Source organism: Telopea speciosissima, chromosome 4 (assembly GCF_018873765.1).
Source record: "Telopea speciosissima isolate NSW1024214 ecotype Mountain lineage chromosome 4, Tspe_v1, whole genome shotgun sequence".
In the NCBI taxonomy this organism is placed as follows: Eukaryota; Viridiplantae; Streptophyta; class Magnoliopsida; order Proteales; family Proteaceae; genus Telopea; species Telopea speciosissima.
In genome coordinates, this window is record NC_057919.1 from 56,052,999 (window position 1) to 56,113,946 (window position 60,948).

Consider the following 60,948-nt stretch of genomic DNA (forward strand, 5'->3'; position numbering starts at 1 on the left):
AACATATTAGTTAGGACATGCATCATGAATTTATTGTGTATGTATGTTTCCCCCACCCCTTACTGGGCTCAGTGGAGAGCTCACCCCAATGGACGTCCTTCTTTTACAGACGAAACTGCTACCATTGCTGTTGCTGCTTCTGTGGGGACTTCTCCTAGCGAGGATGTTCTTCCTGCTTCTGGAGTTCTTACTCCTTTCTTTGTTGAGCACGCTACTTCGTGCTCCTGCGATGACTGCGCGTTCTCTTGAACGTCTGGGCTGACCAGGCTACTCTCCTTCCCTTTTTGGTTTATAACATTTTTGTATAGCTATAGTTACTAACCTGTTGGTTTTTGAGCTTATCTTATCTCTTTTTAGGTTCCAATGTAAATGATATACAAACAAGTTTCTTTAGAATATAAAACTATCATTAGTCTTTCCTTATTTATTGTTTATTGCTCTATTATTGCTTCTGCTGCATTTTAAATTCTGATAAATATGGATGAAACTGCGAATAGCATACTGCATTTGCGATCCTGGTGGGATTCTTTGGGTGTCTGAGACATCCAGTCACACTTGGCCCTTTTTGACCGGGCCGGGGTGTGACAAATATGTGGTGAAGAATTTCTGGAACTCAAGCATTAAGACAAAACTAATTGCACAAGGATTGGATCTAGAAACTCACAATCTCCTCCCTTCTCATTAGTTTACCAACAATTAAAATATCCCTAAAAATAACAATGGATGCAATAATCTTCATATCTACCAAGAACCCACTTCAATTTTCTCCATAAATTCACATATGAGAGATGGGCCAATGAGTACAATTTCACTTTTTATCAAATTTTGAAATTCACCGATTTTAGGGTTAATAGCAAATGAGAAAGGAAAAAAAATCCGAGATGGAGTTGCAGTTGCAGGTCAGAGATGGAGATGCAGTTGCAGGGAGAATAGATGAGGGAGAGAAATAGATGTATACTTGTACGATGGAGTTGTAGTTCACCAATGGAGTTGCAGATCAGTGATGGAGTTGCAGTTGCAGATCGGATTGCAGGCCAGCGATGGAGGCAACTTCATGTTTGGGAAGAAAACGGTACAAAGGGTTTTGGGTTATAATCTTACATCAGGGCAAATATGGAATTTCCACTAAGTTTAAACAGCATATTAGACAAGGGCAAAGTTGGTATATAAAATGTATAAATTAATACCATCCACTTACCGTCAACTGAGGGGGTGTAGCTGTATGATTTGAAAACATAGGGGGTGGCGCTGTAATTGATACAAACCTCAGGGGGTGGCACTATAATTTACCCAAAAATAAAAGATGTGTGGCTTTTCCTTCATCCTCGGTCCTTTATCCAAACAGACCCTACGTAACTCTTACCACTTCTCCATTCCGCCGCCGTCAGTGACCCAGTGTCGGTGGTTCAGAATTGAAAGCGCCTCCAGTCTCCAGAGGTGATGTGTTAGTGCTACCTACTTAGTTACAAACAAAATTTCACAAACATAATATATTATTGGGAGAGAGAGAGAGAGACTGAGCTCACCATGGGCCTCCCCAACAGTAATGCCCACTTTCCCTTAAAAACGAAAAAAAAAATTAGTTACTTGACAATCTTGGGTTATATATATATGGCCCGACATTCTCTCTGGGGAGAGTGGCCCTGGGAGCAGGGGGTCAAATGAGAGGGGCATTTATCTTAATGAAAGCGCGTGAGTTGTCACATTGGGGTTGAAATTTTCTCTTTTCATTGGATGAGGTGGTCATTTTGCCCTTGTTGTGTATGAACACGGGCTGTGCATTTCCCCATATATATATGAAAGGAATCTGTTGCCATTCAGGAGGAGGGGTAGAATGATCATTTCATTACCCTATTTGAGAGGGCACAAGGGGATGCTACCGGGCACTGGCTGTAGCAAGGCATCAACACGCTACACCAATGATTGTTTTGAAAAAAATGTATCATTCATGTAGGATCCATGCATTTACAATATGAGAGAAAATAATAAAGAAATCATTAGAGAGCGAAAATGCAACCTTGGAGCATGCAAATCCTTTTCCCATATATAAAGAAGAAACAAATGATTGTTTTGAAAAAAGTACCACTTTACGATATCAACATATTAAAAGTAGGAGAGAGAATAATAAATAAATAAAAAAGGAAAACGTTTTCATACATAGCTATGTAAACATGCACGGTTGTGTCCCCAAGAGTTGAAAAAGTCATAATCCCCCACCCATTAATTAATGCCTTGAAACTCCCATTCTCTCACATACACGGCTTACACAATCGTGTATGAAAACTTTTGCCCAAAAAAAAAGACTATTCTTTGTCTGAGAGTTTGCCCTTGCCCCAATAGGGGGACCAATGGGAGCAAGCATGGTAGAATCAATAGGGGCAGGATTTTTTATCCATACTATGTCTAGGTGCAGGGGTCACACTCCCAAATAGAATCATTTTTCCTTATAAAAACTAATGTGAAAGAAAATTGGATTGAGCTCCTCTCCCGCGTGGGACGATGTTTGGCGCACATCATCCGGCTGGGGAGGCCTCGAACCACACGGTTGTGCATTGAGATGTGCGCCATGGTGTGGATCGCAGCCCCTAGCCGCACGATGTGCGATGGAGAGGAACTGGATCCAAGAAAATTGCACTTTGACACATGTTGGGCACCTTGGCAGTGTATCGAGCCGTTTCCCTGTATATATTAAAGTTTTTCATTCTAGCTAGACATGTAGGTTTATAGTAGTAGAGCAGCAATCTGGAGTTGAGAGTTTGCCCTTGCCCCAATAGGGGGACCAATGGGAGCAAGCATGGTAGAATCAATAGGGGCAGGATTTTTTATCCATACTATGTCTAGGTGCAGGGGTCACACTCCCAAATAGAATCATTTTTCCTTATAAAAACTAATGTGAAAGAAAATTGGATTGAGCTCCTCTCCCGCGTGGGACGATGTTTGGCGCACATCATCCGGCTGGGGAGGCCTCGAACCACACGGTTGTGCATTGAGATGTGCGCCATGGTGTGGATCGCAGCCCCCTAGCCGCACGATGTGCGATGGAGAGGAACTGGATCCAAGAAAATTGCACTTTGACACATGTTGGGCACCTTGGCAGTGTATCGAGCCGTTTCCCTGTATATATTAAAGTTTTTCATTCTAGCTAGACATGTAGGTTTATAGTAGTAGAGCAGCAATCTGGAGTTGAGAGTTTGCCCTTGCCCCAATAGGGGGACCAATGGGAGCAAGCATGGTAGAATCAATAGGGGCAGGATTTTTTATCCATACTATGTCTAGGTGCAGGGGTCACACTCCCAAATAGAATCATTTTTCCTTATAAAAACTAATGTGAAAGAAAATTGGATTGAGCTCCTCTCCCGCGTGGGACGATGTTTGGCGCACATCATCCGGCTGGGGAGGCCTCGAACCACATGCTTGTGCATTGAGATGTGCGCCATGGTGTGGATCGCAGCCCCCTAGCCGCACGATGTGCGCTGGAGAGGAGCTGGATCCAAGAAAATTGCACTTTGACACATGTTGGGCACCTTGGCAGTGTATCGAGCCGTTTCCCTGTATATATTAAAGTTTTTCATTCTAGCTAGACATGTAGGTTTATAGTAGTAGAGCAGCAATCTGGAGTTATTATAAATTGCCACTTGATGATGTATTACTGTCCATTAGAATCCATATCCATAGATTAAAAGAGTGATCGATCTTCCTTCTGAAATTAAAGGTCAAATTAAATTACCATAATTTATATGGAAATTTTGTTTTCCACATTTATTAGTTAATACAATTCATGTGGTCTTCATCTTTCCTTTGTACTTTTCGCTGAAATATTTTGTTTAAAATGACTATTTTATTTTCTACGGAAAATATGGTAGAAAACAATTATATTCACCCTTTATCATCACTATGTTGTAATTCCCACTTCCCAGACGCTTTTCTTCTAATGTAATTTTACCTAAAAAAAAAAAATTGGAGAAATGTTTTTTATGTGGGGGTCCCATATTTTTCCTTAAAATAACCTCTTCGCCCCTATAAAAAACAATAATGACTGCCTTGTTGATGCTATTGTACGTGCTTCCATTGACCCCGTAAACACACAAAGGCTATGCTCTTCCATAGAAAATTCTTTCCAAAATTTTTACTTCATTTCTAATCAAACATAACTTCAGGAAAATATGGAAAATTATCCTCTCCAATTCCTTAAAGTGTGGTAGTGCTAGGTGGAGATGTCGACACCTGACAATTGCCGCATCCAACCGTCCATATCAATGAACTCGAACTGTTGGATGCAACGGCTATCAGGTGTCAACATCTCTACCTAGCACTACCACACTTTAGGAGTTAGAGAAGATAATATGGAAAATATCATCCCCCTCCCCTCTAAGTTTGCCTAATATCAATCCTGTACCCAAGTTTTGAAAGATATCTACCCCCTCCCCTACTTTATAAAGATTATATCAACCGTATCCTAACCGTTAAAAACCACCATTAACTGATGATGTGGACAGGTCTAATTTATCTAAAACCCCAAATTACCCTTAAGTTATTTTAATTCCAATTTTACCCCTCCAATCCCAAATTCCCCAGTTTCATCATTTTTCCCCCCAAAAGCAAAAGGCCTTTTTTATTTTTTTATTTTCTCTCAAAATCAAATCCCATTTCATCGTTTTTCCCCCAAAAGCCAAAGCCATTTTCATACCTCCAACCCAAAAAATGAAGAAATAAACAAAGAAGACGAACAAACGAACTGGCCCCACCTTCTTCTTGTCTCTAACTGCCTGTCCCGGTTCTTCTTCTTCCTCTGCTTCTCGCGTTTCTTCTTCTCTGGCAGATCCTCTTCTTCTTCGTATTCTTCCGGCAGCAGCGCCAGTACCACCACCATAGCAGTAGCAGTAGCGCTTTCGAATACGCCAGCACCACCATCATAGCAGCAGCAGCGGCAGCAGCAGCACCACAACACATGCCACCCATCTTCATCTTCTCTCTGCTACTTTCATCATCTAATTGTAAGCAAAACAGATGAAAAGAAGGGTGTTGCAGGTGCTGATTGCTCTTTCAAGCCTTGCTGTACTTTGTATTTTACTGCAACTGTTTACAGTTATACATTGGTCTAACTCAATGTTTACAGTTATACTGTTTCAACGTATACTTAGGGATGTATGCGACACAGCCCAACGGCTGACAGCACACAAGGGCTCCCTACTGACGAGCTAAATTCCCTAGATTCCCCCGCCCTCTCCCCTCGCTCTATTTCGTTGTCTATATAATAGGACCGATCGAACGCGTTTTCCAGCGGGCCCCATCACGTCACCATTTTCCATGTCATCATTGCCCTCTCTTACTTGTTTAGATTCGGATGTGTGGCTTTTCCTTCATCGTCGATCCTTTATCCAAGCAGACACTACGTAACTCTTACCACTTCTCCACTCCGCCGCCGTCAGCGACCCAGTGTCGGTGGTTCAGAATTGAAAGCGCCTCCAGTCTCCAGAGGTGATGTGTTAGTGCTACCTACTTGGTTACAAACAAAATTTCACAAACATAATATATTATTGAGAGAGAGAGAGAGAGACTGAGCTCACCATGGGCCTCCCCAACACTAATGCCCACTTTTCCTTAAAAACAAAAAAAAAAAAAAATATTAGCAACTACACAATCTTGGGTTATGACCCGACGTTGTCTGTGGGGGAGAGTGGCCCTGCGAGCAGGGGGTCAATGAGAGGGACATTTATCCTAATGAGAGCACATGAGTTGGCACATTGGGGATAGAATTTTCTCTTTTCTTGGGGTGAGGTGGTCATTTTGCACTTTACGTGTCTGAACGTGGACGGTGTAATTCCCCATATAAAACATGGAAACAATTTGTTGCCATTCAAGGGGAGGGGTAGAGTGGTCATTTCATTGCCCTATGTGAGAGGACACAAGGGGGTGCTGCCGGGCAATGGCAATGTGGCAAGGAATCTACACGCTACACCAATGATTGTTTTGAAAAAACAAATATCATTCATATAGGATCCATGCATTTACAATATGAGAGAGAATAATAAAAAATTCATTAGCGACCGAAATTGCAACCTCGCCACATGCCAATCCTTTTCCCACATATAAGGAGTGTTTCTCACTTGCCAATGTAAGAAGGAACAATGGTTGTTTTGAAAAAAATATCACCTATATGAGATCAACATATTTAAAGTAGGAGAGAGAATAATTTTAAAAAAAAAAAAAAAAAAACAAGGACTGTGTTCTATGTCCGAGAATTTGCCCTTGCCCCAACAAGGGGACCAATGGGAGCAAGCATGGTAGAATCAACAAGGGTAGGATTTTTGATCCATACTGTGTCTAGGTGCAGGGGTCACACTCCCAAATAGAATCCTTTTTCCCTATAAAAACTAACATGAAAGAGAAAATTGTACTCTGACACATGCTGGGCATCTTGGCAGTGTGCCAAGCCTTTACCCTATATACATTGAAGTTTTTCATTCTAACTAGACATGTAGGTTTGTAGTAGTAGAGCAGCAATCTGGAGTTATTATAAATTGCCATGTGTCCCACTCTTTTTTTTTTTTTTTGATAAATTGCCATGTGTCCCACACTCAAATGCTACATGAAGATGTATTACTGTCCATTAGGATCCATATCCATAGATAAAAAGAGTGATCGAGATCTTCCTTTTGAAATTAAAAGTGAAATTAAATTACCATAATTTATATGGAAAATTTATTTTCCACATTTAATAGTTAATACAATTCATGTGGTCTTCATCTTTCCTTTGCACTTTTTGCTGAAATATTTTACTTAAAATGACCAATTTATTTTCTACGGAAAATATGGTAGAAAACAATTATATTCACCCTTTAACATCACTATGTTGTAGTTCCCACTTCCCACACGCTTTCCTTTTAATGTAATTTAAAAAAAAAAAATTGGAGAAATGTTTTCCGGGGGGTGGGGGTGGGGGGGGGGGGGAGTGTACCCCCTGCGTCGAAACACATGAGGGTGAAATAACCTTTTCGCCCCAATAAAAAGCGATAATGACCACCTTATTGATGCTATTGTACATGTTTCTATTGACCGCGGAAACACACAAAGGCTATGCTCCTCCATAGAAAATTGTTTCCAAAATTTTTACTTCATTTCTAAGCAAACTTAACCTCAGGAAAATATGGAAAATTATCCTCTCCAATTCCTTAAAATGTGGCAGCATGACAGTATGGCATTGCTAGGTGGAGATGTCGACAGTTGACAGTTGCCGCATCCAACCATCCATATCAATGAGCCTAGACCGTTGGATGCGGCAATTGTCAAGTATCAACATCTCCACCTAGCACTACCACACTTTAGGAATTGGAGAGGATAATATCCAAAAAAATATAGCATAAAGGACAAGGACGAAAATGTATGATGTTTACACCCTAAGGAGTGGATAGTATTTAATTTAGTTAATTTCTAGCGTATATAATTGGGTTGGGGGGGGGGGGGGGGGCTCATTCCAATTGAGGGTGACAAGATTCGTTAAGTGTTTCTCCTCCACCCAAATACGCAACCTTTCTTCTTTGCAATAATAACCTTATGATCAAAAGATAATGACAAATTAGTACTTTGCTTTCCTAGTCTTTAATAAAGAGAGGCCTTTGTATTTTGCAATCCACGAGTTGATTTCCCATTGGAGGATGATGATCTCTTATGGACCCCACACCCATGGTTCAACATCGATCTGTCACTGTTCTAACTTGGTTAATATTGAACCAATGAAGTGAAGCCATCTATCGATACTCCTCATAATAAAGTTCGAATTAGGGTTTATTTGTGAATAAGATAATAGTATTAGTACATGGCACAATACTTTGAGTGGTTGATGGAAACTCAACATTCCATGGGTCCCCTCTTAAGAATCCCTTAAAAATTTTGGTTTTGGAATAAGTGGGATAATGCATGGGATTGGAAAACACTATCTCCCCCTCTTCATTTCCCCCAATCAGGCGGCCTTTATTCATGGACGATAGATCACTGACAATATCACCATTGCACGTGAAAATTTTCATTTCCTAAAATGGAAACAATCGGGACGCTCTAGCTTTGTAGCCCTTAAACTTGACTTGTCCAAAGCCTATGATAGAGTTGAATGGGCTATGATAACCAAACTTTTAGGGTTTCTAGGCTTTCCTAAAAAATGGATCTCTCTGGTTAACTCTCTCATCAGTACTATCTCGTTCTTTTTCAAAATCAATGGCAGTCCCTTTGGCTACTTTAAACCTTCTAGAGGCCTGAGACAGGGCTTCCCACTCAGCCCATATCTCTTCCTCCTCACTATGGAAATCCTCTCCCGTTTACTTGATGCCATTAGGGACACTGGAATCTTTAAAGGAATCAAAATTGCTAGAAATGCCCCTGAAATCACTCACCTTTTATTTGCTGATGACACCTTCATCTTCTGTAGGAATTCTGAAGAAGACATTCTTTCAATCAAAGCTACCCTGGAACTTTTTTCGGACCTCACGTGCCAGGAAATTAATTTTTCTAAAAGCGAGGTTTTTTTAGTAAAAACACTAGCATTGAGAATAAAAAGAAAACCTGTTCCCTGCTTGGTATAAAGGAAATGAAGCTGGACTCCATGTACCTTGGACTAGACTTTTCCATCACAAATCCAAGGTGAAAGATTTAGAGCCTCTAGTCCAATGAGTCAAATCTAAATTAAGTCTTTGGAAAGCAAATTGCCTCTCCTATGCTGGAAGGCGTGTGTTAATTTAATCTATTCTGTCTTCAACACCTTCTTACCTGATGACATGCTTCCTCTTTCCACAAAAAATCTGTTCTGCTTTAGACTCAATTTACCTTAATTTCAGGAACAATGACCCACCAAATAAACATAAAATCCACCTTATTGGGTGGGATAAAATTTGCACCCCAACGTCCTTGGGAGGATTGGGCCTCCGTAAATCCCATACACACAATAAAGCCCTCATCACCAAACTTGGTTGGAGACTTATAAATGAAGAGTCCTCCCTATGGGCTAAAGTACTCAAGGTAAAATATTTTCCTTACACCTCCATTTTTAACCCTAGTGTTAGAAGGAAGCGAGGAACCTGGATATGGAACAACATTGCAACTGTGTTGCCAGACCTCAAGAAAATGGTGTGGAGAAAAATCGGAAGATGGTCAAGATACCCATTGCTGGTACGACCCATGGGTACCAACAATCCTGGGGCACTGTTTACGTTTAAGTTTTCATAATAGATCTTTCACCATGGTAAGTGATCTCACCACTAATCAAGGTTGGAATTCTGGTTCACTCTCAAATTTGTTGCCTAACTGTTTCAACCATGATATCTTTAAATTAAGAATTTCAGATTCAAAGGACTGCTGGAGATGCTCCCTTACCAAAGATGGAAGCTTCTCCACCCGACTTGCAGCTAACCATTGAACTCCACTTTTTCATACCAGGCCCCCTGTCTCCAAGTGGTGGCATTTTTTTTGGAATTTAAATATCCATTCGAAGTTTAAAATGTTTTTTTAGCGTGTCTTGAATGCAGGTTTACCTGTCAAGGCCACTCTCTCAAAGTGGACATCGATCGAGCCTACATGTGTTTTCTGTGGTGCTCGTGATGAATCTCACTGGCATTTCTTTCTATCTTGTGAATGGACTAAGCGTATCTGGGCCTGCGGAGCCCTCAGACTCAGAACTGAGCACCTAAGCAACTGTAGTTTGGCACGGCTTTGCGCTTTCCTCTTTCAATCAAAAGCCATGGACAAACCAACAGCTTCTTGGTTTTTCTCTATTTTTATTATAACATGTTATTTCATTTGGGTTGTAAGAAATAAAGTAATTCATGGCCTGGCAACAACAGACCCTACCCCTGTCCTCTCAAATGTTTTCAGATGGATTATAGACCTTAATTTAAAACCACCACTATTACACAACCAATTGATAGATCCTCTTACTAGCATGCACAACAATTTTGATGCTTCTTTAAACACATACCATGACATAAACTTACCTGTTTTATGTTGCATAGGTCTTTCTAAACCATCCATAGGCCTAATAGGACGGGCTTACTGCTTTTTGGTTGATGACCAGAGTGTTTTAACATCTGCAAGATTTGCTGTTTCAACCGATGAACTGAAGACTGAGCTACTTGGAATCTTGCAGGGGTGGAAACACGCTGTGACTGATAAAATCCAACTGAAAGAAATATGGATCAATAACAGCACTCTACATAGGCTTTTGGTAGCCAAACAGGATAAAAGTATTCCTTGGCAGATTATCCCTTCCTTTTTTGAATTGGCTAAACTAACCTCAAACTTCTCAACTGTACAGTTTAAGTACAAAAACAATATGTGGTCCCATACTTTGCGCTCTCTAGCTACTTTCTCTATTACTAATACAACTATTATTCCCCCCTTTCTCTATGATGTAAACACGTTTTGCTCTCTCTAATGCTATAAATTACTTTTTCTCATCAAAAAAAAAAAAAAAAAAAAACATGTTTGGATTAAATCATGAGGTCTAAATTTCTAAACCTAGTTCTAACCCAATTGCCAAACAGCCCTTCCCCCCGCCCTACTTTTTGGCTTATTTTGCCTTTTCTTCTTGGATGGATTTTTCTTTGTTAATTTGTCTTCCCTAGTTGATGAACGCGGTGATGTTAAAAAATAAAATAAAATAGGGGAGCAGTTCTCTGTGGGGGAGTGCAGGGGCCACCATGCGAGGCAGCCAGTGAGAGTGTACGTTGGCATTTCGGGGGTGGAATTTTTGCCTTTCATGAGAGGCAGGATAGTCATTTCGTTCCCACTGTCTAGGCATGGCCTACGCCCCCTCATCCCACATATCATTTTTCCAATAATATAATGGGAAAAAGAACTGTGTCCAGGAGTGTGGCCTACGCCAGCACTCCCATGAGTCTATCTTTCTCCTGTCCATGTGGAAAGACGCTTCTGTCCCCTTGTTTTGAGGAGGAGAGAGATAGACACATGGGAGTGCTACTGTAGGCCGCACTCCCGGACAAAAAACTACTTCCCTAAAATAATATAAAGTAAAGAAATTGAGTTTCCTAGTTGTGTAGTGTATGATAACATTTTGTTGTGTTTAATTCTTTCTCCTACAATAGGGGACAAATATGTCATTTCATAAGAGGGGGGGGGGGGAGAGAGATGGACATAGGGAGGCCCTAGCTTATGCTACACAGCCTGACAACATTTTTTCCCTTAAAATAATGGGAGAAAGTTCTCCGTGGAAGTGCGCGCTTTGTCCCCTGCATCCAAATACAAGAGGGTGTTAAATGACTGCCCCACCCTCCATGAAAGGCGATAATGACCACCCTATTGATGCCACCACACGTGCTTCCATTGGCCCCACGTATACATAGGGGCCATGCTCCCCCACAAAGAACTCTTGCCCTAAAATAAAATAGGTGGAGAAAGAGGGGTCATGCAGGCACCAAGCAGGGAGGTTTATCAATTAATGACATAGTAGATGTAGTATTGTTAGTAATGCATGGACTGTAGGCCCATGTGAGAAACGCGTAATTCAACTATTCTTCTTGTAGAATTATGAACAACCCATCCCATGATGATCGAGCTGAAATGAACTCCTAAGTACAGCTAATTAACATCATTTACTGTTTAGTGAGTGATTTAAAATCAATAGTAACTAATCACTTTCTTCTTTCTTTTATCCCACTCAATCAATTAACCTCATAAATGGATTAAAAAGAATGTTTTTATTAATTATTCATAAAGATTAGTGTCTTGTGTCGGTTCTTACTTACTTGCAGTATTAGAGGATCTCTTAAGACAAACTTGATATCTTCTTTGTAAATTGATAGAGACAAAAAGGAAAACACTGATTATAAGAGTGTCTTGTGCCCAAAGAAGTCTCTTTTGACCGAATAATCTTATCGGAAACATAAATAAGCAATAAAAAGGGTTAGAGAGAAGATGTCAATCCATGTTAATTTTGGGTTTCCTTTTAAAAACTTTACTTTTGTTAATGTTACCACTTGCTTTATTACTTTCCGCGCAAGTATTTCCTATTTCATTTCTAATATATCCGTATTCGTATCCATATCCGTTTAAGGATATCTAGAAAAATATTCTGAATAATCCGGGAAAATATTCATCCGATCCGAATAGATATCCAATTAATAATAAAAAAATTAAATAACTAATGACCGTGAGGGTTTTTGAAGATTCAAGAAGTTCTAAGGAATGAGGAAATGAGAATCATGGGACTGCAACAACTCAAAGACATGGATTGAGAGTGAATCATATCTATCAGGGGGAGGAATCTGGATTACACAAGTCAGGGATGCAAACGGGTAGTTGAAAAACCGAATTCGATTCGCATCCGTATCCATTTAGGGATATCCGTATTCGGTGATGGAATATTTGGATCTGATCACATTCGATTAAAAAATAAAAATAAAAGTCTATAAGCTAAAGAGCCCATTATACCAAGATTTGTTTAAGTATAGCTTAACAAATGCATTATTTTATTTGATATGGTTATGAATTTGATAGTTTTATCTTGGCCCAATGAGCCCATTCATCAGGCCCAACATCTATTCCTTGCATCAAGGGCTGAATCTGGCGATCTGAACTTTGATTCAAATTCTAAGAGCTTATATATATAGGTCCAGGTCTGTATTTGTAGTTTGAGGCCTTTGTTTCGAAGCATATGTTCATGGGCTGTAAGGTCAAATCACAAAGAAGCCCATTAGTTGGCCCAGCTGAGAAATGCCACAATCTACTTCATAAACTGAGCTTAGGCCCCAAGTGTGGGAACCAGATCCTCTCCAGCGTGCCAGCATGTCCAGTGCGAATCGGACGATTAGGAGGGCCTGCATGCACCCTAATTATAGCTCCCAGCCGTCCGATACGTGCTGGAAGCAGCAGCACGCTGGAGAAGATCTGAATCCCCAAGTGTGAGGGGCTACGATGTCCCTTCACCATTCTCAATCTTGGTTTCAAGGCCATAATCTTGCTTAGGGTTTGTAACTGGTAAGCTTACCAATCAGTAGATTGCAACTTGGAATGGGCCCCAAGGGAAAATATTTGGTTGCCCAGGCTCATCTTAAAAGCCCAAATTTGCCTTAGAAGTGTGGGTTTCGGGTGGGCCTGTCAAAGAAAGAACCAAGTAGATGGTTAAAGATAAGAGGGAAGTGGCCATTTTGCGAGGATTCAAGAATCCATCACATTCCTTTTTATTTAATTATTTATTTAGGGTAAGAGATCGCTGCCTGGTCGTGTGTCCCTACACCAGTGTGGGGGCCAATGAGAGCGCATGCAAGAGCATCAACATGGATAAAATTTTTTATTTTATGGGGGATGGGATGGTAATTTCGCTTGCTTTTGTGTCTAGGTGCAAATGCCACACGATCAAACATTGTTCTCCTCCCCATTTATTTATTTTTAGATCCCTCACCCCAGAAAGATATAATAATAAGGGAAAATGTTTCCAACATGGCCTCAACCCCTCACCATGTGGACTGATGATTGGTGATATGATTGTTGGATAGATGATGTGATGTCCTAAATATTTTTGTCAAACTTAGTGACTTAACTCAACCATATATCTCATCGTATATGTACAAACAACTCTAAAAGCTTCCAACTTTTCTCAACTAGGATATTCCCATTCCAGAAGAACGAACATTAGGAGAACATTAGGAGAATCGGAACTCTTTTACATGGATGGAACAAATAAAGTTCCATCTTCTGAAATTGTAGAGTAGGCGAAACCTGACAGCTCGTCCAGATTTTGACCTTCTCCTATCTTTGAAAGCAATTATATACTCACTACCCTTCTTTTTTTTTTTCTTTTTTCAATGATTCCTATTGAGCTCACTTGCTATGACTTGCAAACGTTTTTCAGACTCTAGGTAATATGGATATGTTAGATTGGCTTGAAACGTTACTTATGGTTAGATAATGAGAAGAATAATGTGTCCATCATAGTTGGGCTATAACTGAACATCCACTTGGCTACTATTGAGGATGTTACGAAATGGATTTTGGGTACATCCACTTCGCATAATGATAAGGTTGCTCCAAAGCGACAAGTGGTTGTGGGTTAGAGTTGTGAAATAATCTCTATTATGACCCTCCCTAAATCCCGCAGTGGGGGGAGCCTCATGCACCCGGTATGTCCTTTTTTGCATGTATATGTTTAAAGCAACCTTGACTTTAATCTGTGTATATTCAAGTTTGTTTAGTTTTCATGGTGCTTGTATTGTTGTCTTAGGATATCTATTATTGATTTATGTTCCATCATGTTGCTCTTCTGTGTTAGTGGGAGAGGCCCTCGCCTTGGGTCTTGGTTTTCATGGCAAAGTTGAAAGGCCATCCCAAGGTCGCATTGTTTTTAGATTGCGAATTGTTGATTGAAGCCTTAAAGCATCAAGATCGTCCATCCTCATTGTCAATCACTTTAGTTTTTCAAGACATTTGGCATCTTCAACAAGGCTTCCACAGTTGTGTGCCCTTGTATATTTCTAGGAATGTTAATGTTTGTGCCCATATCATTGCTAAATGGTCCATTCTTTTCTTGAGTCTGATTAGTGGCTGTAACTCTTATCTGAAGTCTCTTGCATCTATCGTAATAAATTTTCCCACTTGAGGATGAATAAAATTTCGTCCCCTTCATGAGGTTTTGTGTGAAAAAGAAAGCAGCTATTTTGAGATGCAGTGATTTAGTACGAACATGGCCAACTGCTTTTAGATATGGAGATGCTACTTGGACCAGACTAGGCTAGGAAATTTATGAGCCACAAGCCCAGCCCAGCCAGATTTGGTTCAAAGGTGAACCCCAATTCAGCTCACGTTGTAACCATAGAGGTGCCATCAATCCTAGCTGATTGAATGTGTTATGATAGGAGTAACGGTGTACTCTAACGATTCGATCGGATCGGATGATTTCACCATCGAATTTCCTTGTGTAACGACTTCCTCCATCAATCCTTAAGAACTTTTTAATCTTAAACCTAAAATCATTATTTACTTAATTTTTTATTGTATGGATTTTTTGTTTTAATCGATATTGGATATCTAACGAATACGATGCCCTACGTATGGATCAAATTGTTGTATTTACATCCTTAGTTATGGACAGCATTCTAAGTAGTATTCTTGAATATAATTTTTATTAGGAAAAATTTCATGACACCCCCTATAAGTATATCAAATATCACGGACACCCCAAACAATGTCAAAAAATCAACTTTCCCTCTGACGTTAAGTTCAGTTAGCATCTAAAATTGAAATGTCCATTTTAACCCCCTTAGTGATTTAAACAAAACTCTATCATTTCATATTCTTCCCTCTATAGCACACCAACCTTCTGATTTCTAAATCAGTACGAGAGAGACAGAAGAAGAAGAAGCATCCCATGTCTGTCCTTTCCAACCCCTAACTCCCAAATCCCAGCTGGTTGTCTGCTTGTGTTTTTGTGTGAGTAAACTGAACAATCACCAAATAAAGGTGATGTATCTTAGCAAATTGACGAGTTTAAAATATTTGGAAACAAACAAATACAATCTCAAACTTATCCAATTTTTCTCTTTCAGTAATCTCTGTATCGTTTCTATCCTGCAATCAATACTGCAATCAATAAGACAAATTTGCTTCTGACCTACGATTTCCTCATTGAGCTGGTGGTTGTTTCCTTGGAAACCCTAAGCCGATCCCCCATTGCGATGTAACGCCGAAGCTCCCTAAGCCGAGAAGAAATCCACTGCTGCCACGGTTTCTTCTCCTCTTCTTCTGCTCCTTCTGCCATTTTTTCTTTTTTCGTTTTGATTTTGATTTTGATTTTCCCCCTTTCCAACTGAAACCACCACCGAGACATCAGCACCAATACCTCTACTGAACCATCTTCCTCTCTTTCTTTTCCTTTTGTTTTTTTAACTCCACCCATAACCGTCATCTTCCCCATTTCTCTCTCTTTCCCATCTCCTAATCCCAAATCCTAACTTCATTTTTAACTCAACGCATCTACCTCCACCGAAACCTAAACCCATTTCTTTTCACTTTCCATTTTTCAACCAACCGAGGACATCATCACCGGTCTTGGTGATCTTCCTTCTTCCGTCTTCAGAGCATGGAAATGGGTCAAAAAATGGCGTCGATTGCAGATGTCCCCTTCCCTATTCTTGCTTCTTCCGCCCAACAAAGACGATGAAGATAGCATGGTGATTGTATTTGGGATTCTATCCCTATGGGTATTATGGGGAGTTCTCACTGTGGTAAGAGTAATTTCGTCACTTAGAAAGAGTTAACAATCACTTAACTGCACAAACCTAACGAAATGGATTAAGTTGAAATAATGTCATAAAGTAAGGGTGCCTGTGATATTTGGACATTTTTGGGGGTATCTGTGTTATTTGATATACTTACAGGGGTTGTCTGTGAAATTTTTCCTTTTTATTAAAATAAAATAGAGAGGCAGCCAAGTGGTGTCTATGGGATAAAAAAGATGTGGCCAAGGACAAAGAAAAGATGTAACAAGGTTGGTTACAAACAGTTTTACCCATAAACAATAATCATTTGGTTACTATTAGACATAATAGATTATATAATGAATAATAAGTTTGGTATAGTTAAGTGAAGAATATATTATAATATGATATATGTTAGGGGTGTTAATTGGTCAGTTTGGACCAGTTTTGGGTCGGTTTCAGTGTGAGAATGAGTAAGTCCAAAACATGATCCAACACGAATGCACTGATTTTGGTTTGATTTTGGATTCGTATCGGTTTGGTCTCGAGCTGCCTTGTAAATATATTCAAAAGCATGAAGAAAAAAGTGTATTTTAATGATTTTCAAGCTGGAATTGGTTTCTTATCTAGTTATATTAAAGCTACTGCTGTTTAGCTTCTTCTCTCTTTTGGTCCAAGAACACCTGCCATAAAGAAAAGCATTAGAAATTTGAATTTATTATTACAATAGAGCAGATATTACGATGGATAGAAGCAACTTTCAATGAACAAATTCTAAAACATTTAACATTCACATCCATGGTCTTAATAGCATCATCATTATCAATGTATCACAAAGGAGAGCCTACTTGCATTCATATTTGCATGGGTCTAGTTAAATTGCAATACCATGACAAGTTTGTTTAGCTGTGATGTTTCTACTGCCACTTAACTCCTTGAAGATCAAATATGCTCAGACCCATCACCCACATTTGGAGTACATGTCTATGATTGCCTATCCAACCTTAACAACACACTTAGCTATACAACTCAATGCACCTTAGCCAACATTTACCATCTAAAAACAAGTTTTCTTATTCAGGAAATGGAATTTCCTCCAGTAATCTCAATGAAGAATATTGTCGATCAGAATGATTCCTTAAAATCCTAAACATTACTCGTACATTAACCTCTATCCTTTTCACTTTCAGTTTTGGGATTTGATCTATTGTCACTCATTTGAAGCATCAATGGTTTCAATATGATTTGCTGGATGACACAAGTGGAGCATGTGGAGTCAGCCATGCCAGGGAAGGAAGATCCCGGCTCAAAAAAAAGTGGATATGCTAGTTCTATGTCTGAAATAGCCGATTTTACTTAACTGTGCTCTGGTCTTATATACTCTATAATTTGCAATCAAGGAAAAGCAAAAAATACTGGTTAGATTGGACATATTCTGGAAATCTCCCAATACACCAGGATATTCAGATTACACTTAGCTTTACAACTCAATGCACCTTAACCAACATTTACCACCTAAAAACATTTTCCTATTCAGGAAATGGAATTTCCTCCAATAAGCTTAATGAAAAACATTGCTGGTCAGAATGATTACTTAAAAATCTTTAACATTACTCGTACAAGAACCTCTTTCCTTTTCAATTTCAGTTTTGGAATCTGATCTGTTGTTACTCATTTGAAGCATCAATGGTTCTAATCATCGTTACCAAGGCATTATTCAATTAAGAAGATGTTTCTGATAAATAAAATACTGCCACTTCCAAAATATCCATATAAGAAATGAAATATCACTAGTAAAATTTCATCGAATCCAGTGACGTATATGTTTCAATAAAAAATAGAGATTACGTTGTTCACCAAACAAAAAAAAAAATTTTAATTGTTGTTTAATAATACACTGCTAAGAATCATCACATATGGCCATATAGAAAGGACAATACAACCATTTTAGAATGGTTGATGGAGATTGAATTCACATAGGTCATAAATAATTGGTAAATAACCTATCTATACCCAAAGAACCAGAGGTTGGAAAGCCCCAACAAACCTCGCCCAACAGATAGCCTCCAACAGTGTGTACATCGATATTTTTTTAGTTTAAACTTGATGTTAGCCTAACCATGTAAGCCATTGTAATCCTAACTTCCTATGAACACACAAAGAGCGGAAAAGAAAAAGAGAAATGTGCAATGTGGAGAACTCCATCAAAATGGAACAAAACTTCATTACATATAGCATTTGTTCAACCTCATGTAACCATAACTTTACAAAATAAAAAGATCAAAGAACATTCACAACCAATCGGTCAAGTTTGAACAGAACACTCCAAGTTGTTTTTGGATCATATTTTCAAGAGTTGGAAGGGGAGAGATCATAGTTCAGAATTGTAAATTTGAGATAAAAAGATAGATGGGTTTTGGTATTTTTGGCAGTCCGATCCTCACCATTTATTTTTGGCTGTCTACCTATCTTCTTCTTCTTCTTGTCCATCTAATGAAATCATTTGCTCAAAAGATAACATAAATTATCAGACGAGTACTACAAACCATCCATTAAGCTGGTTTATCGCTATACAAATTTGTTGGATCTTTCTTAATCACGATCTCATTCATTTATATCTTGAACTATTTATCATTCCTTACTTGTCTTATGTGATAAGAAGAGGAGTTGGAACATTTAAAATTTGTGAGATAAAAAGATAGGACAAGTAATAAATTAGAGTCCCTACCATTACTGAAAACAAAAAAGCAGGGAAGAAATGTGCTAATTATCCCAATTAATTAAAAATCAATAAACACAAATGGAATTCTGTATTTAGTATTTAAAGGTCCCTACAAAGTGGAGAACATGGGCTAACATGATAAGAGAGGTTTCCTTAAGACATGGCTCCCACATTATAGAACACACTTCACAAACCATTAAAAACAACTCAAGCTGAATAAGCTTCTTTTCAGATAGGCAAGAGTGGGTCCTCATGCTCAAGACCTGGTCAGCATCATGAGAATCCAATTCCCATATCAGTGCAAGCCCTACCCAATGACATACCCATAATTTCATTTTAACTTATTTGATCTCTCCATCAGTTGATATGTGATGTAAAAAATCATAATCAAGACATCGACATTTGGAAAATCTACAATGTCCAAACAGTTCTAAGTCCATGGTAGGAGAAACTAAACAATCCAAACAACTCAACTGAGGGCCTATCAGGCTTGTTTTCCTATAACATTGGTGACGGTTGGGCAGTTTTTGTTGGTTTTCTACATGGTTTGAAAGTAATCCTACAGCCTGGATCAAAATAGTAGGTGAAAGAATTGGCCACAATAACAGGTTCATGATCCTGTACAACCAAGGATTTAAACATCGGAATTAGATAGGGCGAATTGGCCAAGCCTATACTGGTTACTGCTGTTCTAGAATGGGTAATGTAAGACTAGAACCAGAGTAGGTCTAATCCCAAGCAGGATCAAATAGAAAACCTCCAGAGTCTTAGGAGAAAGAGGCATGAACCATATATCTCAGAGAGGTCGTATTTCTTTGGGTTGATAGTAATGGAATCATTATCTAAAATGAAGAGCATTTCCCACCAAAATATCAACTCTTTCATACTAGAACAATGGGATCTCAAATTGGTAACCACAAGAGAAGTAATAAATATAAACCCACAAATTTGTAACCTGTTGAAGCAACAATGATCTTGATGTAGTAATCTTCAAGAAATCGCAGTAACAATCTATTGAAAAATCCCAAAAGCTAGTAGCACTCTAGAACTAAATTTGATTGAAACTAGGGTTTAGAATCAAGAACCGATGGAAGAGAATGGGGGAATGGAATAGGGAAATGTGGGGTTGGCTATCTCAGCCTGGGCATCTCACCCATCCTATCTCAGGATTTTCACAAAGGCTCAAGCAACATTCATTAATCAAATTCGTTTACTCTGTTGGCCACCCTTACAAACTTATATAAAAGATTCAAAAATAGACTTAGATACAAAAAAGGAAAGGCCTAACCTTATCCTTAACTAATAAGGTAACCCATATTGACTACGAAAGTGAAATAATAAAGAAAACAGATTCAAAACAGGACTCTAACTAAACTAATGAAGTAAATCCCCTTTTTTTACTTTCTACCCATATTTTAGGCTCATTAAATTGGCCAATTACAAAGTAAATCCATAGGATCAAAGTCCCAATACATATATGACCCAACCTAAAGTTTATTTTCACTAAAATAAGCCTTAAGTGACTTATCTACATCAATGGGAGATCCATACAAGGTTTCAAAGGTTCATGTGGAATCTAGCCTATTCCCAACCAATTCCAGCTGATCCAGAACAGAAGTGGATCGGTAGCAGCTGGACCCGATTCGTATATTGATTCCTTTCTTTAAAACCCTGTATAACCCACTACATTGTTCCCGAAATATCATACTTTGTATAGCAAGAACTGGTAGTTCCTCCTTGAGGTCCCCTCCAACACCACATATAATATGGATTGCCATTTTCTTCAAATATTCAAAACCCATAATTTCAACTAAACTACAGCAACTGGTGCATCTACAATTAGAGGCTGGAAAACCAGGGAAATATCGCGTTGTTGTCTTTCACCATGGTTTTCACGGGTCAATCCCCAAATGCACCAATCCCCAGGGTGAAGACACATTTTGAAACCAAAGTCTATGGCAAGAAGTTTCCAGAATTCACAACTAAGTTCTTTAACATATTAAAGCTTTTTCCATCAAAAACATATTCAAGCTTTGTACCACAAAACCTCATTTGTTAACAAAGCCACTTAACAAAATCTCTAAACAAAAACTAGCCATAGACAACAACCAATATAACCAAATATAGAAAGAAACAAATGTGAATCATACAAATAAACCTCTTTGCTGATATCATAGACCATTATAGAAGCCCATTCAAATGCAAATAAAAAATAGTGCTTATCAAGTAGCATCTAGTAATAGTCTTTAAGAAGTAAAACTTGGAATCTGTGCATCTCCACTAACATGAATTTTCTACTCTGTTAGATGAAACAAGTCATATCATCTGATATTGTGAAACCCGCAAAAAAAAAAAAAAAAAAGAACTTTTGGAACTTGAGTGGTTTCAGGTTCTGGTTCATTGTCGAAGCTAGTCTCTATGTGTTGGACTGTCTCGATTAAGAAATTTCGATTAATCTCATGACTCGTCTATAGAGGGCATTTCGAACAGTCAACTACCTCACCCTTCTAGAGTCAGAGAACCCCAATGGAACCCTGCACCTAAGCTACCTATGTCGTATCTACTAGCTGGACAGCATGTAGAACCCTTCCATTAATTAAATCCATTGTAAGTATAATTTATTTGTATTTTATAGGGCATCGTTCTGACCGTTTAGAGTTATAGGGGTATTTTAGTAAATTTATCCCTGTGAGACCCACATCCCCAGTGGAAAATCCTGTTCCTAACATTTACCCGTATTCGGATTACACATGATGTCATATGACATCACTCTATGGTTAGATTAATGTAATAAGTACGAAATTCTGGTTAAAATTAGTTTTAGGAATTAATTTTAGAAAACTGATTTTGGCTTTATTAAAACCAAACAGCCCTTAGTCAATCCACTACTCATATATATATATATATATATATATCAATCTATCTTTACTATTCACAATTCACAAAATCAAAAGAGAGGAAAATCGATCCAGCCTAAGGAGAAGAAAAAGAAGAGAAGAAAAGAGGAGAAGAAGAAGGGAAAGTGAGGGCTTTGCATGGGGCTTGGTTCCTACACCTGAAATTGAAGTTTTGGGACCTCCATTGACAACTTAGCTGCATAAATCAAGGCTGCCTTCACCTCTTCTCACTGCTGTACTCAGGTAAGCAGAAATTCCTGCTGTACCCATCTTCTTCTCCTAATTTCTCTATCCCTAATTGATATTTATAATAAATTTTTCCATTAAAGCTCAACCTATTGGTTTAATAAGCTAAGACCCATCCCTAACCTGTTTAATTAGACCCAATTGAGGATCAGATCTTGAATTAATTGTATAATTCCTTTGTACCTCAAATCACAATTGAAACATGAAACCTAATGAACCCTAGCATAGTGAATTAGGTTAATTTGATCAATTTCTCAAATTGGTTAATGATTTTGAATTAAATTAACCAAAACCCCTAATTTCTGCTGTTCCCCATCTTGTTCTTCTCTAATCTCAGTCCTAATTAACTCCTAAACTCTAATCAGCCATTAAAGCTTAGAAATCTTAGGTTTATTAAATTAATTTCAGTATTTAAGCCTTGTTTTGAACCAAAGAATGGTTCAGATGTAACTATGACCTGAGAATTTCAGCTTAGAAATCCAATTCTTTGCTGATTTACTCAATTAACAAACCCTTGATAATCAATTTGGGTTAATTTGTTAAACCCCTCAAATTGATTTTCAATTTTGGAATTAATCATGAAATTGGACCCTCAATTAAATGGACCCATCTTAGAATTAGGTGAAACCATGAAATTAAGCCCATGCATGTCAAGATCTGACCATTAGGAATAAGACCCCAATTCTGCCCTCTGAATCCGGTCTAATATTTTTGGACAGAAATGCCCCTAGACCCTTGGTTAGACCTTAGACTGCCTTCTGACCCTAACACTTGATCTTTTCTAATGTTTTAGGACTGTGTTGGACTGTATATTCTATTCTTGTCTGTATTCCTGGGATCTTTGAAGGGTAACTGACTTAGTCTAGTCTGCAACTTCAGGTAAGGGAATTCTGACTTTAATTTTGGAGTTTTTATCATTTTAATTTGTTATTGTTCTGATTGCCATGTCATGCATCATCAAAATTATCCTGTTCATATAGTTTATTAGCTTTTATTTACTACATTAGAATCTGCATGTGAATTTGGTTGCATTGGCATCTTGCATTTGCACTGATATTTACTTGTTACTGATGATTATTACTGGAGAAATACTGTTCTATTTAAATTCAGCTATTCATACATGTGCTATCATGCATAGTTTGCACTGGGCTAGGCTATTATATCATAACCCAGTACTACGCCCCTTACCAACAGGGGGTAAGGTGTTGGACAACCCATGGTACAATCGAAGGGTATGCCAGGGTACCATTCACTGTCCCATGTTAGCGTGTGTACTCCGCTGTGGGAATAAACAGTAGGGTTGGTCATTGAGGGTCTGTTGGGTTAGCTGCCTGGTGATATGCTTTCCTGGCGGGTCCTCACCGTGGTAGAATGGCTTCGCTCGGGTGACCGACGTCTGGAGCTGCCTGGTGTCATGCTTTTCGGTTGGTCATTGGGGGTCTGTTGGGTTAGCTGCCTTGTGTCATGCTTTTCTGGCGGGTTCTCTTCGAGGTTAGCATCTACCATAGTAGTACTTATACCACATGAGACTTAGTATCCATGTTAGGAGCATGCTAGATTAGCACATTCATAATGAATTATTGTGTTGTGTTTTGCATGCCTTTTCTTACTGGGCTCAGTTGAGAGCTCACCCCTATGGATATCCCTATTTTTCAGGTGATTTAATTACTTTTAATGATGGATTTGCGACGCTGGAGTTTGAAGTGCACAATACTTCGTGTGCATGTGATGATTGCGCAATCTTCTGATCTTGGCCTGACAGTCCAGGCTATCTCCCCACTCTTTTATGCTTATAAATATTTCTATATTGATATAATATAGTTTTTGTATAGTTTTACCCTGTAGTACCTTTGAGAACTGTATAGTAGTATCACAAGCTTTGTCCTTTATTTAAATGAAATATCACATAGACTTCTCTTACTATTGGTGTTATCTTTATTATTTAATTGTTTCCGCTGCCTCTGATTACTGTATTTGTGAGCAATGATTGTAAATAGGATACTGCACTTGTGATCCTTGGGGATTGGTTGGATGTCAGAGACATCCAGCCACACTTGGCCCTTATTAACCGAGGCGGGGTCTGACATTTAAGTGGTATCAGAGCCTTCGTGCTCTACTCCTATTTACAATCAAGTTCACAGTACAACATATCTTAGACTCATTGATCTGAAGGTGAGTCTACTTAGGATGAATAAAAGCTTCAACTAAAAGCTACAACTAAAGTAAAAATTTTTTTTATTTGATTGTATAACACAAGAGATTAAATAGAAAAAAAAAAAAAAATTAAAAACTTTATAAGTAAGCTCTGTCATTAGTACAATGGTTACAACTTTTTACAGACTTTAAGGAAGTACAAATTCCTACAAGGAACAACTGAAGGAAGTAAAGTAAAAGCTAGACTAGGATGCATAAGTCATCACTGCTGTGGTGGTGGTGGTCCCTGACCAGAGAAGAATGATCTCCACTAATCCAACTCAGTCTCCACTACCTAGACACGGCTGCTAAAATGAGTGAAGTCCCTCCTCATGCCATCAAACCCCTATCTCATGGATTTCTCTAAGCCCTCAAACTGGCTAAAGAGCTATCCCCAGGGAGTACCATCTGCAGAAACAGCTGCAACAGATGAGGAAGAAGCACCCGCATGACCATATGAATGCCGAGCAGGAGTAGGTGGATCCCTGTGTGCCCCTGCATGTCCCCTCTCTGTAGTATACTCAGCATCAGTGGTCCGTCCCATGTCAGTGCATCTGGATGACCAAGTTCTAGAGAAAAAGGAGGAAGCTCTATACCCATCTTCACCAGAGTGATTCGGTTAATGCTCGGAGACTTCACCCTCGAGGCCTCCTCAATTGATAGATTCACCCCAAACTTAGGAAACACCTTGGTGAACAGCCTTCCAAGCAACAGATTTCCACGCCCCGGGTTGTCATGTAAATGTGCCATGGTACGTATGATGGCATAGGGAAGGCAAATCTGAAATCCTGTGTTGAGACAGTGGGTGGCCAGGATCTGTATGGTGGATAACTCAGTGCGATGCCCACTCTTTGGGACCACATTATGTCCACAAATCCTAGACAACACCCTAGCTGAAGGAAGCAGATCCAACTCAGATTTCATCCTGTCATAAAACCTCCCATCTGTCAGGACTGAGTACAACCACTCCTGCTCTTCATCAGCTGAGAACTCAGAAGCATCAGCACTTGGAGTGTAGTATCTCCACTCCCCTTCAATTGATATCTTTTATATGATAACCAACTGAGCAATATTGAAGGTAATAGGCATGTCTTCCACATAGGAACAAATAATAAACTCTTCTCCTTCATACCGATAAGATTGATTGCTCAAGAAGAATCGCACCAATCGAGGGTAGAAATGTCTCTCCGGTTATAGCATGGATAACCACCCTAGTTTCTCAAATCTTTCCTGGAGCTTGAATTGGATAAGGTCAGCCAAGACTACATTCCTTTCCTCTTCCACTTTCCGGAAGAACCTTGGGTTGAATTCAGTTGGAACTGCAGTTGCATGTCTACCTCTTCCCCTACTACCTCAACCTCCTCCATGACCATGGGTTGTATCCATATTTGATCGAATGCTGCAAATACAAAGAGAAAGGGAAGAAAGGAACATATGAGAATTTGTGTAAACATAATGGGAAAGTTGGGACAGCAACATAGTTAAGGTAGACAATGACTAAGATTCAATAGAGACCTTAGTTGCAAACATGCTAATGGGAAAGAATGGAAATCACAAGGTTAAGTAGACTAGTAAGGATTTGGCTGATTATTAGCTATTGGTTGATAATAGATCTATTTAGAAATTTAGTCATATAAAGCACTTAGAAATTCTTCTTTTATGTATTTTCATGCTGTCATTGATAAAATAATTGGAAACCTAATCACTTTCATGTAAAAGAAGATCTAAAAGTTTGATAGATGCTAGGAGTACCTTAAGTTTTAAAATGGACAAGAAGTTAGCTAAGAAGACTCATTAGGACATTTTATCGAACACTTAGTGCGCACAGCCTAGTATATAATTAGAAGTAAAGTTTTGGCTAAAAGAAGATTAGTAAGAAAGAACTTAGAAAAGAAGAAAGGAACCCAAATGTGTCCCAAATTGTTGAACCAAAACACTAGAATCAAATTCCCAATTCAAAATAAACTACAATGAAAATAATTTAGATAATATTAAGTGTATAATAATAGTATTCTTAGGGTATGGATCACACATCCCCTGAACACCTTCGAGAACACATAGAATGGGCTGATATCTGTAGAATTGAGGAACGACAATTTTTCCTTGAACACGCGAAAGAGGTAAGGGATGACATCTCTACCTAGACTTGAAATTGTATATGATCGGGCAGAAACTTAAGAGTCTGGCCTGTTGAATTCAGGTATTAAAATATATATAAAAATATGTATATATATATATATATATATATATCATACATACCCTTATACATGAGTACATAAATAGAAGATTCCTTCATGCGAACATACACTTAATGAACTATGAAATGCATGCTGATAATGAAGAAGAAACACCAATCTTGCCCTCGTATGCTCACGATGCTACTATTAAGTGTTTAGAATTTCTCAAATAACTGATTTATTCCGTGAGACTCACCAAAACACTTGTCATGTAGTCTAGCAAATAGGAGGAGATTGTCTTTTCTGTTCTCGTGACCTCAGTGTTTGATCCGGACTACCTTGGGATGTCATCCGTAGAAATCATTGGAACCCTTACATGAAATACTGAGTGTGATCCTGAGTACCCTTAATGAGCCTATGACCTCACATGCCTCTTAGGAGTACCATTCGTAGGACTTGTCAGTAATCCTATAGGAAATTAGAAATTTATTTGGTGCGTAGGTCCAGTCATTGACCTTGTCCAATAGATGTTTCCTGACTCGTGTCTAGATTCCTTAGGGATAGTGAAAGATTGTAGGCACGTAGTGAGATTTAATTTGATTGCTCACCCATAACCGAAGAATGATTGAAAGAGAAGTTTCAGACCTGAGGCTTGAGAGAGTGAGTAACAACCTTAGAGATTGAAGTTTATGAGAAATTTATAATAGCTGTTGGTATATCCAAGTGAGACTGATAGAAAAGTTGTGACTGAAGCTGAAAGATTTGATAATACTTTGCTCAACAATAGATATGAGTGGAGTAATGGGTCCCCGAATGTCCCTTCTGTTATTGGGAGTGAACAATAGGGATTCCATCAATATTTCAATTCATTCTAAAGTTGAGTTAGGCATTGAAGAGTCAGAAGTGGTAGTCAACGACGAAGAAAAAGCCAAATAGAGCTAAGTGTAGCAAGGACCTAGATCACCTACCATGCATATACTGTAAAACAGTACTTAGTCACTATACCCTCCCCTAGATCCTATGTCCTATTGGTGTTTACGTTCCTTCACTAATGGCCGTGTCACGATAACTCATTCCTAGTACAAACATAGAAATAACTCTGCAATCATTCTTAGTCCAACGTTCAATATCAAATTCGTTAAATAACCTCCAAATCAACAATGAAATTATTTAAGTTACCTATTATCTTCTTTAACACCTAAATACCAAAAAAATTAAGGAACATACTTATTTTCACCTCAATAATTAGGTACCCTCTGTAGTTCTTCAACTCTGCTTTCAACATCTAGTTAAACTTAAAATCCATTCAACTATTAATATACCCTTTCCTTCTAAATTAATAATTCCATTCGAAAATTGAACTTACATTATGCTAGCCTTAGAAATACAGCTTTTAATGATTTAAAAAAAAAGAAATTTTCTAGGTTCCTCTTAAATACTTCAATCATATGTATAACTATACTTCTTATAAACATCTTAGGTACACTACAAGAAATTGCGCCTACGACGGCGTTTTTAAACGCCGCTATAAGTCCAAAAAAAACCGTCATAGGATATAATGGCGTTTATAATTTGTGCCATTGAAATGTCGGCGAAGGTACCGCCGTTTTTGTACAACGGCATTTTTTTAGTGTGACTGTGTATGTACCTTTTTCGCGGCATTTTTTAATAAATGCCGGGAAAATTACTACAACGGCGTTTTCATAAGTGTCGTGATAGGTATTGAATTCCTTTTTGCGGCATTTTTCAATAAACGACGGGAAAAGTGTATTACAACGGCATTTAAAAAGTGCCGTGATAGGTGTTGAGTTTATACTTTTAGCGGCGTTTTTACAAACGCCGCTATATGCATTTAAAAAAAAATTTATTTCTATATTCAATCCATTAACCTGTTTCAAAGATAATAGATTCATCATGTCACCTATTTTTATATCCAAACCAAATTCATATATAAAACATAGATATACCTCATCAAATACCCTACCCATTTCATATTCAAAGTGCATCCACAAAGATGGGATGAAATAAGAGATTTAAGTAAATATATCCAAGTCATGTTAAAGTCTGATATATTTAAAAAGCAATGGATTGAAACAGAGATTAAGTGATCAATAGTCCAAATTAAACTCAAATCTGACCCATTTATAAGCAATAGGTAGAAACAAGGACTGGAGCAAGTAATTATCCAAATCAATAGACAAAGCAGCGTGTCCTTTTATGCACAAATTCAAAATTCATCACGAGATCATCTAAAAAGAATTCGGAGTTTGAGATGCTCAAGTCTAGCGATGCCTTAACACACTTGAGGGGATTGTAATCTAATAATTGATGGTATATCTCTAGAACTGTCACACGATGCGATTATAATTGCCTCTTCTTACAAAGATGATTACTTTAATCATAGCATTTCAAGATTCCTAAATCATGTGGATGTACGAGGAGCACTGCCAAAAAGATCGTCCGGAGTAGATCTCGCACAGAGGGTAAAGTCTACATCATCGTATTAACTTGAGCCATTTGAAGAGCTCTCTTTGCTTGCCTCAACAGCCAAACCCGTCAATCTATCTTTTCCTACCAGGGCACAAGTTAAACCAAGAAATTCAATATTTTCATATGTAGACTATCATAACCTATTAAGTATCAAATAAGCTTCCCCTTACCCAAAAAAAAAGCAAGTAAGCTTCCCAATGATTGTTCACTATGTAAAACATGAAAAAGAAAAAGAAAGAGGGAAGTCGAATGGTGGGTATCAACACCAAGAGACATTCCCATAGTTATTTGAGATCTGAAGATTGTGAGGATGAGGCTACGAAAGAACTCATCTTTTAAGAATCCCAATGCAAATAGAAATCCTTTCATCCATACTTACCATCTATGCAAGCCCAATTTCCAATCCCTTTCATCATGAGAAACAAGACTCATGATATGCATTTTGTGGCACATCCAACATACCCCAAAGATCTGAAAAACACACCCACACAAGTCACATGATCTGATTTTACAACCCCATCCCCAAAATCACCAAACACACACACACATGAGCTCGACTAACTACAATGCTTAGCAAAAGCTTCATCAATTTCATTAGAAGTAAAATCACAAATTTGTTGTCATATTACAATATAGAATTATAAAATAAAGTACAAATTGTAAAAGAGCAATCTTACACGTTGTCCGAGGCCAACCCTCTTACATTAGCATCTTCAAGTACCCAATCCAATTCTTCAAGCTCAGGAGATAACTATGACATGAATGCTACCAATTTCTCATGATCATGCTGTATTTCCTAGAAATTTACCAAACTGTTATAGTCAACTTCAGTTTCAAATTAGTTGTAATGTGGTCATCCCTTACCTACCATTTCTTGACAAAAAAAGTAGAGAAATCACATGCCTTGGTTGAAGAGGAAGGGAAAAAGAAGAAAAGAAACAAAAAAATGTCCACCACGCCTATCCATGAAGCTTTTCAAAATCCAACATAACTAATCATCCTTGTTCCTATGACTTGACCCATTCTAATGTAATTCCATTATTCATGTAGAAAGGCTGTGGGCCTTTTAGTTAAAAACATGCCATGTTTATGCATGTAGAAAGGAAAGAACTCAATCTTCACCTATAGAATAATAAAGTAGAAGACAACTAGGAGGAATAGTTTCTGCTTTATATCCCCTTCTCTAATGGGACCAATTCCCAAAAGGACACTCTAAGAAAGATGAAGAGAGATAGAGAGGTTAGGTTTAGAAGAACAAAACAGAATTTTTTTAGTTTCTTGATCCAAGAGCTCCAAACAATTGGATTAAAACCCTAAAGATGGAAATGGAAGAAAACATATTTAAACATTTATGGGACCCAATACCAAACCCCCCCCCCCCATACACCACTATTCCCAAACCGAGATATCCACTGAAATTTCTTGATTCCAAACCTCTCAAATCCAACGGAATAAATAATAACTTACCATATTCCTGTCAACCCACGTCAAGCTATATATCTCTTCACCATATTCATAGTTTCATTCCTGCAAGCAACACTTAGAGAGAGAGAGAGAGAGAAGAGAGAGTCTACAAAAGAGGGCAATATATTACAAACCAGGTTATGTATGTACAAAAGAGAAAATCTATTAAACTTTCTCATAAACATCAAACATCTCTCTCTCTCTCTCTCTCTTTGTAACTCCATCTCTAATTTACAATCAACCTGTAATGGTTGACAATGTTCTCATAATATGTTCATAAGTATGAATATAAAAGCAAGTTATGTCTATAAACTATCTACGATTCGGGTTCAAAATCATACTAACCTAATTAGTAACAATAAACCAAAGAAAACCTAAAGGAAATGAAATTAAGCAGATCAATACATAATGAGTAGAAAACAAATAAGATTTAACCTACAAAAGTCTCGAAAATTGATCAAATGCAGAGAGAGAGAGAGAGAGAGATTAGCAACTAACCTTTTTCCCGGTGAAGAGAGGTGGAGCTCTTAGCTAGAGACGAAGTCGGGGTCCGTTGCTCCCCTACCATGGCTGTTGAGAGGAAAGATTAGGAATGAGGATTTTAATTAATAACTCAAAAATGCGAATTTGTTGATAAGAATCAAAGGCAAGCGAAAATGAGCATCCAAGTCCATTGCGGAGGGTTGCCCAGGTCATCAGCAATCTGTCCCGACTTAAGTTTGATCCGAATCAAAGATAATAAGAGAATTATTCAAATAGTTCAAGTTCTAACAAAAATGGGAGATAAAAATAGTAAGACAATTATTCAAATAGTTCAACCCCGGGAGGGGAGAGATTAGTGAGCTGAACTCTTGCAAGTTGGAATCTATTTATACACACAAGCCTCAAGTTTGATTGGGATTAAAGTTCATACAAATAATGATTGAGAAAGGGAACCAATTGTCTAGAGGTTGGATGGCTTTATACGATGGTAAAGCTCCTTGGGTAGCATCCATTTACTTTGCATCCCATATTGTAAATATGAAGAGATTTTCCAAAGACTAGAAGGAAAACACGAATTTAACACATGCCCTTCTTAGAGAAACTTCAAAACTGTACATAAGAAGATAACACAGTCACCATGCTCATTCCGAGCTAGTTGATCAGTCAAAATTCAACATTACAACGTACAAAAGAGACGAGAAAAAAGGGGGAAATCCAACCAGCGACAAGCGAACTCTTACTCCAAAAACGAATACATTTCGTACATAGAATGCAAGCTATAGAGACAAAGAAGAGACCTAATTATCCAAGGAACTACGCTCATAACTTGTCAAATAAGTACACCTATACATAACGCAAGATACGAGAGACGAGCAAACAATTTATCAATGCGCATTATGTATCACTAGAATAATGCATTTGTGATGGCTATAGTTTCACCAACTATATAGTAGGATTTGTTACATTGTTGAGGTTTTAATGGTTTCACTCTTAAAAAGGAAGAAGAAGAAAAAAAAAAGACATCCACAAGCAACTAGTAATTAGAGCTAGGTAATTTCTAATAATGATTAGAATTAGAACCAAACAAGATATCAAAAATCTAACATCCTAAACACAATTAGAAACAAATAGAACAAAGATGAAAGTAAAACCTATTCTATTTTCTTTTTCCCCACCTTTGTTTGATCAAAACAAATCCAAATTAGCTCAAATTCTAGTGTTTTCACTTTTCACCATCACATCACCAACGAGACACATGTTCATACATATATAAACTACATACAGAATGAATCGAAGCAAAATGAAGTTGTTATTCCTCAAATGTCTGCACAGCTTTGCTTAAAAAACTGCTCAAATGGGTTCAAACAAACAAAGTGGAAGTGGTTCTTTGCTTAGAGGTTTTGGCAGTTCTTCATTAAGTGGTCCTAAATCACGACAGTCTCACTTGATTGCTAATTTTAGGGCCAATTTTGGAGGTGGTGGGGTGAAACATTGTCACAGATGGAAAATGAAAATCATCTCCAAGATCTAATGAATTCTCTAGCAAATGGTGGCTCCTCCATTTTTGGAGCTGCTTCAGAGGAATCCCTACCTTTGGAGTGAATTGCAATAGTGGTGGACATGAACAAGGGACCAATTTTGGTGGATTCAATACAAACGAATGTCATTGGAACAACAACACCATCGGATACCAATTTTGGAAACATGGAAGAACCCAAGTTGCATCAAAATCTTACAGTGACACTCCCATTACAGACACGAGAGATAGAGAGAGACAGAGAGAGATTCCTTCATGCACCTTCAAAGGTGGAAAGAAAAAAAAAGAAATCTTGGGTGGTTTCTTCGGTTTCCTCTTTAAAAAAAGAAAGTGTCCTACCTGCTACCTAATAGTAAAGAATATATAAATGGTGAATTTGAATTCTATGGGATTGGGTTGGTTTGACATTCTGTGAAGACACAAAACCACACTTCTCCTATTGTCACACTTCTCCTATTGTCTTTCTACGTTGACTCCTATTCACTAGAATGGCATCTCTCCACTCCACTCCTCTCCTCTCCCCTCCTCCACCTCTTACCATCCTTTTAAGTTTTATAAGTTTTATCCATCTCTTTAACTGCTCTACTTTATATTGATTGCTTGCTGAAATGTCAACATCTTCTCTTGGGGTCTCAATCTTTCTCCTCCTCTCCTTTTTCCTGAATTGACTCAATCATTGAGAGAGAAGTTAGTGGAGGTCGATCGACTCTATCCATAGTCCATACGACCATACCCAGTAGTATTAGTACTGTAGTATGACATATCAACACCTCACAGGCCATAAAGCTCTATAAAGCTCCATAAAGCTCATGCCCTCAAAGCGATGCCGCCGACAATCCCATTAGAATTCCAGAAATCAAACCCATCTTTTTGGTGCTTAAACGAAGCAAAAGAATTGAATGAACGAAGACGGAAGAGAGAAGTAGAAAATACTCTCCTCCCTTAAAGATCAAAATCACATGTTCATACATATATAAACATAAGTAAATCCAAAGATAAACACAGAATGAATCGAAGCGAAAAAGAGAGAGCAGGAGAGAAAGGAGAGTTTAAGATAAAAAAAAAAATTTAAAAACAAGAATTAACTACGAAACCTAAACAAAAGAATTTGGACAAAAACTTGAAATACTAACAACAGATCAAACACAAGAACTCACACTTTCCTGACTAATCAAAACATGTAAGTAAAAAGGAGAGAAGAAGGGTTCAATGGGATCAAACCTTGTGGGACTTGCGAGAATTGGTGTCGCCAATTCACCGTTGCTCTGTCATTTGAAAGGGATTTCAGAGAAGTTTGACGGTTGAGGGGAAAAAGATTTGAGAGAACTTTGAGAGAGAGATGGAAAGAGCGGGGGAAACGAAAATATTTTTGAGATGGAGATGGGAAGCACGGGGAAGTGAAAAGATTTTGGGGTTTTTTATCGCTGCAAACTATTACTTTATACGGCGTTTATCTATAAACGTCGTTGTATTGTGACATACAACGACATTTCTTTGAAAACGCCATTACAAAAAATATTAAACCATTATTAAATAGTAAACTACAGTGGCGTTTGTTTAAAAAACCGCCGTGGAAACTAGTTTATTTAACGGCGATTGTGATAAACGCCGTTATATATGCACATATGACGGCGTTTAAATGCATACGCCGTTATACCTTTATATATGATGGCATTTTTAATAAAATGTCGGTATATCTTCACATATGACGACATTTGTAAAATATGCCGTAATAGCTCAACCCAAAGTGCCGCCATTGCACCAATTTCTTGTAGTGGTATGTACCACATCAAACTTCCCACTAAGCTTAAATTTACTTGTGTGTTTATCATATAATTGTATGGTCTATATAATTGTAATATGATCTCGAATATCTATATACTAAGTAAATTGCCTAAACCAATATTAAAATCTTCTAGACCAGACCGAAGGTAATCATACTCAATTTTTATGGCCAGGTTCTCCTTGCAGGAAGGATGTCCTCACCCTTTCAGTTGACCAGCTACGCCAATTTTGAGGACGAAATTCCTTTTAAGGAGGGGGGAATGTGAAACCCGCAAAAAAAAAAAAAAAAAAAAAAAAAAAAAGAACTTTTGGAATTTGAGTGGTTTCAGGTTCTGGTTCATTGCCCAAGTTAGTCTCTATGTGTTGGACTGTCTCGATTAAGAAATTTTGACTAATCTCATGACTCGTCTATAGAGGGCATTTCGAACAGCCAACTACCTCCCCCTTTTAGAGTCAAAGAACCCCAATGGAACCCTACACCTAAGCTACCTGTGTATTATCTACTAGCTGGACAGCTTGTAGAACCCCTCCATTAATTAAATCCATTGTAAGTACAATTTATTTGTATTTTATAGGGCATCGTTCTGACCGTTTAGAGTTATAGGGGTATTTTAGTAAATTTACCTCTGTGGGACCCATATCCTCAGTGGGAAATCATGTTTCTAACATTTACCCGTATTCGGATTACACATGATGTCATATGACATCACTCTATGGTTAAATTAATGTAATAAGTACGAAATTCTGGTTAAAATTAGTTTTAGGAATTAATTTTAGGAAACTGATTTTGACTTTATTAAAACCAAACAACCCTTAGTCAATCCACTACTCATATATATATATATATATATATATATAATGAAGGTCAATATGCCCAAGATCCAAATGATGGGCTGGACCTCATCACCAACAGTTCTCTTCAACAAGGTCCACGAAGGTCCGTAAGCCAAACATCAAAAGAGTGGGCCTTTAAGCCCATGGGTTAGTCTCAAACCCGATATTGGAGAAGCCATGACGACATCATAAAAATGGCTCAAAATGACACGTGGCTGTATCAAAGTCGTGTCCAGTCACTATCTCTCGGTCCTAGATAGTCAAGCCACCACTGGCCCATTCAAATACAGGAACCATCTAAACCAAACCAATGAGGAAAATATATATATATATATATATATATATATATATATATATATATATATATATATCAATCTATCTTTACTATTCACAATTCACAAAATCAAAAGAGAGGAAAATCGATCCCCTAAGGAGAAGAAAAAGAAGAGAAGAAAAGAGGAGAAGAAGGGAAAGTGAGGGCTTTGCATGGGGCTTGGTTCCTACACCTGAAATTGAAGTTTTGGGACCTCCATTGACAACTTAGCTGCATAAATCAAGGCTGCCTTCACCTCTTCTCATTGCTGTACTCAGGTAAGTAGAAATTCCTGTTGTACCCATCTTCTTCTCCTAATTTCTCTATCCCTAATTGATATTTATAACAAATTCTTCCATTAAAGTTCAACCTATTGGTTTAATAAGCTAAGACCCATCCCCGACCTTTTTAATTAGACCCAATTGAGGATCGGATCTTGAATTAAGTTGTATAATTCTGCTTGTACCTCAAATCACTAAACATGAAACCTAATGAACCCTAGCATAGTGAATTAGGTTAATTTGATTAATTTCTCAAATTGGTTAATGATTTTGAATTAAATTAACCAAAACCCCTAATTTCTCTTGTTCCCCATCCTGTTCTTCTCTAATCTCGGTCCTAATTAACTCCTAAACCCTAATCAGCCATTAAAGCTTAGAAATCTTAGGTTTATTAAATTAATTTCAGTATTTAAGCCTTGTTTTGAGCCAAAGAATGGTTCAGATGTAACTATGACCTGAGAATTTCAGCTTAGAAACCCAATTCTCTACTGATTTACTCAATTAACAAACCCTTGATAATCAATTTGGGTTAATTTGTTAAACCCCTCAAATTGATTTTCAATTTTGGAATTAATCATGAAATTGGACCCTCAATTAAATGGACCCACCTTAGAATTAGGTGAAATCATGAAATTAAGCCCATGCATGTCAAGATCTGACTATTAGGAACAAGACCCCAATTCTGCCCTCTGAATCCGGTCTAATATTTTTGGACAGAAATACCCCTAGACCCTTGGTTAGACCTTAGACTGCCTTCTGACCCTAACACTTGATCTTTTCTAATGTTTTAGGACTGTGTTGGGCTGTATACTCTATTCTTGTCTGTATTGTTGGGATCTTTGAAGGATAACTGACTTAGTCTAGTCTGCAACTTCAGGTAAGGGAATTCTGACTTTAATTTTGGAGTTTTTATCATTTTAATTTGTTATTGTTCTGATTGCCATGTCATGCATCATCAAAATTATCCTGTTCATATAGTTTATTAGCTTTTATTTACTGCGTTAGAATCTGCATGTGAATTAGGTTGCATTGGCATCTTGCATTTGCACTGATATTTACTTGTTACTAATGATTATTACTGGAGAAATACTGTTCTATTTAAATTCAGCTATTCATACATGTGCTATCATGCATAGTTTGCACTGGGCTAGGCTATTATATCATAACCCAGTACTACGCCCCTTACCAACAGGGGGTAAGGTATTGGACAACCCGTGATACAGCCGAAGGGTATGTCGGGGTACCATTCATTGTCCCATGTTAGCGTGTGTACTCCGCTGTGGGAATAAACAGTAGGGTTGGTCATTGAGGGTTTGTTGGGTTAGCTGCCTGGTGATATGCTTTCCTGGCGGGTCCTCACCGTGGTAGAATGGTTTCGCTCGGATGATCGACGTTTGGAGCTGCCTGGTGTCATGCTTTTCGGTTGGTCATTGGGGGTTTGTTGGGTTAGCTGCCTTGTGTCATGCTTTCCTGGAGGGTTTTCTTTGAGGTTAGCATCTACCACAGTAGTACTTATACCACATGAGACTTAGTATCTATGTTAGGAGCATGCTAGATTAGCACATTCATCATGAATTATTGTGTTGTGTTTTGCATGCATTTCCTTACTGGGCTCAGTTGAGAGCTCACCCCTATGGATATCCCTATTTTTTCAGGTGATTTAATTACTTTTAATGATGGATTTACGGCGCTGGAGTTTGAAGTGCACGATAGTTCATGCACATGTGATGATTGCGCAATCTTCTGATCTTGGCCTCTGACAGTCTAGGCTATCTCCCCACTCTTTTATGCTTGTAAATATTTCTATATTGATATAATATAGTTTTTATATAGTTTTACCCTGTAGTACCTTTGAGAACTGTATAGTAGTATCACAAGCTTTGTCCTTTATGTAAATGAAATATCACATAGAGTTCTCTTACTACTGATGTTACCTTTATTATTTAATTGTTTCCGCTGCCTCTGATTACTGTATTTGTGAGCAATGATTGTAAATAGGGTACTGCACTTGTGATCCTTGGGGATTGGTTGGATGTCAGAGACATCCCGCCACACTTGGTCCTTATTAACCGGGCCGGGGTGTGACAGATATCGTAACAGATTATTATCAACTGTGTAAGCATTTCCAGGAATTGGTGCATCTACAATATGGATATACGAATATCCTTCTTCTAGAAGGGGAAAGCTTATTTCAGCAGATGACCCATCAAATCCTTCAAGTAAATTCTCTAGAAGCCATTCAGATAGAAATCTGATGACCATGAACCTAGAAATCCAAAATAATGGGTTCACTCTAGATAAGGTGATGATCATTTAAACATTTTCAAATCTGATCTACAGAGGCATAGCCACCAATTGACAGGTTTTACTCCTGGTTGATGATACGTTTGGCAAATAAAACAGAGCATCACATACAGGAAAAGTCTAAAAAAAAAGTGGAGTACCTCTCAAAGTCTCTGCCTCTGTAATACCCTAGTAACAGATACGGAGAAGAAGAAGGGACAGGGCTGAACTCGACCGCCTTTGTATTGGCCTTGAAGCCCTCGTCAGCCGCCGCTGAACTCAACCGGGAACGTTGATGGATATAGAGGCAGAAGACGTAAGGGGAAGGGGGAAGGGGGCTAGGTTCCAACACCTTTCTAATCGTGTATCAAGATCTGGAAGGGCTATAGGAGCAAAATTGAGGGCGCAAGACAGAGAGGTACAGGCTATGCAATTGGTGGTTAGGGTTTCAAAGTAGAGAAAGAGAGAAAGAGAGTGGCCGAGGGTTTCAGAGTAAAGAGGGAGCAGCACAATGTGGGAGGGAATGAAAATGCGCGCAATAGAATGAAATTGCAGGAGTGCGCGAGCAAGGTTCGAAATCCAGGTATCGGACTCGGGATTGGTCTTGGCCGATACAGTTCCAATACCAATCCGGATTGGTAAAAAAAATACTAAAATCCATGTTTTTCTGGATCGGGCTTGAATTGGCAAAAAATATTAATAAAATATTAAAATTTGATACGGTCAGTAAAAAATTCAAAAAAAATAAAAAATAAAAAAACCCCAAAAATATCGTTCATAAAACCCCAAAAATGGCAAGTATCAGATCGGATCAATCGATCCAACCAAGTTGATCGATCCAGGAATACCTTGACAGATCGGTCATGGCTGATACCGATCCGATCCAGCCGATATCGGTCGATCTGATCCGAGATTACGAACCATGTGTGCAAGAGCTAATGTGTAACGTCTCGAACCCAGACAGGGTTCAAGGCACTGCTCTCGCGAGCGCTAACCCAAAATGTCACAAATAAACAAGTAAAAGTAGTAGCAAAAGTCTCGGTATCGCATACAGCACAGAGGAAGCATAAAGGTTAAGCTAAGAGTCCATTTATGCACTTGTGGTTAATAGCTACATTTATGCATGTACAAAAGTCTAGATCAAATATACCAAAATGTAATTTACAATTCATCAAAACGTTGAAATATCTTTTAGCCTTAACCTTGGGTTCTCAACTCACATACACTAGAGTTGTGCAAGCCTCCACATCTGAAAAATATCAACATAAATGGGGTGAGCTTAGGACCAGTGAGATACACATGATTCTATACATGAAAACATTCAAAAATATAATAATGGTTACAAATACGTAAATGACAAACTATAGAAATTCATTCCTTAATTAGTTAGGTCAGGTCTTGGCCATTTAGTGAACTACTGAAGTGCACAAATCGTTGAGGGTGCTAGTCGACCACATATCATTATTCAACTCAAGTCCTAGGTGTTGTAGCTCTAGGGAGGATGATATGGTGAGCATTATAGATGCGCTACTCCATGTATCCAGACACCTGGAGCACTGAGAAGGATCAACATCTGACATTAACATTACACTAGACTTGTCTACTCCATGTATCCAAATACCAGGAGCACAGGGGAGGACAAGCTCTAGCTCAAAACATCTTCTTAGTCTTGCCTACTCCATGTATCCAAACACCAGGAGCATTGGGGAGGGCAAGCACTAACATTACGTAGGTCGTGTCTTCACTTTATTCCAGACACTAGGAGCACTAGGATGGACACGATCCTACTCTCTTTCTCTTTTAAGCCCTCGTCCAATACATAACCCCTGCTGGAGTTGTCGCCTTGTTAGATCTTTTCCATCAGAACAGGAAGGCTTTTTGGTTCTCTGGTCATGGTATTTGCTCACGCTAGTAACAGTCTTTGAGCATCGAGGGGAATCTTGGTAAGAGGCCTTTCTTATCCCTGTAGGCTCGGAATACCTCTGGCGTGCTCAACCACTTTTTCCAGTAACCTTGGCTTTAAAATGTCCCAGGCCTCATTTAGCTCTTTTAGGGTAAGTCATCCTTCTCCTGGCAGGTGATCTCTCACATGCATGATGCAACCAGCTCGCTCTTCTTCAGCTAGCTCCTCTTCAGCTTTATTTCTCCAATCGCATGCTTCTAAAGTTGATTATCTTTATGAGTTAAACTATACTCCGTCTGATCAGCAGGTTCATCCTACCAATTTCCCCATCCTAAACCCCTATGATGTCTTTCCTAAGAACCCTTCTACTCTTTCCAAGACAATCCAGACTCTTCTGGCTCCTATGAAGACTCCTGGTCTTAAGGAGTATGTGCAGGCTTCCCCATTTTCTCAAAACTAGGTCACTGCTTCTGGTGCTGAAAAGTACTTCCCAATTGACATCCCCCGAGACCTGATCCAGCAATGGCTTACTTTGGGATACACTCATCTCCATCTTGGTGCTGTCAAGATGACTCTTACTTTGCACGGTCGAAAGGGTCTTCCAGTGGTTATGCGAATGGATCTTTTAGACACTTGTTTCAAACTCTACCACCATGCTGTTCTTACTAATGTGCAGCCCACTTTGAATAATGGTATAGTTTTCTATATCCTCTAGCCCAACTACAACATCTCTTTACTGGATCCAAATCTCCCTACTGCTTGGTAGTTTCTGGTACAGATTACCGGTGCCCCACAGGTAGAATCTTCAACAGTGGCGACTCTGCACTATCAAATTTGTTATAGGTTGCAAAATCATGCCTTTGATCTGAACACTGGTCATACCTCAAATGATTCAGCTCTATTTCTCCATATTGGTTCAGATCAGACACCCACGATCACTCATGTACCTTGGCAGCTCAGCCGTACTGATTTTTTCAAGTTAGTCCCATACTCTTGGGTCACAGCCTATGAGTCTAACCATGAAGAACAGGTTACTCCTCCCTTGGTAGCTACAGATCCAACTTACAAAAAGCTTAAAGGAGGCAAAATAGAAATCAGATTCCCGAAGCTGGTCACCATGGGTCCTGTTGTCCCGTTTTTTAGTACACACCTTGAGGAATGCCTGAACGTCCCTATTGCTTCTTTTGATGCTCGGGGAAATCCAGTGTACAGATTTTAGAGCGCCACAGGCCATAAATACTTTGATGTGTGTGACTGTCCTAAATGTGTCTCCTCTGACTCCGATGACCCACCTTTAAGGCCCAAAGGAAAACCAAAGAAGCAAAACGATCCCTTGTGGATTCAATACAAGCAAGGTTGTCCAAATGTTGGCCCTCTTGGTGATGACCCGGGTAAGTATCAGTTTATTGTTGAATATGGCAGCCGAAAACCCTGTCCTTTAGGCTGTCGTCCTCAAGCTCCCAAACCCTCCCCTCCACCATCACCCTGTTACATGTTAAGTGGAAGCGGAAGTGGTTCAAGCTCCATCAGTAAAAACTTTTCGGGTGCTACAGATTATGAAGATCATGATAGGCACCAACACAAATGGAAAGTTACACCTTCCAATTTGGTACAACTAGATGGACACTTGCTAACCAATACCACAGTCGAAGCCCAGTTAAATTGGCAAGCTGAGAATGCTATTGTGCAAAACCAGTACCTATAGAAGATAGTGTCTTACCATGAATATACTACTCTTGCTTTGAGACAACAAGAAATAGACTTCCGTTATCTTAAAGAAAGAATTGAGACCTTACACAAGGAACTTATGCACAAAGCTATTACTATGAAAGATGTTGCCTATGCATCCTCTCTAATTTCTGCTAGAGAACAAGAAAAACAAAGGCTCGAAGAACAACTCAGCTGGATCCAAGCACCATTGCAACCTTCTCCATCTCTTCCCAAATTCTATCCCGATTTTCCCCCAATTGTTGAATATGATGTGTCTCCCACACACCACAGTTTTCCAACAGAAATGTTTAAAGAATTATAGGAATTGCGTCAAGACCAAAGAAGGCTTGACCAAAGGAAGTCACCAAAGCCATCTTCCGGTTCTACATCCTAATCTTCTTCTCACCATCGCCACCTCAGTAACATGGACTCCTAACCATACCAACCTTCTCCCTCTAGATTCCATCAATCCTATTCTCAACCCACATTTCAACCTATCCCCTCATACCCTTTGAGGCCACCTGCCTTTGTCCCCTATGTCCCTCCCAATAAGCCTTCATCCACCCAACCCCCATGTTCCCCATTGTTCCCAATCGCAAACCCAAATTCCTTGAGCGCTTTTCTTATGCAGCTTTACATAGAGTCCAAGCAACCTGCCAAAGCTCTCAAAAGAACCCATTTTCCAGCCTCAGGCTCCTACACAGCATCTGACAGTGATTCTCAGCCGGTTGACTCCCCTCCTATAGTTTTCATGGCAGACCAGCAAAATCAGCAAGGCCAGCCAAATACAACTGGAGTCACTGAAGTTGTTTCTGAAGATGAGGATCATGTTGGCGAAAATACTTCGCCTATGCAAGCTCCCTTGCCAGACTTCCAGCCATTTCAAAATCAGGATCCTAAGCAACTATTCACTTTTGATGGCACCCCATTTCATAAATGGCCCAACAAAATCTTGGAATTTCATGCCTGGTAAACTGCCGAATTACTCCAAGAAGGCATGACACCAAGAGCAGCCATCACCAAGTTTCTAGCAAGAACTCATGGTACCCTTAGAGAATGGTGCATGGCATTGGGTCCACACAGACAAATGCAGTGGGTACAACTTAGCATTAATAAATTTGTTCTCCAATTATACAATGAGTTTATTGGCCCTCTCGAGAATAATCGTGTCAAGGCCCATGAAGAATATTTCCAGATGAAGTGTTGCTCTTTTCAACGATCTTATTTAGAGAAACATTTCCAAAGGATGATGGATCGATTTTATATCCTTGACGGCATGGATGATGTGAATATGAAGCAAGTCTTTCTCAATTTGTTCCCAGAACCATTAGGCAACGATGTTGTTAATCATTTGCACACTCAAGGCCTTCAGTTGCAACAGGTGACTCTTGATCGCCTATATCAAGAAATTCAAACTGCTCTCCAGCGTTTGTGCAATCAACAACAATTCTTCAAGACTTGGGAAAAGACATCTAAAACGTTGAAAGATACTTGTGATTCTTCTCATCTCAAGATTAAATGCAAAGATCAGTCTTGCCATTGTCCTACCAAGAAGCAATCTCATTTCTCCCGTCTTCCCAAACACAAGTTTCATAAGCATAAGCATTTGGCTTCTTCCCGATGACAAGGAAAAGGCAAACATTACCGCTATTTCAAGAGAAAGAAATTTCGTGGAAAAACTTCTGATAAATGCTTTTCTTGTGGCAAGAAGGGACATTTTACAAAAAATTGCCCAGATAAGCAGAAGACAGCCAAGCTCATGCATATGTTGAATCAGTTTGATTCTACAGATGATCCAAATGCTGATATAGAGTCCTTGTACTCTATCGATGATGAGGTCTCTTCGGATCTCCTCTTTGCTCTTGAAGATTACAGCTCAGATTCTGAATCTGACCTTGATACCAAGTCCGATGGATTTGAACCCGTCTACCCTCTTTACCAACAACCTATACCATTGTGTCCCTCAACCCAGAAGCTTACCCTCCCTTTAGCCCCATTGTATATTTTCCCCTCTGCATGGGATCATCCTGTTAAAGTAATTGGATATTTTGACAGACCAACTTTGATGCTACAGCTTTCAGAAGCCACCATTTTCAGTAAATTTGATCTCAAAGCAGGATTTTGGCAACTTGGAATTCATCTGGATGACAGGCCTAAGACAGGATTTTGCATCCCTGGTTCTCACTTTCATTGGAATGTTATGCCATTTGGTCTTAAAGTTGCTCCCTCACTGTTTCAGAAAGCTATGATGCGAATTTATGCTCCTCTTCACAAGCAGGCTCTCATCTACATTGATGACATCCTACTATTCTCCAAGACCACAGAAGACCATCATAAGCTTCTCTCCCAGTTTTATGATCTCACAGTCCAGCATGGCATAATGCTCTCATCAAAGAAAATGGAAATTGGCATAGACACTGTTGACTTCCTTGGTGTTACTATTCATGAGGGACAATATCAGCTTTAGCCTCACATTGGCAAGTCACTTCTTCCATTCACCAATGGCCCTCTCACTACAACTCAACTCCAGTAATTTTTGGGCATTGTGAATTACATGGCTGAGTTTATTCCTCATCAAACTTCTTATACTGGACCTTTGTACAAGCTCCTCAAGAAAAACCCTCCTCCATGGTCAGCAGAGCACACTAAGGCAATCCAGGCTCTCAAAAAGGTTGCAGACAAGCTTCCATCCCTTCACATCCCCACCAATGGTCTACGCATCCTCCAGATTGATGCAAGTAATGAGTAATGGGCAGAAGTTCTTCTAGAAGAAATTTATGGCCATAGAAATGTTTGTGGATACCGGAGTGCCTAGTTCAAACCTTCAGAGCAACATTACCATTCCACCTTCAAGGAAATACTAGCAGTAAGGCGTGGTATTGAAAAATTCCAATTCTATCTCATTGGTCACACCTTTCAAGTAGAAATGGATATGTCATCTTTTCCACGGAAGTTGCAGTTCAAACATAAGGTTCTCCCAGAACCACAACTTCTCCGTTGGGCTCGATGGTTCACTCAATGGTCTTTTTGGGTCAAGCATATTAAAGGCAGAGAAAATGTGTTGGCAGATTTCCTATCCAGAACCAAGATACCCATCCTCTCCTCTATACCAATTCTCTGCATGCCTCTTTGGTCTACAGACCCTGGTCCTTCTCAACCTCCCCCAGACCCTGGACCTTCCTAACCACCTCCTCCCACTAATGACCTTACATCCCTGCTCCCTACCCTTCCTCCTAAAATCTACTCAGCTATTTCAGGCAAAACCATGATCAACTATAGCACCCAAACCTACCCAAACATGTTAGCAGTCCTTGTTTCTTGAAATGGACTTCTATATGATTGGCAGACATGTCACCTTGATTACCCTTACCTTACCCTTTTCACCATGACCTACTTCTACAATTTCAGTAAAGAATACGTAGTATTTTTCTGGCACCTCCTTGTAGTCCATAAAATTGCTATGTGTTTCTCTACTCATGCCCTTCTCCATTATCTCAGGCAAACCACCACTACATACAGATTACCTTCCCGATCTCAATCCCACCGGTTCACTCGCCCTGCAGTCCCCTCTCACTTTGCCAGATTCCTTCGACTCTTTGCTTCTCTCACCCATTAGATCAATATTCTGTCAGAACTCACCTGGGACCACTTCTATGTTACTATCCTATTCCACCGACCAGTGGATCACATCCACCCTGCCCTGGTTGAACCTCCAATCCTGCACCACCATCTCATTATCTATGACCCCATATTCTCCATTATTAGCACCAGCTCTACCAATATCTGGGAACATAGAGACCATGATGATGAATCTCATGACAGATGGCTCGCATTCATAAGGACCATGTGCTAAGAGAATCATGTGGACCCCGCTATAATACCAGATATCCTCATCAACTCCACCTACACTGCTTGGGATGTCAATCACTCTGTTCTACATTACCCTGTGATACATCGCATCATGATGGCCAATGCTGAGCACGAGGTGGACCAGTATCTACTTTTTACCCCAGTAGATTCCTCATCAGGCTATGACACAGATTGAAAGACAGCTATGTGACATATCAACACTATCTCTACTTTTGCTTTATTTGTGTGGTGTGCTTTAAGTGTGAGTGTTCTGCGTGTAGCTTCTGTAATAATTGGCCACTGTAGCTACTTTGTATTTATTTGTGGATTTCAATTGGGGTGAAGTCCGGATCTATGCATCCGAGTGCCTATAAATGATCAAAGTTTGTAAGGATTGAAGGCAAGAGTTGGTTACAACCTAGCCTGTATTAATCTAAGTCCTCGTTGTATGCCTTCTTCATCATCTGTATTAATCTAAGTCCTCATTGTGTGCCTTCTTCATCATTTGTAATAATCTAACTGGTATCAATCTAACTGGTATCAGAGCTGGTACAGATTACCGGTGCCCCACAGGTAATCTGTAACATCTCTTTACTAGATCCAAATCTCCCTACTGCTTGGCAATTTCTGGTACAGATTACCGGTGCCCCACAGGTAGAATCTGTAATAGTGGCCACTCTGCACTATCAAATTTATTATAGGTTGTAGAATCATGCCTTTGATCTGAACACTAGTCAAACCTCAAATGATTCAGCTCTATTTCTCCATATTGGTTCAGATCAGACACCCATGATCACCCATGTGCCTTGGTAGCTCAGCCGTACTGATATTTTCAAGTTAGTCCCAGACTCTTGGGTCACAGCCTATGAGTCTAACCATGAAGAACAGCCTACTCCTCCCTTGGTAGCTATAGATCCAACTTACAAAAAGCTTGAAGGAGGCAAAACAGAAATCAGATTCCCGAAGCCGGTCACCATGGGTCCTGTTGTCCCATTTTTTAGTACACACCTTGAGGAACCCCTGAACGTCCCTATTACTTCTTTTGATGCTCAAGGAAATCCAGTGTATAGATTTCAGAGCACCACAGGCCATAAATACTTTGATGTGTGTGACTGTCCTGAATGTGTCTCCTCTAACTCTGATGGCCCACCTTCAAGGCCCAAAGGAAAACTAAAGAAGCAGAACGATCCCTTGTGGTTTTGATACAAGCAAGGTTATCCAAATGTTGGCCCTCTTGGTGATGACCCGGGCAAGTATCAGTTTATTGTTGAATATGGCAGCCAAAAACCCTATCCTTTAGGCTGTTGTCCTCAAGCTCCCAAACCCTCCCCTCCACCTTATTACATGTTAAGTGGAAGCGGAAGTGGTTCAAGCTCCATCAGTAAAAAGTTTTCGGGTGCTACAGATTATGAAGATCACGATAGGCGTCAACACAAATGCAAAGTTATACCATCCAATTCGGTACAACCAGATGGACACTTGCCAACCAATACCATAGTCGAAGCCCAGTTAAATTGGCAAGCTGAGAATGCTATTGTGCAAAACCAGTACCTACAGAAGATAGTGTCTTACTATGAACACACTACTCTTGCTTTGAGACAACAAGAAATAGATGTTCGTTATGTCAAAGAAAGAATTGAGACCTTACACAAGGAACTTATGCACATAGCTACTACTGTGAAAGATGTTGCCTATGCATCCTCTCTAATTTCTGTTAGAGAACGAGAAAAACAAAGGCTCGAAGAACAACTCAGCTGGATCCAAGCACCATTGCAGCCTTCTCCATCTCTTCCCAAATTCTATCCTGATTTTCCCCCAGTTGTTGAATATGATGTGTCTCCCACACACCACAGTTTTCTAACAGAAATGTTTAAAGAATTGTAGGAATTGCGTCAAGACCAAAGAAGGCTTGGTCAAAGGAAGTCACCAAAGCCATCTTCTAGTTCTACATCCCAATCTTCTTCTCACCATCGCCACCTCAGCAGCATGGACTCCCAACCATACCAACCTTCTCGCTCTGGACTCCATCAATCCTATTCTCAACCCACATTCCAACCTATCCCCTCATACCCTTCGAGGCAACCTGCCTTTGTCCCCTATGTCCCTCCCAATAAGCCTTCATCCACCCAACCCGCATGTTCCCCATTGTTCCTAACCGTAAACCCAAATTCCTTGAGCACTTTTCTTAATCAGCTTTACATGGAGTCCAAGCAACCTGCCAAAGCTCTTAGAAGAACCCATTTTCTAGCCTCAGGCTCCTACACATCATCTGACAGTGATTCTCAGCCTGTTGACTCCCCTCCTCTAGTTTTTTTGGCGGACCAGCAAAATCAGTAAGGCTAGCCAAATACAATTGGAGTCACTAAAGTTGTTTCTGAAGATGAGGATCATGTTGGCGAAAATACTTCGCCTATGCAAGCTCCCTTGTCGGACTTCCAGCCATTTTAAAATCAGGATCCTAAGCAACTGTTCACTTTTAATGGCACCCCATTTCATATATGGCCCAACAAAATCTCAGAATTTCATGCCTGGTTAACTTCTAAATTACTCCAAGAAGGTATGACACCAAGAGCAGCCATCACCAAGTTTCTAGCAAGAACTCATGGTACCCTCAGAGAATGGTACATGGCATTGGGTCCATACGGACAAATGCAGTGGGTACAACTTAGCATTGATGAATTTTTTTCCAGTTATACAATAAGTTTATTGGCCCTCTCGAGAATAATCGTGTCAAGGCCCATAAAGAATATTTCCAGATGAAGTGTTGCTCTTTTCAACGATCTGATTTAGAGAAACATTTCCAAAGGATGATGGATCAATTTTATATCCTTGGCGACATGGATGATGTGAATTTGAAGCAAGTCTTTCTCAATTTGTTCCTAGAACCATTGGGCAACGATGCTATTAAACATTTGCACACTCAAGGCCTTCAGTTGCAATAGGAGACTCTTGGTCGCCTATATCAAGAAATTCAAACTGCTCTCCATGGTCTGTGCAATCAGCAGCAATTCTTTAAGACTTGGGAAAAGACCACTGAAACGTTGAAAGATACTTGTGATTCTTCTCATCTCAAGATTAAATGCAAAGATCAGTCTTGCCATTGTCCTACCAGGAAGAAATCTCATTTCTCCCATCTTCCCAAACACAAGTTTTATAAGCATAAGCATTTGGCTTCTTCCCGACGACAAGGAAAAGGCAAACATTACCACTATTTCAAGAGAAAGAAATTTCGCTGAAAAACTTTTGATAAATGCTTTTCTTGTGGAAAAAGGGACAATTTGCAAAGAACTGCCCAGATAAGTAGAAGAAAGCAAAGTTCGTGCATATGTTGACTCAGTTTGATTCTACAGATGATCCAAATGCTGATATAGAGTCCACATACTCTATTGATGATGAGTTCTCTTCGGATCTCCTCTTTGCTCTTGAAGATTACAGCTCAGATTCTGAATCTGGCCTTGATACCATGTCCGACGGATTTGAACCCATCTACCCTCTTTACCAACAACCTATACCCTTGTGTCCCTCAACCCAGAAGCTTACCCTCCCTTTAGCCCCATTGTATATTTTCCCCTCTGCATGGGATTGTCGTGTTAAAGTAATTGGATATTTTGACACAAGCGCAACCATGACCATCCTAGCTCCCCATGTCTTACCCCCTTGTTGTTAGAAATCCCATAAGCAGTATTTTACTACAGCAGATGGAAAAACCTTTTTCGTCGACCTGATTTCCAAAGAACCCATCAAGTTTAAAATATTTCCCACTTTCACAGTCAGCCATAGACTCTTAGGATCTTCTTTACTAGGTCGAGATGCTTTAATCGGATTTGATCTCCTAACCAAGTTTCCTAATCTCCAATGGAGTTCCCATGGTCTTACCTACAGAAAGCAATTTCTTTCATAGACCACAACCCCCAACCTCTTCTCCTTTACCCCCTAGAGAACATCAAACAGAAACTGATTTCTCAGTGTTGTGCAGACTCTAATACTGAGTTCCTCACCAATGTGACCACCCTCTTTGGCAGAACCCTCAGTTCCTTATCAGGCTCCCATTCAAGAAAAATGAAGATGCCAATCCTACTAAAGCTAGTCTTTCTGGCATGAATCCAGCTCACTTGGCTCTTGCTCAAGAGGAAGTTACTCTTTTACAAGCACAAGGTTTGATTGAGCCCACATCATCTCCATGGGCATGTGAAGCCTTTTATGTCAATAAACGAGCAGAACAGACTCATGGCAAATTCAGACTTATCATCAACTACCAGCCCCTTAATATCTTTTTGGCGGATGATAAGTTCCCATTACCAACTAGACCAACTTTGATGCTACAGCTTTCAGAAGCCACCATTTTCAGTAAATTTGATCTCAAAGTAGGATTTTGGCAACTTGGAATTCATCTGGATGACAAGCTTAAGACAGGATTTTGCATCCCTGGTTCTCACTTTCATTGGAATGTTATTCCATTTGGTCTTAAAGTTGCTCCCTCACTGTTTCAGAAAGCTATGATGCGAATTTATGCTCCTCTTCACAAGCAGGCTCTCATCTACGTTGATGACATCCTACTATTCTCCAAGACCATAGAAGACCATCATAAGCTTCTCTCCCAATTTTATGATCTCACAGTCCAGCATGGTATAATGCTCTCCTTAAAGAAAATGGAAATTGGCATAGACACTGTTGACTTCCTTGGTGTCACTATTCATGAGGGACAGTATCAGCTTCAGCCTCACATTGGCAAGTCACTTCTTCAACTCACCAATGGCCCTCTCACTACAACTCAACTCCAGCAATTTTTGGGCATTGTGAATTTCATGGCTAAGTTTACCGGACCTTTGTACAAGCTCCTCAAGAAAAACCCTCCTCTATGGTCAGCAGAGCACACTAAGGCAATTCAGGCTCTTAAAAAGGTTGCAAACAAGCTTCCATCCCTTCACATCCCCACCAATGGTCTACGCATCCTCCAGACTGATGCAAGTGATGAGCAATGGGCAGCAGTTCTTCTGAAAGAAATTAATGGCCATAGAAAAGTTTGTGGATACCGAAGTGCCCAGTTCAAACATTCAGAGCAACATTACCATTCCACCTTCAAGGAAATACTAGCAGTAAGGCGTGGTATTGAAAAATTCCAATTCTATCTCATTTGTCATACTTTTAAGTAGAAATGGATATGTCATCTTTCCCACAGATGTTGCAGTTCAAACAGAAGGTTCTCCCAGAACCACAACTTCTCTATTGGGCTCGATGTTTCTCTCAATGGTCTTTTCAGGTCAAGCATATTAAAGGCAGAGAAAATGTGTTGGCAGATTTCCTATCCAGAACCAAGATACCCATCCACTCCTCTATACCAATTCTCTGCATGCCTCTTTGGCCTACAGACCCTGGTCCTTCTCAACCTCCCCCAGACCCTGGACCTTCCCAACCACCTCCTCCCACTAATGACCTTACATCCCTGCTCCCTACCCTTCCTCCTGAAATCTACTCATATATTTCAGGTAGAACCATGATCAACTACAGCACCCAAACCTACCAAAACATGTTAGCAGTCCTTGTTTCTTGAAATGGACTTCTATATAATTGGCAGACATGTCACCCTGATTACCCTTACCTTACCCTTTTCACCATGACCTACATCTACAATTTCAGCAAAGAATACGTAGTATTTTTCTGGCACCTCCTTGTAGTCCATAAAATTGCTGCTATGTGTTTCTCTACTCATGCCCTTCTCCATTATCTCAGGCAAACCACCACCACATACAGATTACCTTCTCGATCTCAATCCCATCGGTTCATTCGCCCTGCAGTCCCCTCTCACTTTGCCAGATTCCTTCAACTCTTTGCTCCTCTCACCCATTGGATCAATATTCTGTCAGAACTCCCCAGGGACCAGTGCTATGTTACTAGCCTATTCCACCGACCAGTGGATCACATCCACCCTGCCCTGGTTGAACCTCCAATCCTGCACAACTATCTCATTACCTATGACCCCACATTCTCCATTATGAGCACCAGCTCTACCAATATCCGGGAACATAGAGACCATGATGACGAGTCTCGTGACAGATGGCTCGCATTTATGAGGACCATGTGCCAAGAGAATCATGTGGACCCTGCTATAATACCAGATATCCTCATCAACTCCACCTACACTGCTTAGGATGCCAATCACTCTATTTTACATCACCCCGTGCTACATCTCATTATGATGGCCAATGCTGAGCACGAGGTGGACCAGTATCTGCTTTTTGCCCCAGTAGATTCCTCATCAGGCTATGACACAGATTGAAAGACAGCTATGTGACATATCAACACTGTCTTTGCTTTTACTTTATTTGTGTGGTGTGCTTTAAGTGTGAGTGTTCTGCATGTAGCTTTTGTAATAATTGGCCACTGTAGCCACTTTGTATTTATTTGTGGATTTTAATTGGTGTGAAGTCCGGATCTATGCATCTGAGTGCCTATAAATACTTACAGTTTGTAAGGATTGAAGGCAAGAGTTGGTTACAACCTAGCCTGTATTAATTGAAGTCCTCATTGTGTGCTTCTTCATCATCTATATTAATCTAAGTCCTCATAGTGTGCCTTCTTCATCATCTGTATTAATCTAACTGGTATCAATCTAAGAAAATTAGAAAATCTAACTAGTATCAGAGCCAACAGTGATGTTCTAATTTTCTTCTCATCTGCTTGGTGGGGACTCTACCTGCCCTGGGAAGTTTTAAATGAGGTCCTTATTTGGTATAACCTTTCTTTAGTATGCTCTGGAGTTGCCACCTTGTCAGATCTTCTCCATCAGAATAGGAAGGCTTTCTGGTTCTCTGGTCATGGTGTTTGCTCACGCTAGTAACAGTCCTTGAGCATCGAGTGGGATCTTGGCAAGAGGCCTTTCTTATCCCAGTAGGCTCAGAATACCTCTGGCGTGCTCAACCACTTTTTCCCGTAACCTTTGCTTTAAAATGTCCCTGGCCTCATGTAGCTCTTTCAGGGTAAGTCATCCGTCTCCTAGCAGGTGATCTCTCACATACATAATGCAACCAGCTCGCTCTTCTTCAGCTCGTCTTTCTTCAGCTAGCTCCTCTTCAATTTTATTTCCCCAATTACATGCTTCTAAAGTTGATTATCTCTATGAGTTAAACTATACTCCGTCTGATCAGCAGGTTCATCCTACCAATTTCCCCATCCTAAACCCCTATGATGTCTTTCCTAAGAACCCTTCTACTCTTTCCAAGACAATCCAGACTCTTCTGGCTCCTAAGAAGACTCCTGGTCTTAAGGAGTATGTGTAGGCTTCCCCATTTTCTCAAAACTAGGTCACTGCTTCTGGTGCTGAACAGTACTTCCCAATTGACATCCCCCCAGACCTGATCCAGCAATGGCTTACTTTGGGATACACTCATCTCCATCTTGGTGCCGTCAAGATGACTCTTACTTTACACAATCGAAAGGGTCTTCCAGTGGTTATGCGAATGGATCTTTTAGATACTCATTTCAAACTCTACCAGCATGTTGTTCTTACTAATGTGCAGTCCACTTTGAATAATGGTACAGTTTTCTATACCCTCTACCCCAACTACGACATCTCTTTACTGGATCTAAATCTCCTTACTGCTTGGCAATTTCTGGTATAGATTACCGGTGCCCCACAGGTAAAATCTGCAATAGTGGCCACTCTGCACTATCAAATTTGTTATAGGTTGTAGAATCATGCCTTTGATCTAAACACTAGTCAAACCTCAAATGAGTCAGCTCTATTTCTCCATATTGGTTCAGACCAGACACCCATGATCACCCATGTGCCTTGGCAGCTCAGCCGTACTGATATTTTCAAGTTAGTCCCAGACTCTTGGGTCACAGCCTATGAGTCTAACCATGAAGAATAGCCTACTCCTCCCTTGGTAGCTGTAGATCCCACTTATAAAAAGCTTGAAGGAGGCAAAACAGAAATCAGATTCCCGAAGCCGGTCACCATGGGTCCTGTTGTCCCATTTTTTAGTACACACCTTGAGGAACGCCTGAACGTCCCTATTGCTTCTTTTGATGCTCAGGGAAATCCAGTGTACAGATTTCAGAGCACCATAGGCCATAAATACTTTGATGTGTGTGACTGTCCTGAATGTGTCTCCTCTGACTCCGTTGAACCACCTTCAAGGCCCAAAGGAAAACCAAAGAAGCAGAACGATCCCTTGTGATTTTGATACAAGCAAGGTTGTCCAAATGTTGGCCCTCTTGGTGATGACCCAGGCAAGTATCAGTTTATTGTTGAGTATGATAGCGGAAAACCCTGTCCTTTAAGCTATTGTCCTCAAGCTCCCAAACCCTCCCCTCCACCCTCACCCTGTTACATGTTAAGAGGCAGCGGAAGTGGTTTAAGCTCCATCAGTAAAAACTTTTCGGGTGCTACAGATTATGAAGATCATGACAGGCGTCAACACAAATGGAAAGTAACACCTTCCAATTCGGTACAACCAGATGGACACTTGCCAACCAATACCACAGTTGAAGCCCAGTTAAATTGGCTAGCTGAGAATGCTATTGTGTAAAACCAGTACCTACAGAAGATAATGTCTTACCATGAACATACTACTCTTGCTTTGAGACAACAAGAAATAGATGTTCGTTATCTCAAAGAATGAATTGAGACCTTACACAAGGAACTTATGCACATAGCTACTACTGTGAAAGATGTTGCCTATGCATCCTCTCTAATTTCTGCTAGAGAACGAGAAAAATAAAGGCTCGAAGAATAACTCAGTTGGATCCAAGCACCATTGCAGCCTTCTCCATCTCTTCCCAAATTCTATCCCGATTTTCCCCCAGTTGTTGAATATGATGTGTCTCCCACACACCATAGTTTTCCAATAGAAATGTTTAAAGAATTACAGGAATTGCATCAAGACCAAAGAAGGCTTGGCCAAAGGAAGTCACCAAAGCCATCTTCCAGTTCTACATCCCAATCTTCTTCTCACCATCCCCACCTCAGTAGCATGGACTCCCAACCATACCAACCTTCTCCCTCTAGATTCCATCAATCGTATTCTCAACCCACATTCCAACCTATCCCCTCATACCCTTTGAGGCCACCTGCCTTTGTCCCCTATGTCCCTCCCAATAAGCCTTCATCCACCCAACCCGCATGTTCCCCATTATTCCCAGCCGCAAACCCAAATTCCTTGAGCGCTTTTCTGAAGCAGCTTTACATGGAGTCCAAGCAACCTGCCAAAGCTCTCAGAAGAACCCATTTTCCAGCCTCAGGCTCCTACACAACATCTGACAGTGATTCTCAGCCGGTTGACTCCCCTCCTCTAGTTTTCATGGCAGACCAGCAAAATTAGCAAGGCCAGCCAAATACAACTGGAGTCATTGAAGTTGTTTCTGAAGATGAGGATCATGTTGGCAAAAATACTTCACCTATGCAACCTCCCTTGTCGGACTTCCAGCCATTTCAAAATCAGGATCCTAAGCAACTGTTCACTTTTGATGGCACCCCATTTCATAAATGGCCCAACAAAATCTCAGAATTTCATGCCTGGTTAACTGCCGAATTACTCCAAGAAGGCATGACACCAAGAGCAGCCATCACCAAGTTTCTAGCAAGAACTCATGGTACCCTCAGAGAATGGTACATGGCATTGGGTCCATACAGACAAATGCAGTGGGTACAACTTAGCATTGATGAATTTGTTCTCTAGTTATACATTGAGTTTATTGGCCCTCTCGAGAATAATCGTGTCAAGGCCCGTGAAGAATATTTCCAGATGAAGTGTTGCTCTTTTCAACGATCTTATTTAGAGAAACATTTCTAAAGGATGATGGATCGATTTTACATCCTTGGCAACATGGATGATGTGAATATGGAGCAAGTCTTTCTCAATTCATTCTCAGAACCATTGGGCAATGATGCTATTAAAGATTTGCATACTCAAAGTCTTCAGTTGCAACTGGTGACTCTTATTCGCCTATATCAAGAAATTCAAACTGCTCTCCAGCGTCTGTGCAATCAGTACCAATTCTTCAAGACTTAGGAAAAGACCACTGAAAAGCTGAAAGATACTTGTGATTCTTCTCATCTCAAGATTATGCAAAGATCAGTCTTGCTAAAGATCAGTCTTACTATTGTCCTACCAAGAAGAAATCTCATTTCTCCCGTCTTCCCAAACACAAGTTTCATAAGCATAAGCATTTGGCTTCTTCCCGACGACAAGGAAAAGGCAAACATTACCGCTATTTCAAGAGAAAGAAATTTCGTGGAAAAACTTGTGATAAATGCTCTTTCCTATGGCAAGAAGGGACATTTTGCAAAGAACTACTCAGATAAGCAGAAGAAACCCAAGCTCATGTATATGTTGACTCAGTTTGATTCTACAGATGATCCAAATGCTGATATAGAGTCCCTGTACTCTATCGATGATGAGTTCTCTTCGGATCTCCTCTTTGCTCTTGAAGATTACAGCTCAGATTCTGAATCTGACCTTGATACCATGTCCGACGGATTTGAACCTGTCTACCCTCTTTACCAATAACCTATACCCTTGTGTCCCTCAACCCAGAAGCTTACCCTCCCTTTAGCCCCATTGTATATTTTCCCCTCTGCATGGGGTCGTCCTATTAAAGTAATTGGATATTTTGACACAGGCACAACCATGACCATCCTAGCTCCCCATGTCTTACCCCCTTGTTTTTGGAAATCCCATAAGCAGTATTTTACTGCAGTAGATGGAAAAACCTTTTCCGTCGACCTGATTTCCAATGAACCCATCAAGTTTAAAATTTTTCCCACTTTGACAGTCAGCCATAGAGTCTTAGGATCTTTTTTACTAGGTCGAGATGCTTTAATCGGATTTGATCTCCTGACCAAGTTTCCTAATCTCCAATGGAGTTCCCATGGTCTTACCTACAGAAAGCAATTTCTTTCATAGACCACAACCCCCAACCTCTTCTCCTTCACCTCCCTAGAGGACATCAAGCAACAACTGATTTCTCAGTGTTGTGCAGACTATCATACTGAGTTCCTCACCAAATGTGACCACCCTCTTTGGCAGAACCCTCAGTTCTTTATCAGGATCCCATTTAAGAAAAATGAAGATGCCAATCCTACTAAAGCTAGTCATTTTGGCATGAATCCAGCTCACTTGGCTCTTGCTCAAGAGGAAGTTACTCTTTTCCAAGCACAAGGTCTGATTGAGCCCACATCATCTCCATGGGCATGTGAAGCCTTTTATGTCATTAAACGAGCAGAACAGACTCGTGGCAAACTCAGACTTGTCATCAACTATCAGCCCCTTAATACCTTTTTGGCGGATGATAAGTTTCCATTACCAACTGGACCAGCTTTAATGCTACAGCTTTCAGAAGCCACCATTTTCAGTAATTTGATCTCAAAGTAGGATTTTGGCAACTTGGAATTCATCCGAATGACATGCCTAAGATAGGATTTTGCATCCCTAGTTCTCACTTTCATTGGAATGTTATGCCATTTGGTCTTAAAGTTGCTCCCTCACTATTTCAGAAAGCTATGATGCGAATTTATGCTCCTCTTCACAAGCAGGCTCTCATCTACATTGATGACATCCTACTATTCTCCAAGACCATAGAAGACCATCATAAGCTTCTCTCCCAGTTTTATGATCTCACAGTCCAGCATGGCATAATGCTCTCCTTAAAGAAAATGGAAATTGACATAGACACTGTTGACTTCCTTGGTGTCACTATTCATGAGGGACAGTATCAGCTTCAGCCTCACATTGGCAAGTCACTTCTTCAATTCACCAATGGCCCTCTCACTACAACTCAACTCCAGCAATTTTTGGGCATCATGAATTGCATGGCTGAGTTTATTCCTCATCAAACTTCATATACTGGACCTTTGTACAAGCTCCTCAAGAAAAACCCTCCTCCATGGTCAGCAGAGTACACTAAGGCAATTCAGGCTCTCAAAAAGGTTACAGACAAGCTTCCATCCCTTCAAATCCCCACCAATGGTATACGCATCCTCCAGATTGATGCAAGTGATGAGCAATAGGTAGCAGTTCTTCTAGAAGAAATTAATGGCCATAGAAAAGTTTGTGGATACCGGAGTGCCCAGTTCAAACCTTTAGAGCAACATTACCATTCCACCTTCAAGGAAATACTAGCAGTAAGGCGTGATATTGAAAAATTCCAATTCTATCTCATTGGTCACACCTTTCAAGTAGAAATGGATATGTCATCTTTCCCGCGGATGTTGCAGTTCAAACAGAAGGTTCTCCCAGAACCACAACTTCTCCGTTGGGCTCGATGGTTCTCTCAATCTTCTTTTCGGGTCAAGCATATTAAAGGCAGAGAAAATGTGTTGGCAGATTTCCTATCCAGAACCAAGATACCTATCCACTCCTCTATACCAATTCTTTGCATGCCTCTTTGGCCTACAGACCCTGGTCCTTCTCAACCTCCCCCAGACCCTAGAGCTTCCCAACCACCTCCTCCCACTAATGACCTTACATCCCTACTCCCTACCCTTCCTCCTGAAATCTACTCAGATATTTTAGGTAGAACCATGATCTACTACAACACCCAAACCTACCAAAACATGTTAGTAGTCCTTGTTTCTCAAAATGGACTTCTATATGATTGGCAGACATGTCACCCTGATTACCCTTACCTTACCCTTTTCACCATGACCTACTTCTACAATTTCAGTAAAGAATACATAGTATTTTTCTGGCACCTCCTTGTAGTCCATAAAATTGCTATGTGTTTCTCTACTCATGCCCTTCTCCATTATCTTAGGCAAACCACCACCACATACAGATTACCTTCCCAATCTCAATCCCACCGGTTCATTCGCCCTGCAGTCCCCTCTCACTTTGCCAGATTCCTTTGACTCTTTGTTCCTCTCACCCATTGGATCAATATTTTGTCAGAACTCCCCAGGGACCAGTTCTATGTTACTATCCTATTCCACTGACCAGTGGATCACATCCACCCTGCCCTGGTTGAACCTCCAATCCTGCACCACCATCTCATTACCTATGACCCCACATTCTCCATTATGTGCACCGGCTCTACCAATATATGGGAACATAGAGACCATGATGACGAATCTCATGACAGATGGCTCGCATTCATGAGGACCATGTGCTAAGAGAATCATGTGGACCCCACTGCAATACCAGATATCCTCATCAATCTACCTACACTACTTGGGATGTCAATCACTCTGTTCTACATCACCCTGTGATACATCGCATCATGATGGCCAATGTTGAGCATGAGGTGGACCAGTATCTGCTTTTTGCCCCAGTAGATTCCTCATCAGGCTATGACACAGATTGAAAGACAGTTGTGTGACATATCAAGACTGTCTCTGCTTTTGCTTTATTTGTGTGGTGTGCTTTAAGTGTGAGTGTTCTGCGTGTAGCTTTTGTAATAATTGGCCACTGCAGCCACTTTGTATTTAATTGTGGATTTCAATTGGTGTGAAGTCCGGATCTATGCATCCGAGTGCCTATAAATACTCAAAGTTTGTAAGGATTGCAGGCAAGAGTTGGTTACAACTTAGCCTGTATTAATCTAAGTCCTCATTGTGTGCCTTCTTCATCATCTGTATTAATCTAACTGACATAGAGTTTCTAACTTCATTGCCATTAACCATTTCATAATTTATTTTTCTTATATTCATTTACCTTCATTTCTTTCATTTTCTTTCTTTTTCTTCATTACCCTTTTCATTTCATAATCATTGATTACTTCTTTTAACATAACATGTGAAATTGTTCTCGTACATATTTCATTACATGGCATATATCAAATTCCATATCACATTCATAAACCATATGAATATCATCTTTTCATATAAACATCTCATGGCATACTTCAGCCAACATTCAAATATTATCGAGTAAACACTTTAAGCATTCTCATGGTATTCTTTTATATGACAATATATAAATCAAACATCATTCAACAAACACATCACAACATACAATTCATACCCATGCTTCCCTCACACAACATGCATACATTGTATTATAGTACATAGTCTTGGATCCCTCACCTTTGACTCAACTCCTTTGTTTCTTCTTAATTTCCTTTCAATTCACTGCTTCAGCAGCATTAAAACTCATTAAAATACTATAACATCATATAAATAATACCAAAGAACAATAGGGCATTCCCACCATAATACAAATATTAATAAAATATTCATAAAAGTATAAAAATATCCAATTCCATTTAAATATTAATAAAATAATCATGACACGTATGCAGGGTGTTACATAATGTGTACTTAATACTTAGCAGTTAGTAGGAAGCCTATATATTTAGTATATGAAATGTTTGTAAAATGGATGTTTATATTAGTATATGCTTGATTCCAAAACTTGGAAAACCAGAGATGGTAGACCAGTACCGACCTATCAGCCTGGTGGGATTTGTGGTCAAAGGCGTGACAAAAATTATTACAACCCGATTGAAGCCTCTGCTGCCTCAATGCATAGCTCTGCTCAATCAGCTTCATTCCAGGATGCCAAATTTTGAATAATATTTTTACTGCTCACGAGGCTTTCCATTACATTAAATGAAAAAGGAAAAAATAAATAGATGGCGTTAAAGATCGATATGCGGAGAGCCTATGACCGTATAGAGTGGACCTTTCTTGCTCAGCTTATGGAGGAGATGGGGTTTGGTTCCAAATTTACTTCGTTAATCATGGCTTGTGTCTCTTTTGTGCATTACTCTATACTAATTAATGGAGCTGAGCATTGCCAAGTTAACCCTTCTAGAGGCCTTAAACAAGGAGACCCGTTCGTTGTCTCCGGACTTGTTCATCATATGTTCACAGGCTTTTTGTAGCCTCACACATTCGGCTGAGATTGAGGAAAATATCCATGGTCTCTGAATTCGTAATAGACCAGTTCCGCTTACTCATCTTCTTTATGCTGATGATTGCTTATTGTTCTCTAAGGTCAGCTGAAATGAGATTTTTGGCTTAAAGGACTGTATTGAACTATATTGCAAGGCTAGTGGTCAAAGCATCAATTACCATAAATCTAGCATTTGTTTTAGACCAAACACTAATCCCATGTTGAAGCGTTGGTTTGCTTGCATATTGAAGATGAGATATGGAGATGGACCCTCTAAATACTTGGGTTTTCCGATACATTTTAGGGTTAAGAAATCAGATCTTTAATTTTCATGAGACCAGTGACAGAACTACCAAGTAGATGAATGATTGGGCTCAAAACTTCTTATCACATGTAGGAAGGGAGATCTTACTCAAATCAGTGGCAGCTCCAAGCATGAATTTTGCAGCTATGCATTTCAAGCTTCCAACCTCTCTTCACAAGTGTGCCACCAAAGAAGCAACAAATTTCTTTTGGAGCGGTATGGCAGATTCACTTAAAATTCATTGGCTCTCATGGGAGAAAGCTATGTAATTCTAAATCTCATGGGGTTTTGGGTTTTCGAGATCCAACTTTACATAATCGAGCTCTACTTGCGAAAGCGGCATAGAGACTTTGTATGGATCCGGAGTCGGACTGGCTAGGTTCACAATGACCCTTTATTATCCCCATTGTGATATTTTTTAAGCTAAGCTTGGCAGCAACCTGTCCT

At 39.6% G+C, this 60,948-nt stretch overlaps 1 long non-coding RNA gene across 1 annotated transcript; it reads right to left on the reverse strand.

Annotated features, from left to right (window-relative positions):
* Nucleotides 1-30,593: 30,593 nt before the first annotated feature.
* Nucleotides 30,594-50,193, reverse strand: LOC122657595. Its single transcript, XR_006332328.1, has 3 exons — nucleotides 50,183-50,193; nucleotides 44,607-44,613; nucleotides 30,594-30,725 (listed from the first exon to the last, which is right to left on the reverse strand). It is a non-coding gene; the product is annotated as an uncharacterized LOC122657595 (long non-coding RNA).
* Nucleotides 50,194-60,948: the final 10,755 nt, after the last annotated feature.